At 34.0% G+C, this 72,089-nt stretch overlaps 6 protein-coding genes and 3 pseudogenes across 12 annotated transcripts in view; 4 read left to right on the top strand and 5 right to left on the bottom strand.

Annotated features, from left to right (window-relative positions):
• LOC129312061 (probable inactive receptor kinase At5g67200) overlaps positions 1–2,288 on the bottom strand; it is a 3,793-nt gene extending 1,505 nt beyond the window's left edge. For both annotated transcript variants that reach the window (XM_054954624.1, XM_054954623.1), the window contains exon 1: positions 830–2,288. In XM_054954624.1, coding sequence (XP_054810599.1) covers positions 830–2,183 — 1,354 coding nt within the window. In that variant the 5' untranslated portion in view covers positions 2,184–2,288. The remainder of the gene's footprint in view (positions 1–829) is intronic.
• Positions 2,289–8,539: 6,251 nt separating this feature from the next.
• LOC129310930 (protein IRX15-LIKE-like) lies at positions 8,540–9,869 on the top strand. Its single transcript, XM_054952824.1, has one exon. The coding sequence runs from the start codon at positions 8,674–8,676 to the stop codon at positions 9,616–9,618; it is 945 nt and encodes a 314-aa protein (XP_054808799.1). The 5' UTR covers positions 8,540–8,673; the 3' UTR covers positions 9,619–9,869.
• A 2,249-nt stretch (positions 9,870–12,118) lies between these two features.
• On the bottom strand, positions 12,119–14,502 carry LOC129310566 (uncharacterized). 2 transcript variants are annotated; one of them, XM_054952451.1, is made up of 4 exons: positions 14,313–14,457; positions 13,883–14,185; positions 13,666–13,772; positions 12,119–13,143 (listed from the first exon to the last, which is right to left on the bottom strand). In XM_054952451.1, exons 2-4 carry the CDS (start codon positions 14,018–14,020, stop codon positions 12,417–12,419), a joined length of 972 nt encoding a protein of 323 aa, XP_054808426.1. In that variant the 5' UTR covers positions 14,021–14,185; positions 14,313–14,457; the 3' UTR covers positions 12,119–12,416. The 2 variants fall into 2 exon arrangements, with proteins under 2 accessions (XP_054808426.1, XP_054808425.1); XM_054952450.1 differs by having other exon boundaries at positions 13,883–14,502.
• A 2,061-nt stretch (positions 14,503–16,563) lies between these two features.
• On the top strand, positions 16,564–19,363 carry LOC129311468 (cysteine proteinase mucunain-like; annotated as a pseudogene).
• Positions 19,364–22,113: 2,750 nt separating this feature from the next.
• LOC129311670 (UPF0481 protein At3g47200-like) lies at positions 22,114–24,150 on the top strand (annotated as a pseudogene).
• Positions 24,151–24,298: 148 nt separating this feature from the next.
• LOC129311671 (protein RER1A-like) lies at positions 24,299–26,286 on the bottom strand. Its single transcript, XM_054954066.1, has 3 exons — positions 25,761–26,286; positions 24,938–25,118; positions 24,299–24,819 (listed from the first exon to the last, which is right to left on the bottom strand). The coding sequence occupies exons 1-3, from the start codon at positions 26,129–26,131 to the stop codon at positions 24,763–24,765; spliced, it is 609 nt and encodes a 202-aa protein (XP_054810041.1). The 5' UTR covers positions 26,132–26,286; the 3' UTR covers positions 24,299–24,762.
• Positions 26,287–32,928: 6,642 nt separating this feature from the next.
• LOC129310638 (phosphatidylinositol 3,4,5-trisphosphate 3-phosphatase and protein-tyrosine-phosphatase PTEN2A-like) lies at positions 32,929–44,028 on the top strand (annotated as a pseudogene).
• Positions 44,029–44,151: 123 nt separating this feature from the next.
• Positions 44,152–49,914, bottom strand: LOC129310640 (small RNA degrading nuclease 3-like). Of its 5 annotated transcripts, none has more exons than XM_054952544.1 (13): positions 49,710–49,914; positions 49,127–49,199; positions 48,622–48,804; positions 48,357–48,440; positions 47,553–47,621; positions 46,516–46,656; positions 46,234–46,350; positions 46,084–46,153; positions 45,850–45,950; positions 45,520–45,654; positions 45,329–45,436; positions 45,073–45,168; positions 44,152–44,765 (listed from the first exon to the last, which is right to left on the bottom strand). In XM_054952544.1, the coding sequence occupies exons 2-13, from the start codon at positions 49,157–49,159 to the stop codon at positions 44,403–44,405; spliced, it is 1,500 nt and encodes a 499-aa protein (XP_054808519.1). In that variant the 5' UTR covers positions 49,160–49,199; positions 49,710–49,914; the 3' UTR covers positions 44,152–44,402. The 5 variants fall into 5 exon arrangements, with proteins under 5 accessions (XP_054808519.1, XP_054808521.1, XP_054808520.1 ...); XM_054952546.1 differs by having other exon boundaries at positions 49,697–49,877; XM_054952545.1 differs by having other exon boundaries at positions 49,127–49,225; positions 49,697–49,877.
• Positions 49,915–51,539: 1,625 nt separating this feature from the next.
• On the bottom strand, positions 51,540–53,742 carry LOC129310450 (F-box protein SKIP2-like). Its single transcript, XM_054952296.1, has one exon. It carries the CDS (start codon positions 53,522–53,524, stop codon positions 51,899–51,901), a length of 1,626 nt encoding a protein of 541 aa, XP_054808271.1. The 5' UTR covers positions 53,525–53,742; the 3' UTR covers positions 51,540–51,898.
• Between the last annotated feature and the right edge of the window lie 18,347 nt (positions 53,743–72,089).

The following is a 72,089-nucleotide window of genomic DNA, read 5'->3' on the forward strand; positions in this document are numbered from 1 at the left end:
CTTCCTCTTCTTTTTTCTCCGCTTTCTCCATCTACACCTTTTATATTATTTTATTAAATAATTTTTTTTAAAATAAAATTGATGAAGAGTGGAGATGGGGAAGTGAAAAGAAAAGGAGAGAAAAGAAAAGGAAGAATCCTCTTCCCGAATTGCAGACCCCGCGATTGTGGGCATGAACACCGAAGGCCCTTTTGGTCCAGGAAAACAGAATCTATCTCTGTACGAAAATGTTAGAGAGATAGAGAAAAGTATTTTTTAAATAATATCTATCTTTTATTTTTAAAATAATATCTAACTTTTTTAGCGGCAAGAAGTAAAAAGGAAGAAGAAAAAGTTGCAGACATCCCAATCTGTTAGACCATGGATCACGACACAAATACAAACAATTAACTATGACGTGCGTGTTTGAAAAAAAAATGTTGGAACATGCACAAGCCAGAACACCTAGGCCTCTGTTTCAAACATTTTTTCCAAACATAGCTTCGGGTATTAACTCCCGTGATTGTAGGCAAGGACACTTTACTGAGGACCCTTTCGGATTTAGGATACAGGAAAACAGAATTGAACAAAAATTTGATAGGGACTTCAAGAGAGAGAAGCCAATTTTTTAATAATATTTTTTTTTTAATGGCAAGAAACAAAAAGAAGTTGCAGGCACACCAATCCAAAAGGTCATGGATCACGAATTCACAAGACAGACAAACAATTCTAAGCAATGAATCTGGTTCATAATGGATTCATCAAAAGAATATATATATATATATATATATATATAATATCAAATTCTAATTAACAGATATCGAAAGAAATTGAGAGCCTAGGGAATTACCGTGAATGAGGTTGAAGAGGCTGCCATTAGATTGATAATCAAAGATCACCAGCCTCTCTGCTTCAGCCTGAAAATAAGCTCTAACCGGTACTAAATTTGGATGCCGAAGCCGACCCACCATTTCCATGTGCCGCTCAAACACTTGCCCATTTGTTCCTGCAGTCTTACCAGCATCTAGCCTCTTTACTGTTAAAGTGTGCCTCCCATCCACCACTGCCTTGTACGTAGTCCCAATGCTACCCCTACCCAGTAACTCGGCCGACCCTCTCATCAATTGCTCCAGCGTATACAATTGCGCCTCCCCACAACAGAACACCAAATTCTCACTATTATGATGAGCTCCGTCGATTTCCTCTGTTCTCTTCCCAGGAGGAGCATCCATAGCTTCCATTGCCGCCGTTTTTGGGCTTTCTAAATTTTTCGAAACACTCCGTTTACTAACCATAACCAACGCGATAAGCCCTACAAAAGACGAAATCAGAATCGATGCACCAATGGCGAACCCAAGAATCAGGCTGTTACTCTTGTGCTTTTTACTAGACAGTGAGGAAACGACGATGTTGCCCTGTGATTCAGCGCTTTGCCCCAAGTAACCAGTGGCATTGGAAGAACCAAAGATTCGGGGCCTAGGATGATCACATGCTTTGGAAACAACGTCCCCGCATAGACCTGGGTTCCCCGAAAACGACGCCATGTGGAATCGAGCAAGAGTGAGAGTCGCCGGAATCGGCCCTGTGAGGTTATTGCCGGAGACATTGAAGATAAGGAGGGAGGACTGGTTCAACGGCGGAACGGTTCCATTAAAGCGGTTTGAGTCAAGGCGGAGGGTTACTAAACGGTCCAAATTAACTAACTCGACAGGGATTGAACCGGTGAGGTTGTTATAAGAGAGAGAAAGGGTACGAAGACGATGAAGCAAAAGAAACGAGGGAGGCAGCGAACCGGAGAAGAAATTGTAGTCGAGAAGAAGAGCCTTGAGGTTGAAGAGAGGAGAGAGATCGGGAATGGGACCGGAGAGGGAGTTATTGCGGAGGCAGAGGATTCGAAGCTGGTCGAGGCGAGTGAGGGTGTCGGAAGCGAAGACGCCACGAAGGCCAGAGCCCTGAAGGAAGAACCGAACGACTCGGCCCTGCGCGCACTTGACGCCTTGCCATTGACAGTAATCGAAGCGCTCGTGAAGAGTGTAGAGGAGCCTGTTGTCGAGGTCGGCTTTGGACTTGAAAGAGAGCAATGAGACGGCATCGGAGGAGATGAGCAGTTTGGAGGAAGTGGCCGGAAGATGATCGGAGACGACGGTGGTGAGAATGGTGAAGTAAAAGAAGAAGAGGGGAAAGAGAGCTTTGGAATGAGGCATCGTGAATTCGTGATTGTGAATGGTTCAATAGGATGGCGTCTGAACTAAGGCCCAATTCCATCTGTTGATGTAGAAGTGAGGCATTGAGTGGGATTGGAGAGCCGCGCAAGTGAGCCCCCATGCACTGAAGAGTGATGAGAGCAAATATGCATATATTTTCCATGTTTTTAAAAAATAAAATAAAATTTAAAAACATGAAAAAAAATACTTTAAAATATATAAATTACAATTAAGCATCATGAAATATGATAATTATTATTTAATTTTTAAAACCTTATTTTGCATTTTGATTTTTGATAAAAGAGAAAATATTATTGTAGTAATAGTGTGTGTTAAAAGTCTCATATTACCTAAATAAATAGTGCTCTTAGTGTATAAATATTAAAAAATAAAATATACTAATAAAATGGGTTTAGAAAAGAAAGGAGATCACGCACCCGAAACAGGTCAAGAATTATTTCTGTTGGTACTACCGGTTCATTATCCTGACGTCAGAATAATTTTTAAAGACAATATCCTTTTGAATATGACTCAAGCAGCTCACTTCCATACCACCAACAAATATAACTTTAGATTTTCGTATTTTGTTTAAGTTTTGCTATGTGTCCTTTTATCAAAAAATATTGAAAAAAATAAAAGTATAAAAATCTTAAATAAAAAAAAGTACAAACAAAGTACATGTATTTTAAGTTCTGTTTTCCCTTGATGAAATAATATATTTGCGTTCAATGAGTATTACACGCTAGAAAATGATTATTTTCCTTGTGTTATTGATTAAAGTGGAATATAAAATGGCCACTTCCATTTTTCAAATTTGTTTATTAATCAAATGTAACCAAAACAATTATTTTCGTAAAGAAAGTATTTATTTTTTTTAAACATAATCATTTTGTAATTCCTTTATAAATCATAAATTTTTAAAAAAAAAGCAGTTATTTTCTATTTTGTTTTAGTTGATAACTATTAGTCCAATTAAAATAGTCATTTTCTAATTCATAATAGTTATTGAGAGTAAATATATCATTTCGTCAAAAATAAAAACGATAGACAACGATTCCTTGAGACTAAATAATAATTATCACAATTTGTGGTACTTAATTATCATTTACATATTTGAATATATTTTGTCATTTTCTCTGAAAGCTAACTTATTAAATTTTAGTTTAAACCGTTCAAGTTAAGATATAAGCATTTCATGGTCATTTTCAAAGCACTGTGATTCAAGACCTTTTTTCTAGAGGCAATTTAATTTGCAATTGACCTCGACTGTTCCCATTTAAGTTATTTGTAGATTAAAATTAGGTTTATTTACTAAGAGATTCATCGATTTGAGCTCGAATTTAATTAATAAAAAGCAACTAAAATTAGATTTAAAGAAGAACATATTTGTGCACTTGCCTTCTTGATGAAACAAAAGTTTCTCAATCTGACTCAGAAAAGCATCAATATTTGAATCATGTGATAGCACGGCAAGAAGTTATTGCGTTCATGATCATGAGAACTGGAGTGGATATAGTAAGATAATTATAAATGTTATAATTAATGCAATTTGTTGTGATTGGATTTTACGTAATACTGTACATCAATGAAACGTTCAGAAAATTGTTTGGGTTTAATCTAGAAATAGCAGAGGACAGATTTTGATGGAGGAAAAATGAGGGATTTTAAGATTTCCTTATTTGATGTAGCTGGAGAGAAGAGATGGAGAATTTATTTCAATATAATTAAGTATATAACCTCATTTGGCTTGAATGGGCAAAAAATTATAATTAAAAAAATAAAAATTATAGCCTCATCTGGCTTAAATTTATTTTTAAAATGACAATCGCATCCTCTCATGGCATTTTCCACATTCATAGCTGAGGCTTCGTGTACACACTACAACGAGGAATGTTTATATGAAATGGTTATATGATTAGTTATTTTATATATAACTCTTTCAATATTTATTATATGAAATGGTTTTTTTTAGAGAAGTTTATTTTGTTATCTCTCGTACAACCCACGGGATCGGTTTCTAATTTAATTTGAAGTTTGATGATGACGTGAGTCTTTTCTCAGACTTGCAGATCCGTGATGCTTAGAGAAATTACCAGAAAGAGGGCCTCACAAGGCTTTTTTGGAATGAAGGAGTGCATGTAGATAAACCTCATTATAAGCAGCAGACAATGAGACAAAATTGTAGCATCTTATTTCACCAAGGACAACTTTGAAATGAAAGAAAAATAACAACTTTTTTCAGAAAATTAATTATTTAATTTTTATAATTTTAATTTGTAACCTAATTCTTAAAATTTAACTTATGGAGTTTAACCTTTCGAGTTTAAACCATTTAATCTATTAATGCCTGTATCATAACTTAATTACAACTTAGTTTTTAAAGAGCTAAGTATTTTTTTTTTTGAGTGCAAAGGCCAATAGATTCAAATAATTCAAATTTAAATAATTGAGTTAAACCAAATTAAATCTTAACGATTGAGCTTGACCGAATAAAAAATATAATGATTAAATGATTATTTTTTGCAACCTCTTTTGTGATGAAAAAAATAAAAAAACATTTTGGTTGTTACACCAACAAAACGTTCCCCACTCCTCACTCTAAAATCTCAATAATCTCACATTTAAAAAAGAAAGAGAAATTTCTCTTCCTTCTTCTCTGTTTTTCAAACCAGGCAAGAAGAAGATTTCTCCTCTCCTTTGTAAATATCTACAACTAAAACATGCACCACAATAAAAATGAAAGCAAGTAAAAAAACATAGCACATGATTTTACGCATTTTTTTTCTCTAGCATAGCAATGCATTGTATATAATGTTGTGTTTTGATTAAGAGTATTTGAATTTAAATTTAGGCCAAATCTATTATTTTTAGTAGATAAAAATTTATAAATTTAAATTTAATTCAAATTCAAGTAAAATTTATTATTATAATAATTATTTAGTTCTTATTATTTCAAATCTATACTAGAACACTCCATTCATCTCTCATGACTTTTCTCCCTTATTCAATCGCTCATACACTCCTTTAGAACTCAAACACAATATTTCTTTCTATTGATTGCGTCATTTCTTGTCGTTAATTATTTCAAATTTGTTATTTTAGATTTTGAAAATTTTTTCCTAAATAAAAATATTAAATATATAAATTTAAAATGTAGGATTCTAATTCTTTAATTCAAATTCAAATCTAATTTTCTAAACCCATTCTAATAACCCTTCTACCATTATAGCGCCTTCTAACTTTTCACAGCAATGTTGGGTCAATGATGGCACCATAGGAACAAGCAAATCACATCAATTTAAATACAGCCCATTATATATGTGTGTGTGTGTGTGTGTGTGTAAGAGAAGGTAGAAAATTTGGACCGCACAGGATTATCAATTATGGCTTATGGGCGGTAATAATATTTTTCAAGTGGCTGAATAGCTGCAGAAAGGACAAAGATCATGTGTTTAGAAATGAGTTTGTCCATACAATTGCCGCACAACTATGAACTTTACTCGCACGTTACTGTGCATGCTATTATCGAGTGAATTTTAATTTTATGGATAGCAGCTTTAAGTGCAGGCCAAGTCTTCTAATCTACTTGGTGAATAAAGAAAAAAGAAACAATGGTCTTAAATTTGAATCCCACACTAATTTTGTCCTGCTCCAATAATCATGACCTCCACCTTCGCCCATTTACATTATTGGACTTGGACCCCCATTTACATCTCATCCCATAGTGGGAAATTGCCATTATTTGATTTTTATTTTTTTTAAAAAAATTATAAGCAAAACAACATTCACATATATAAAGGGGTTAAATTAAAGATAGTTTAAATTTCAACTCTTATGTGCATGATAATTTATTTGAGAAATGTCTATCTTCTAATCTTTGCTATTAGTAGGGTTTACTTTCTATGTTCATAAAAAAAAGATAAATAAAATTATATGTGAGAGACGTAATGTTATATCATGAAATTTAGTCTGAATTAAATGGAAAAGAGTTAGAAAAACTATGATTAATGATACAAATTGAATATATTTTTGTGAAAGGTCTTAAATTCTGAAATTATTCTAAAAAAAATGCAGTGATTATTGTGCAGTTTTCTATTTTTAAATATATTAATATTGATATTGATTTTAATTAGCATAAAATATTTAAATTGAAAAAAATATAATTCAAGATTCTAAATTTAGAGTTCATAAAAATAATATATGATATGTTAATAAGCTTTATATAAATAATTTTGTCTGAATATATTTTGTCTTTGTTGTTCCAGAACTCGTTTCATGATAACAATAAAAATGACGTTTAGACATGATTGTTAAACTCGTAAATTTAAATAAACTTATGATAGAAATGTAAATTCATATTACAAACTCAAATCGTAAACTCATAAGAATTTACCTCTGTGAATAAATAGTTATTAATATATGATTATAATTTAATTTAAATATATTAAAAATATAAATCATTGAAATTAAATCTATCTATATTGATAAATTATCATATATAAGACATAAAAATTTTAAAATAGGAAAACTTATTTTTGATATTTTTTTTCTTTTTTATTAATATTAATTTTTGCATTTTAAGTTTTTTTTTGTTGAACCAAGTATTATAACTTTTATAATTTGAATTTGTCATAGTATATACTCAATTGGCTAAATAAAAAAAAATTAACAAACTTAACAAGTTTAACCAAGCTTATATCTTGTCTGAATTTATGAATTAGTTAACATAATTTTATAAATTAGAAACGTAAAATCGATAAACTCAAAAGTTTAATCGAATTTATATTTAATTTGAGTTTATGAATAAGTTAATACAATTTTGTAAGCTAGAAAAGTAAAAACGTTGAATTCATAAAGTTAATCAGAGAGTTTGACAATTATAATTGGATTATTTGTCATTCTCCATAGTCTATTGCTAATTTGTTATTAAACGCATGCAAATCTCTTATATCTATGGCGCCCGTGCTGGAAATCATTGGTGCTCTCTGAGATTGTCCTCAATGGACTCTTTACAGTATTTTATTATATGCAATGAAAAAGTTAAGCATAGATAGTAAGAAGAAGAAGAAGAAGGTTCTTCTCTCTTTTTTAATTGTTTTTCACCTCACTGATCTCTCCCTTTTCTTCCCTTCTTTTACCCCACCCCCCAAAATTTACACAGCACAGGGATTTCTGGAATGTGAGAAACTAAAAAGTTTACCCCCAGAAATTAAAGCAGGCCGGTTTATGAAGGAATCCAATTATTAAACATCCATAATTGGGCATCTATATGCTTAAATTATGAGGTCACATGGAGGACCCCCCGTGTTTCTCTCCTTCACAATTTCAATAGGCATTGTAAGAAACCTCTTCTCCTTCTTAAACCAGTGAAGGCCTGCACAGCGAACGATGTCACTGAACTTTTCACAGCACAGGACAATGGTCACTTCTGGGCCAAAGCCATTTTTGGACAATAAAACCCACACAAACAATTCACTCTTGAACGACAAATACTTGACAAAAATTGAAAGTTTTACCTCTGAATATAACACCTTCCTGTACCCTATCCTTCTCACTCATACGCCCAAGTTTGTATGCTTGTTTATCCAGCTGCAACAATAAGGAGAAGAGGCTATACAACACTCTCTAGGAGTACGTGTCTATTTCTATGAGCTCTTGGCTGTTCATACTGTGATTGCTGTGTTGTTAAGCCTACTCATTTGACCAAAACATAAAGAGGACAAGTAAGAAAACCTTATTATTAGGACTCATCATCAGGATATGTCATATTTGAGGTCACAAGCAGTAGTAGTTGATTTGAATACAAAGAAAGTACAGCTTTGTGTTTTTGTGTATCAATTCTCACTATCCTGATGGTATGAACTACCAGGTTGAAAACTTGCTTCTACCAGGTTTGTGTGTGTATATATATCCACTGACCAATATATGAACAATTATCACATGTACTAATTCAAAGGGCACTCACTGGTGGCAGGTGATTTGTCTCCTTCAAAGCAGCTGCTTGTTTTGAAAATTTCCCCAATATTCTTGAGAGAGAATGAGAGGTTTCGTAGGAAATAAAGCTCAAATCAACAAGGAAAAGCGACTTCTGGCTTGTAATTAGTTATTGGGTCGCTGCTGCTACATTTTCCTTTTCCATCCCTCTCATCTCAGGTCCAACCACTCCTTAACAGTGCAAATTCTTCTCTCGTTTTTCGGTTCAGAAATAACCCATCTCCTCATAGATTAAACAGTATACGTTAGGAAATAAACTACTGTAAATATAACCAACCGCATCAGAATCAGATGAGGACAAGTCATACCAACATTAACTTAGACCAAATCGCGATTTTATCAATGTTTTCGGTTCAAGGATCTTCTTGAAGGTGTCATTGTAATGTAATGCCGTCAGGTCACTCTCAATCCTCCCTTCACATTGCTTTAACCCTTCTTTATAATCAACCTTTCTTTCACAATTGTCTCTCAGGGCTCAGAGAATCGGAAAAAGAAAATGAAGAACACTAACAATTACACTAAACTCATCCTCCTTCACCCGTATATCCAAAAACAAGGAAGCTCCAATCGGATATGGCTTCTGGCCTTTATCTCGTTCTTCACCCTAGCATTTCTTGGTACACTCATTTACACTCGAGAATCATCTTCTTCAATCACCAACGTCTCAAAAACCTCCATAATTTCATCATCTTCTTCTTCTCCAGCCCCTGGTTCTGGGTTATCAGTCACTGTAATAAACACACTTCTGCATTATGCTTCAAAATCCAATGACACGTTCCATATGCCACACTCAGACCTGAAACCCATCTCCGATGTGCTTCGAAAATGCTCTTCGCCGTGCAACTTCCTCATCTTCGGCCTCACCCACGAGACTCTCCTCTGGAAAGCCCTCAATCACAATGGCAGAACGGTGTTCATCGATGAAAACCGCTATTACGCTGCGTACTTCGAAGAATTATACCCTGAAATCGATGCCTATGATGTGCAGTACACAACCAAGAGGAGTGAAATGAAGGAGCTTCTTGTTTCAACGAAACAGCAGGCAACGAAGGAGTGCAAACCAGTACAGAACTTGCTGTTCTCGGAATGTAAGTTAGGACTCAATGACCTCCCGAACCATGTGTACGAGCTGAGCTGGGATGTGATATTGGTGGACGGCCCACGTGGCGATTGGCCTGACGCGCCTGGAAGGATGGCGGCGATATTCACGGCGGGCGTGCTGGCTAGAAGCAAGAAGGTCGGGAATCCGAAGACGCACGTGTTTGTGCATGACTTTGGTGGTGAGGTGGAGAAACTGTATGGGAATGAGTTTCTGTGTAAGCAGAATTTGGTGGAGGAAAGTGAGACTTTGGGGCATTACGTGTTGGAGAAGATGGACGAGAGCAGTATTCAGTATTGTAAGAATCAGTCTTCACCGTCATCAATGGCTTCTTCTTCTTAATCTTTCAAGTGTTTGTCGTCAAGACTGCTATAAAGCTCCTACTCAGTTTAGTCCTCGTAGTCAAACAGGTCAATCTGGGTATTTATGATCCTTTTGATTGTTGCTTTATTTTGTTCAAGACATTGGCTGGGGTTTGTAAAAAATAATTCTTTTTTCCTTCCATTTCCTTTTCTTGCACTGAAAATTGTAATCTCTTCAAAGAATCCAACCATTCAAATTTCACTTGAGATGTTGCTTATAAGCTAGAGAAAGATTGTATTTGCTGTTTGTACTCTAAAATTTGTCTTTCCACATCATATTCTTTTTAATTATCTTCCAACTCATTGAAATTGAATTTTGAAAGCTTCTCTCTCTCTGTCTGTGTGTGTGTGTGTGTGAAGCTAAAATAGGACTTTCTTATTTATGCAAATAAGAGAAAAAGGATTCAATACTCTGCTTTTGTATTCAAGAGTTCAGATGTTTGAAAAACACTGACAGTAAGGTTGGCTTCTTAAACTTCAGCAAAGGATTAGGTGCATCAACTAAGCTTGTTAAATGAATAGGCGTGCTTGACACTACTTTTATGCAAAACTGTAATTTTTTTTAATGTATAAACTTGTTTTTAAACTCAACTTTATCTAATATAACATTTGTAATCACATCAAAGTTTACTTACACTTAATATCCTAACAACATAAAATAAATTTTTATTAAATCTTTTATGATAATATACATTTTAATAAAAAAGATCATTTAATGATAATATTTTCTTTACATAAAAAAAGATAATATTTCTCCATTGTTGGTAGGATAACAAATAACAAATGTAACCCTGTTTCGGACATCATCCCTCACCAGTCAACACATGGGGGGATAAAGACATAATATATACTCCATTCGTTTAAAAATATAAATAATTTTTATTTAAATTTTATCTTTAATAAAGTAGATAAAGACATAATATATACTCCATTCGTTTAAAAATATAAATAATTTTTATTTAAATTTTATAATAAAGTAGTTATTTATTTTTAAATTAACATTTTTTTTATATTTATCTCTATTTAATAAAGTATTTCACTCTTAAAATATAAAGTGATCTAACACTTTTACAAAAATGTAATAATTATATATTAAAAAATTAAAAATATTTTATATTTTTTAACATTTAATTTTTTAAAAAATATTTTATATTTTTTAATAAAGGGAGTAGATTATAGTTGGCAGAAACATGTTGATGGAATACATGGATATGCTAAAATTTATGTACACAAACATAAAAAAAATCACATCGTTCACTTTTCACTTCAGCTTCATGTAAAACCGCAGACTCCTCTATTCTATACGTTGCTTTCAGAAGTTTCGTCATCTTGCTTATTGTTCTCCTTAATTATTATTTTCTATTCTTCATCTCCTTTTTTTACTTGCGTGCATGATTTAAAAATTTTATACATGGATTAATTACTATGTCGGCATTTCTATTAAATTTTTAATGTCATTAATTTTTTTTTCTTATTCTCCCCTTAATTATCTCTTTTATCCCATAATTGTACTCCCTCCATTCCGAATTATAAAATACTTTTAAAAAAATTTCTCTATCAAAAATATAAAACACTTTGGGTAGATTAATATTTCATTAAATGCATCAATTTTAATTTTACTCTATATCTCTTTATAATTAATTTTTCATCACTTCTTATTTTAATATATTAAATGATGAGTATTTTTAAAAGATTATATTTTTATTTTGAAAAGATAAAATTGTTAAGTATATTTAATAAGATTTATTAGTATGTAAAATTTTATCTAAAAACGTCTTATAATTTAAAACGAAGGAGTATTTAGTAAAAATAAAGATGTAATTAACATTGTTTGACTTTTAAAATGATAGATAAATAAATAAAAGAAATGGAGGAACGAGAGTTAGTGTTAGACAAAAAAAAAAAGACCAAGAAATCATCATGAGATAATGATGATTAGTAGAATGGAAAATATTACAAGTTCGATGATAAAATACATATGATTAATGATGATATCCCTAGAGTAAGGAACAAGGCATGATACAAAGTGGGATTCTCAAATCTGTACATCGGTGTTGCTTACCTTAATGAGCTAATTCGTTTGGCACCTGGAAGACAAAATCAAGGTAATATATTTTGCAATCAAGATGACATGTATTTTAAATTTCAAGCAAACATTTTTCTAAAATGATTTTTTCCCTTGCAATCAATGGATCAGAAAACACGATCAAAATCATCAAAAGAGAATCTTCTACTTTTGTGCAAATCTCAATGTTGATAGATTAATGTCAGAACCCATGTACTGTTTTACCAATGGCAGGCGTCTTCTTTGATACAGTTGAGAGATGTCTTTTCAAGTATGATATACAAGATAACAGAGCACAGATCCGGCCAGAAACTATTCGCCTCTGTTTTTATTATACCCTAATTGCTAAGCTTACCACACTCGCCAAATCCAGAACCATAACCAACAACCACCATTCAACAGTGAATCGTCTAAAGGAAGAGAAAGAATTCTTAACCAATTCAGACTTGGCCAATCACATACGTCAGCACAGTGCAAAAACCAGGGTCTTGACACTATTGGGCGTACAACACTGTCAAATAACTTAAGAATGGAGTCAATACAACACGGAGGAAACTCCCTGATTTGAACCAACGTGAATTGTAAAAGCAACAAAACTGCATCCCAAGAGAAAGAATAATCCTCCTGGTTATGCCCGGCATAACGAGTAAAAACTATGAGGTTCTAATTTAACTTTGAACTCCAATCGTTGGCCTGCGGCCGTATCAGTATGACTAACCGTTTGCTGCTAAACCCGTTTCCGTATCTTTGAGATAAAGTGGAATTCTTGTACCTGTCTCCCTAAGCCTATCGACGATTTCATAAAGAAATTCAAAACTCAGTCTAGACTGCTTGTTAAGATCCTCTCTTATGTGAGGCTGAAGGCTGAACCAGTCTCCCAACAATTTATGAACATGGGAACGGATCATTCTCCATGGTACGGGGTACTCTTCACAAAGCTTTAGATACTCTACTAGCAAATCTGCCTGGTCCAATTTTCCATCTACATTGGCTACTCCACTCCCCGTCGCCCATTCAGGAGTTCGAAATCCTGCAAAAAGGGCTGGATTTTCAAGCAGAGTCTCAGCCGACATCACCCCTTCAACTCCTGTCTCTTCCAAGCAGTCACAAACGTCGTCCATGTGCCTTATGTTCCCATTGGCAAGGACTGGAATTTTCACAGCATTCTTCACAGCCTTGATGGCTTTCCAGTCAGCTCGGAACTTTTTCCCATCTTTTTCATCCCTTGTTCTGCCATGGACAGCTAAGAGCGAACAGCCAGCCTCTTCTAGCATCCTAGCATAGTTTAATGTATCCTCCAAGTTTGGAAAGATTCTAATTTTGCATGAAACAGGCACTTGGAGGTTGAGAGCCAATTTTTCCACTAGAGATTTTACAAGAGGAAGGTTATCCATTAGGAAGGCGCCATAGTTTCCTCGCCTAGCAATGCGCTGAGGACACCTACAGAACCACATAATTCCACCAAAATTTTGATTAGGAGTGTCGGAGCACACACCAGATGGGCTTCATTAAATACAAAGTGTATTATCTCAATCTGAGGCACCTGGTTAGGCGCTTCTCCGTGTTCTCTCATTAATATTTCAGATATCATTAACTTTTTGCGACTGAAAATGGGAGAGTGCAACCAAATACTGCACTTAATAACGGTTGATTTTATTCATGCCAAACCTTTGAAAGGGCTAATTCTTTGGATCAGTGTTATATAAGCCTAACACATCTTTTGGATAGCGAATTGAAAGGAGTCAAACTACCAAGCATTAGATTTCAAGCATGCCTAGGCCTAATTCTCATTTTTAGCAGACTCCTTTATTCACATATCACATTTCCCGTGCTAAGGTCCTATCAAGTTATTCACTTAAAAACAGCTCATTGTGGAACCATATGTGCTCTGGCTGGGCACTGGCAGGGAAATACAATCAAAAAATAGATTATTGAGTAAATAGTACGCAAAAGATCAATTACCCTAGATTGATATCAACATAGTCACAATACGGTTCAACCCTTCTGGCGGCTTCCAGCAATGTATCAGGATCATTCGCACAAAATTGGACAAACAAAGGTCGATCCTCCTGCAGTGTTCCCACATTAAGGGAAAAATTGCAAATAAATCACGCAGCTAGACGGAACATCAAGCAACTCCTTTAACTTAACGTAAACAGTCAGATGCATTTCAAATTACCTTGCAAGTGGTGAACTCTTCTTTCCTGTACTTTTCGGTCTCAGTAAAAATGCGAGAGTGCAACATAGGAGTATATGCAGCCTGGGCACCATATTTGCGGCAAAGCATTCGAAAGGGTAGTTCCGAATTATCAACCATCGGGGCGACTAAGTATTTGGGTCGACCCAACTTAGTCCAATAAGCCCAGGAAAATTCGACTCTAGAAACCCCTGTCAAAGACCTCGCCGGAGAATCCAAGCAAGACGGCCCCGTATCTGGCGCAAAAAGTGAACATTCTTGCTCCTGTCGAGTTTCGTCTTGATTCTGATCAGAGCAAATAAGGTTGTCAGGTTCTTCGACGGGTTGAGAATAGGGAGAATCGGTTGGGATCTGGGTGGGGGTTTTGGCAAGAGGAAAAGCCATTAGAGGACGGGTTGCCGCTGAAAAATACCTATTGAGACGATGATGACGGTGAAGAGAGAATAGGGAAACAGTGAGGCGTTTGAAATTCATGGGCGTACGATGGGCTTCACCAAGCAACCCATCGCCGCCAATGGCGAGTATCGTAGGAGTTTCCTTCCAAGGTCTTCAACAGGAGCCGACGATGACGCGATGTTTCCGATAAAGTGGGTTTTTGAAAATCCTTTCCTGTGTAAAAAGACTGGGTTAAATAAACGGCAAACCTGGTGGTGGGATGATAACAATTTAATTGAATAACTGTAAAAAAAATTTATTATATAATATTAAAAAAATATCAAATTTAGTATATCTTTAATTTTCAATTTATTAAAAGTTAGTTTATTAAAAATTCATTTAAAAAAAATTAATTGTTATTATAAAATTTATATTTAGATATATTTTTAAAAAAATCAATTCAGCAAATTAAAAATTATTTAAATTAATAATAATTTATATTTTTGAAATGTATTTTGAATATATAATGATAAAAAAGAACATTAATTTATGATAATTTATAATTTTTATTTTATAAATATAATACATTAGAATGTTTAAAAATGTGAAAAAAATTAAAATAAGATAAAATTTAAGATGTTAAATAATAAGAATAAAAAATATATAGTTTAATATTGAAAAAAATTACGTAATAAATAGTTTAACATTCATTAATATTGAATAGTTACCTGATTAACAATTTGACCTATAATATATAATATAATCTCTAATAGAATCACGATCCTTATTCATCTTGTTATTAGAGGCCACATTTAAAATTGCACTTGAAATTGATGATGAAAATGCATGTTTATCATTATCATCACAAGTGTTAACAATTATTTTCATTCTCAAAATGTCTAAAGTCAGAGTCAAATATAGATTTTCTTCTCGAATAGCTAGGCATGTGTCATAAGATTGCGAATATATTTTTCAAATTTTAAAAGTCGTTTCAATTGTGGTTCTTAAACTTGAATGAGAATTAATTGAAAACCTCATTATTATTTTGTAAATTCAAATGCATACATGAAATTTGAGAAGTGATACCTATGAGATCTATAGGATTTAAATATTGATGTAGTGTTGGATAGCCAACATCCACTAAATAATATTTATCTGCCAATAAAAAATAAAAATTATAAGAATTAATTAAATATTAAAACAAATTATTTTAAATTAGACAAATATGAAATACAGTGAAGGGTATACTGGTCATTCAAAAAATTAGGTACACAATTATTCTTCTCATAATTATTCCACTCCCATTTGAAATCCATAAAAAAGTAGAATTTCAAAATTTATATTTTAAATTCAGTTCAATTTACTTTTTTAAAATTATTTTGCTTTTTAAAACATTACTCAAGTAACTTTTAACATTTTAAAAGTTTAAAAGTTCACTTTAAATGTTAAATGTGTAAAAACCAAACACTTTTCTAAATTTTAGAAGGGACATTGTAAGTAACAAATATTTTCATTATGATGATTGCATTGAATTTGTAATATATATATATATATATATATCTTAATAATTTTAAAGTATTGATAAAATTTAATAACTATAATTGAGTCACACACTTATTAAATTCAAGTCTCCTGCTAAAGATATGCAATGTACAACTATTTAGGTCACATGACCTGCTCGTCTAGTTTGTTGTTGTTTTAAAAAATTCCTGGTCATTCATCGTTCAAAGAAAACCTGATCTTAGGAATTATTTTGATGCCTTGTCGGCTAAGTAAACTGAAATAAAGATGCCAGGAAAGCATAGTGTTTGTAATTGTAGTATAAAGCTAAAGGATATCAAAAAGAGCTGTCGGAGCCATTCCAAAACTATCACAAGGTGAAAAACAGATTTTTGATAAACAGGTGAAAAATATTACACCCATACGCTAATTTACATATACATTTAGTAACAAGTGCAGAATATGAGATTTGAGGGGTTGGTTGGTGGGCTTTGGGTTGTTGGTAAGAGTGAGTGTGGAATTTGGGGGAAAATGATATTTCTGTATTGAATAAAAAAAAAAAAGAACTTAAAAGCGTACAAGTTCTCCTTTGTTAGGCTCTGTAAGTCAGTCCTCATTTGCTAATTAATTAACAGTTTAACGCGACAGATACCTGGCCTCGAAGAAACCTGTGCGCACCCTGCCACGTTCTACACGTGGCGATATCCTATTGGCTAGCAGCTCCATGTTTGTTCCAGCTTCCAAAGTTTGAAACACACCGGTAAGTCCACATGTTGTGGGAGTTAGTTCAGGTTCATTTCTATATCAACTCTCACCCTTCTCCTGATCAGCTTTTCTTCAGCACCAACCTCTCTTTAGCTCCAAAGCCTTCGCTTCTCACTTCTCAGACCCTTTCTCTTCAAGCTTCCACTAATACTCTTCTTCTACGTTCCATCACCAACCATGGCTCCTGCGATGCCAATACTCACCTTCTTATTCCTTCTATTCACTTCATCTTTGGCCGCGGACGCGTCCACGAGAAGCGACGAGGAAGTAATGAGCATGTACGAAGAGTGGCTACTGAAACACAGAAAGACTTTATACAGTAATGGATTGGGAGAGAGAGTTAAGAGGTTCGAGATTTTCAAGGATAACCTAAATACATTGACGAGCATAACGCTCAAAATCGCACCTACAAGCTTGGGTTGAATGGTTTTGCTGATTTGACCAACGATGAGTATGCAGCCATGTACCTGGGCATTGACTCGAAAGGCAGGGTCGTCAAGGCCAAGAGGGCGTCTTGTCGTTATGCTTTGAACGACGGTGATAAGTTGCCGTTGCATGTGGATTGGAGGTTGCAAGCTGCCCTTAATCCAATCAAAGATCAGGGATCTTGTGGTCAGTTTTCCCCTTTCTCCTTTTTCCCATGTGTTCAAAATATTGTTTCTACTTAAGCGGGTGTTATTGCGCTAAGGAGGCCCAATAGAGCCTGGACGGTTTGACCTTTCCCTGACTGGACGCAGGAAGCTGTTGGGCGTTCTCTACAGTGGCCACAGTGGAAGCTATAAACAAGATAGTCACAGGCGAGCTCGTCTCTTTGTCAGAACAAGAGCTTGTGGACTGCGATACATCCCACAACAATGGTTGCCACGGGGGTTTTATGGACTACGCCTTCGGTTTCATCGTCAAAAATGGCGGCATTGACACAGAAGATGACTACCCATACCTTGGCGTCGATGGCAAATGCGATCCAATCAAGGTCCGCATTCGAATGTTGAATTGAGCAAGTCGCGAGCATTATAGTCAATTTGGTTCGTTCTCTAATCAATATGATGGTGCTTGTTTTGTTGTTCTGCTGCAGAAGAATGCCACAGCGGTGAAAATTGACGGTTACGAGCGTGTTCCACCGTTTAATGAGGATGCGTTAAAGAAAGCGGTGGCTCATCAGCCTGTTAGCGTTGCCATTGAAGCCACTGGCAGGGATTTTCAGCTCTATCAGTCGGTAAGCTCAGTTGTATTACTGTATACCTTCTAATGTCTACAGTGTTAAAATAGACTGAGAATTTGAGTGAAACGGAATAACGCCAGCCACAGCATTGCAGCACCGCCGTTTACGCCGTCCAACTCCATTAACGCAGCCAGTCCACTCACTCCCGTTTTCCATAAACGTTTAGCTTAATAATAAGCATTAATCCCTTTTATTAAATTCAACTTTAATCCCCTCCCTATCGCGTTAGTATAAATAGGATACTTTACACTGTATGGAGATACGAACAAATTGAGAGAAATGGTTTCTATACCATTGAGGCGAGCTCTGAGATGGCAGAAAATCAATCTTTATCATTAGTTTAGCAATGCCCTAAGTGGTTTGTCTTCAGATAATTGGTGAAATGTAAGGGTTTCTCTCTCACCTGAAATGGCTAACCTTATTTGCTCTGTCTGATTTTACCTATTGCTTGGTACATAAGATAGGAGTATCTAATTGTCACGAGTCATCCAAATATTTGTGGGAACCAAGAAGGACACGTGGTTTGGGATCATTAAAGAAGAGTGGAAGTGCCTCTGCTGCTTTGTGTGATGCTGTTAGAAATAACAGAAAGGAGAGAAATGCTAAATATGAACCCAATGCTATATACGATAAGAGGGTGGAATGAGTAGGGTGTCGATGATTTTGATGAGTCTCTTTCTCTCTGATGTATTTCTTCCCTTTTCCCTCTGATTATTCTCTTCCCTCTCTGGACACAGTATTTCTTTATTTCTCTTCTCGTTCTACTTTTCCATTGAATGTTTATGCATGCTCTGTTTTCTAATCTTGTAACTGCTATTATTTGATATCAGTATTTTGTGATCATTCTCTTTCCCTCACCCTCTGAGTTATTTTGTATTCCTTCTTGTCTTATTTGAGTATGACCATGACACATAAGATAGGAGCATCTAATCCTAGCCAATCTTTCAATATGATGTTATCAATGAATTCTCTAGTTGAACTGTTGTACAAGAAGTCTAAGATATGAGTGGGATAATTATATACTTGTTTTATCATGTTCAGGGGGTGTTTACTGGCGAATGCGGGGCAAACATAAACCATGCTGTGGTTGCTGTGGGATATGGTACTGAAAATGGTCTGGATTATTGGCTGGTGAGGAACTCATGGGGCACTAGCTGGGGTGAAGCTGGTTATATCAAGATAGAACGTAATGTCCGAAGCACCTTTACTGGCAAATGTGGAATCGCAATGGAGGCCTTGTACCCTGTTAAGAACAGCCTTATCTCTGCAAATCCTATTACAACTTACGGACGTAATGAAATGAAAATTAGCAGTGCTTAACACACATTCTGCTTCAGAATCCCTTTTGGACATGAAAGAGGAATGAGCACTAAAAGGTGCGAGAAAGTGATGTTTATGTTCCCTTATTCTCAGAATGTCAGGGTCAGGGATAGTCTTGAGTTAACTAAAGATAAATTTAGTTGTGCTTATTGATATTGTGATTAATGTATATAATTCATGCGCACAAAAACTGAACCTGGAAGTCCGTTGCTGTGGTTGCCACTGCGTGTTACTTATTTTGAATGTTTATCCATTGACTGCCCAAGACTTCTGCACCTCAATTGTTCTTCAAGGTGACAAGTTTGATTTACCATTTTGCTTCTCCTAAATCAATAACACTGGGTACATGTTTGATTCCAAGAGAACTAGGCAAGTATCGAAGTGCTATTTTCCTAATTGTTTATCTATTAAGCATTTCGAAAGTTCAACTCAAATATTGGATAATTATTGGCTTCTAGATAAGCAGCACCATTCTGGTGATCTTACATAATTACTTTAAAGTCTACTGTTTCCCGTCATGCTGTTGAGTAAAAGAGCAAATTAAAGAGGATACGGTCTGCCATTGGGATTATGTTAGTTGAGATTGATATTTCATTGACCGGTGGCCTAAAAAGACTTCATGCACAAGGCTTTGTGTTTATTTTTGGGCCAAGAGGACAAGGTTTATTTATTTATTTCAGGAAAGGATAAGATTTTATTTTATACATACACTTTTGCTAATTAGCAACAATGGTTTGGTCAACATTGGCATGAATGATAGATATTTCCATATTTTAACTCATGTCAGTCTGATCGGATGAGTTTTATTTCTTGATCGATATGATGGGATGGAAGGAATATCTATCACGTTTTTATAGGTATTACTTGACTACTTAATTATTAATTGTTTTTTCTTTTTATAAACTCTTAAACATTAAATCTTTTTTCCAGAGTAACCTTATATAATGTGTCATTTTTCCAAATGTTTCAATTTAAGATTCAAATTATTGACAGATAAGTTGCGAGCAACGAATTTATTTATTTTTCGTAATCTCTATGAATTAAGTTAAAAAAAAAAACCCTCACATATAGAATCGGAGACAGTAACATATTTTTCTTTAATAACATGGCAAGTAGAGACTCGGAAAAACAGAACAAATAAAATAGCAAAATTCCAAATAGGACCTATCACGGTGGTATTCCTTCAATTTTTTTTATAAATTATTTTTATTAATCTCATCATTATTAATATAAAAATAAAAAATTAAAAAAATATACTTCTTCCAATGTTATTTATAGAAAAAACTATCACTTTTTACTTATTTTAAAATTACCTATTTCAATAAATATTTATTATATATTTTTTAAATTACAACTCATAATTTACATTAATGAAAAATAATTAATGCATGTTTATATTAATTAACATGAGATATTTTAATATAATTTTTTATTTTTAGACATAATTATTATAATTAACTAATTTTTTAAAACTGTATATATAGAAATGAAGGGAGTAAAATTTTAAATATATTATTATAAAATAAATCATAAAAGTGATATCATACTTTTTTTTCTTTTATAAAAGATATTTTTAAAAATATTTCTAAATATTATTTAAAAAAATTATACCATAATTTATAAATAAAATTAAATAAATTTTTAAAATATGTTTTATAAATAGAATAAGCATACAATAATTTGAAAAGTTGAAATTTCTTTATAACTGTAAAGTGTTGAACTTGGGGACCCTTCCTGTCGGCAAATAAAATATTCACATCTTTTTAGAGTTTTTTCCCCCAGCAACATCTTTTTAGAGATTGAAGATCTAACATTCACAATCTATAAAGCAGTAACATTTCCTATCCTCTTCTCACACATTCTAGCAAGCGTGCAGACCGGGTAATCAGAAACTGTATATATTTAATCATTGCGTTTTGAGTTATTTTAGTCATAAACGAAGAGGACATGCTGCAATTATTGCATAATTCTAAATGTTACCAATTTCTTTCACGTTTCTTCCACCTCGTCCGTGCCCCACGTCACTTCATCCACGCACCTTCCCCGATTAATAAATGGGACCTAGCACGTGCAGGATTATTTTCTTTTTCGGCTGACCGTTTTATTTTTTCATGTATTTAAATTTAAATTTAAAAAATGAGTTATAAATTAAATATTTTATGCTGATGATAGTGTAATTGTCGTAAATTTTTTTATTAACATGGACGTATTAATGTTGATTATGAAAAACTTATATTGCTTATGCTTCCAGTTTCCAAAACTTAGACCAAATTATACCATACATCATATACTATATGTTTGCTAAAAAAGTTAGGTCTTAAAAACATTTTAATAGACAAAAGGATGAAGATTTTAAGGTAAATGAGTAAATTAATCTTAAATTTTTTGGTCTAATACCATTATGGATCTTGAAACTTGTTTATTGTGTAAATTATTTTTTTATCTTTTGAAAATATTGTAATTTTACCTCTACTGTTAATAAAAATTAATTTTGACTATTAATTGATTAGAAAATACTAAAAAAATTTCAAAAATTACAGAAAAAGAACCAAAAAAAATTTGGGTCATTTTTTATAATTTTTAAAATTGTCATTTTTTGTCAATTAATATTCAAAATTAACTTCTTCTTTTTAATAGTGGGTGTCAAATTGCACAATTTTTAAAAATTAAGAAAGTAATTTATATAATAAATAAATTCATGATTTTATGTGTTACTGGATTTGAAATTTAAAGAAGTAATTTATTCATTTACCTAAATTTTAATAGCAAAGAGTATTTTGGACAATAATGAACATGAATGAGAAGAAAGTATGGACAAAAATTAAAAAGAATTTATGAATTTTATAATATAAGATTATTTTAAAATTTTTGTTCTTTGAACCTATAAAATTAATTTTAGAATTTTCCAGGAGCGAACCCTTCAAATAAAATGATAAGTGAATTCATTACCGGATATACCTAAATTTCCTATCACAAGTCAACGAAGAAAAAGTACTAGAACCTTTCATTTTTGTTACCACTTGCCAAATAATAGGGTAAATCGGATGCATATAGAATTGTATGTACGCAAGTGTGATGTGCTTAGAGAGAAAGGAAGTGTGATCATAATCCCCAAAATTTATGAGAAGATTGTTTATATTCCATGATAGAGGCAGAAGGTTGTTCACTTCATTTATTAAATATGAATATATGCTGCAAAATTTGTTTAGATCATTACACATAGAAACTCTTTTTGCATCATAATATTAGCTTCCTTCTTCATTTTTATCATCTGAATCAAACTCTTCCTTCGAGCCACTGACAGAGATGGTGGCCGTGTTCAACAAAGAGCTCTTAAGCTGGTATCTTATCACCCTCAAGCTCAAAGAAACTTTACGACCCGGAAACCCATCTTCTCCGATTTCGGGTAGCCGATCCATTGAGTTGCCAGAACAGATACCTCCAGATTCATTGCAGACTACCACCAACGAAGAACACGGTGAAAATTCGCTAGAAGAAAAGTCACCAGATTCTGAATGGGTAATCTCTCCATGAAGGAAAGACTCGATCAGGCTCGTCAAGATGACGCAGCAAGCTCGTGGGCTAAAATCTCAATCCACCGAATTCCCCATTCCCTCTGAGATAGTGGTGGAGATGACAAGGCTTTTGTGCCCCAAATCGTGTCACTGGGTCCGTATCACCATGGCAAAAGACGACTCCATGAAAGAGATCGAAGAAAGAGCAAGGTCCTTTTATGAAGGACCCATCAGTTTAAGCAGCAAAGAGTTCGTGGAAATGTTGATTCTTGATGGTTGCTTTGTGCTCGAGCTGTTCAGGGGAGCTACAGAGTGTTTTAAGACGCTAGGATATTCTAGAAATGACCCCATTTTCGCGATACGTGGGTCGATGCATTCGATTCAGAGAAACATGATAATGTTGGAGAATCAGCTTCCGCTGCTCGTGCTAGATCTTCCTCTGGGGATTCAATTGGGTAACCCAAATTTCACGGGGCTTGTTGCGAATTTAGCGCTGAGATTCTTCGACCCATTAATGCCAACAGACAAGCCTTCAACGAAAAGTGACATAAGCAAATTGGAATCATCTCTTCGAGGTACTGCCCCATTTGACCCTTTGGGTGATCGAGATGGTCTCACTGTCTCGATGTGTTTTCGGAGAAGTCTATTGCGTACAGGACCTCAGTGATCACTTCCCAGAGTATGGATCAAACGATGGTCACATGCTCATAGAGTTGCTGACAAACGACGCCAACAGTTGATGCATTTGTGACAGAGCTTAGAGAGGCTGGAATCAAGTTCAAGAAAAGGAAGACTGATAGATTCTGGGATATAAAATTTAAGAATGGGATTCTGAGGATGCCGAGGTTATTGATTCATGATGGTACGAAGTCTCTGTTCCCAAACCTCATTGCATTTGAACAGTGTCATCTAGATTGCAGTAATGATATCACCTCGTATGTGATCTTCATGGACAATCTGATTAACTCTCCAGCGGATGTGGGGTATCTTCATTACTGTGGAATTATAGAGCATTGGCTTGGAAGTGTTGCTGAAGTTGCTGATCTCTTCAATCGTTGTGTCAAGAGGTTGTATTTGACCTCAATAATAGTTTCCTTTCGCCGTTATCGGAGGCTGTGAATCGGTATTACGATCACAGATGCAATACTTGACGTGCAAGCTTAAAACATGATTACTTCAGTAGTCCTTGGGCCATTATTTCTTTGGTTGCTGCTGTGGTTTTGTTGCTCATGACTTTTGCACAAACATACTACATTATATATGGCTATTACAGATCTGGCGGCTACGTCCTTCCCAGGGTCATCTCTTCAATTGCGTCCATCAATGCATCATCTGGGCTTGCCATTCTCTTTCATCAAGTTAAACAACCAAGAAATTGAGCGTGTAATCCTTGCGTGGATACGGGGACGTTGGAATGACGTTGTTGAATTGTTTATTTGATCATTTCCACTGTAAAACATTATATGGGGATCAAGTACACTTTTTCCTTTTATTTTATTTTCCAGTTTTGTATATAGGGTTTTCGCAGGTAATTCTTTTTCAGTGATTCTAAAGGTGGTTCGATTTAGCTAAGATGATCTGAAGTCTTGACAGTAGGATCGTATCCTTATGTTAGCTCCATATGGATACTTGGTAGATGTAAAAATAAAACCAATATCAAGAAAAAATAAATTCTCGGAAAAGCAATCACAACAGTTCAGCTATCGAAAAAGATTGGTTAAAATTACTTTCACTACAATAGATTGATCAGTATACTTATAAACTCATTGCAAATTATGGCAGGGATGCCTTCTACACAGACTCAATAAAATTTCATGTCATTTTAAATAAGAATTCAGCAATAAGATGATGGCAATTGCCACCTATATTGAAATAAGAAATTAGAAAAACGAAATATTAAAAGAAAACTAGAAGGAGCCCTCAGCAACCCCCTCCCTTCCCCAAAACTAAATCTTTCACTAGGTCGTTAGGACTTCCCAAATGACACCAGTGCTCGACTGAACGATGCATATCGAGGATGCCCAAACTTGTCCTCGAGGTAATCTTCATCAGGCATAATAAACTCAGATTGCTCCAGCTGTTCAAAGAATACTGCATATGCAATCAAGCAACTTGTGGACCTGCGACTTAAATGAAGCAAATAAAGTTCGATCAACCTGAAGGATTCAGTCCCTAGGAGAAAGGGTTGAGCTCTCTGCCGTTGTTCTCTTTCCATCATAGCGCTAAATTAAAAATAACACACAAAATCTTAATCAGTAACATGTATGACCCTGAATACTGCTCAGTACTTCAAAATGAACTGACACCACATGTGACATTTAAAAACAAGAATGATTTTACCTGTTTCCCAAATGTGAACGGCACATATCTGTATTTGATCATGTGAGATATCTGTCTCCTCATGGTAAGGGAGAATAGGACTACCCAGTAGAAGAGAAGAATTGGCCAAAACACAGGTACATCAAAAACACTAAAAAAGGTCATCACAAACGCAATGCAAAATGCCTTCGTGATCGAGTACCTGCCACAAAAGAAAATTAAGCAGTTTCAGTACAAGCAACATTAGTAACAAACAAATAAAATTTTCTACAGGCCCTTTCACATACCCAACATTAAGTTACACCATAATTAGCACATTAGTAATCAACAAATAAAATTTCCCACAAAGACATGACTAAACTCGGTTAAGCTGATTCCCATGTTTGGTGATATGGAAAAAAGATAGCACAGTCAGGCTTTAAAGATGAAGCAAATTGACCCACCCACGCAATGACCTGATTTCCCTAATTGATTCTCCGCACCAAATATCGCGTCAGGAACTCATCACAAATAAATTAATAGCAGCCATGTCCCAGTCCTCAAAAGCCTCAACTCTAAATTTTCATTTTTTAACCATTACGCTCACACTTCCAAGTGAAGCTGATACACAAACTCGGCCCATGAATTGTATTGGTACAAAACCCTAATCTTGAATTTGTATACGGCAAATGGTTCTGTACACTAGTACAAGAACCCAACAAAGTTCCATAAGTACGTCAAGACAGAATCTGGCTTAGAATCATCCCCAGTGAACATACAGAAAACCTAATACGGCCAATCATAAATGTCAAACAGCAAACATAAAACCACAAGGTTAATTTGGAGGGAAAAAACTAAAACTTACCAGAACTTAAACTCCGGGAGCCGACGAACGAAAGGACGGAATTCATCGGACCCCCTCGTTGGAAGGGATGGACCATCAGAGATTTCCTGGATCTCGGGGTCAACCTGTGGGGAAAGAAATCCGATGAGAAGGTTGAGGATGTAAATGCCTAGACCATAGGAGACGATGTAGAACCCCTGGATGATGTAGACGCGGACAACGTAGACGAAGACAACGACTAAGCAGGCGATCCAACGGTGGAGGACGTGCGGAGTCGCCTTGTCGAGCAGATGCTGATACTGCCGGGACACGGCGAATTTCCACCGCGATACGGCAGCCATCGTAGGAAGATCGTCGACGGCATCGCCGACGCCGGCTGCTCCCGCATCCATTAGAGGCCTGGTAGTAGCAGTTTTTAAAATGGTAGGCGCTTCTTTATTTTTCTCCACCTTCTCCCTTTCGTCTCTGCGTCAAATGAAACTATCGCGGAGTCACATCTGATGTCGCACGGGATCCCTCTGTTCCCAGGTCACGAATCGCACATGGTTTATCGTCGCGGTTTGTTTTTTTAATATAAATGAATATATCGACTTTGATTCTCCAGATATCTTGGGCCGATTTGTATCCATCTCATTCAAAATTGAACTGTGGGCTTCCTTCGGCCGCAAAGTCTTGCAACATAAAAGTTTCTTGCCCTACCAACGAGAGTTGGTCTGAATAGTAAACTACTCGATTTTATTTAAGTAAGATTTTAAGTTTGAGCTTGGGTATGTACAAAATTTTTGCTGGGAGAATTCCCACCATGTCAGGTGTACGACACAGGTCGGATCCAGATGTAATCGAGGCAAAGTTTTAATGAAACAAATGAGTTATCCAAAAATAAAAAAGGTTTCTTGTCCTTCAATATTTCATCTGTAGGATTCCTTTGGCCATAAACTGGGGTAAGTCATAAGTTGTAACACCAACATTCAAATTCAAAGACTAATATGTTTGGATCTGGCAATAAAAGTTAATTTCTCAAGATTTGGTGAATTAAAATTAAAAATTTAAATTCTTATTAAGAGGAGAGCTTATGTTAATATTTAAAACAAAATTTATATATTTATTTTATATTGATAATTAAGATTTTTCAATTGAATCAAGACATGTATATTTTTATAAATTATTTATTCCATAATAAATTCTCATTATTAACATATTAAAATCTACATGCCTTGATCTGATTGAATAAAAATATATTGAATATATAAAGTTGAGTACATAAGACTTATTCTATTATAATATAGTGCCTCAATAGAATTGTCTCCAAGTAAATAATTTAATTCTTATAAATTTTTTATTCCATACAACTTAATTCCTATAACTTGTTAATTCATAAGTTTACAAAAATTTAATTATTGATCAGTTTTGTTTTAACTTATTTCATAAAAAAATTACTTATTTTTTTAAAAATTTATTTTATGAGTTTTTATGATATTTGTTTTAAACTTTTAAAAATAATCAAAATAAAAAAAGTAAATTTATGATTATTTTAATAAACTACTTGAGTAGCTTTTGAAAATAATCTAATGTGTGAGATAAGAAAGGGTGTTTTAAAAAAGCGGGATACGTGAAGATATCATAAAATTTAAAATAATATAATAATAAATTATTTTTATAAAACAAAATCAATGAAATATCATAAAATTTAAAAATAACTCATTAATTATCATTTTTTATTATTGTAATCAAATATAAAATAATGTATGCTTTTTATGAAATCTCTATAAAATAAATCTCTTTTTATAAAATTTCTAAACTACCTAAAAATTAATTATAATTTAATCTTAAACAAACGGGCCCTATACTACATTAGGATATGTTTAGTTCAAGAGAAAGGGAGGGTTTTGATGTTACCTTATTTGATTTTGTTGGAGGGGAGGGATTTTTTAATGATCTCTTATTTGGTTTAGGAAAGATGGTGTATTAATTAATTTACTATTATATCCTTATATATAAGTTTTATATTTTTTTTTTGAAATTATTCCTTATGTAAATTAATTTTATCCTTAACTAAAAGTGAAAAATTTATGTAAGTTTACATCTTTAGCCTCTGTCAATAATCATGTCAAATCTACAAAGCTCTTTTTTTTTTTTAAAATTGAATTATTTTATATATTAATTTTCAAATTAATTTTAATATTTCTCAAAAATGTAATGGGAAATAATTCATTTCTATTGATCACGCATGACTGTTTCTCAAGAGAAGAAAGTGGGAGCTTTGGATGATTTCCAACTCTACACCTCAACCCTATGAGACTACTAGCTTGGATGAATCCACCAATAAGAAAGATGCCACTACCTTAGGTAACTCAGTCTAGATGAAGAAGGAGCTTGCAGGTGTAGGGAAGGAGTGGTTTTCTCATTTGGACATTACTGGAATATCAATAATAAATTGAGGATAAATTAATCATAAATTTTGGCTCCCCTTAAAAAAAACTTTAATTTGGAGGGAGTCAAAATGAGGAAATGGGAGAAGAGGGGAGGATAGATTTTGGCCCCCTCCCCTCTAACATTTTTTTAACCAAATGAGCTCCCCTTTCCTTTTCAAAATTAAGAGTGTGTTTGGAAGCTTTGGATTAAATGAAAAGGAATGGTATGGAGCATAACGGAGTGGGATAGAACAAGATTTTTTATTGTTTGAAAGTTTTATGAAGGGAAGCAATGATTTTATATAACCATTACTTGTGAGTTATTATCAAATAAATGGAACGGAATAATTTAAACAATCTTCTTTTAATATCACCCATACAGTAGTAGTAGCAGTAGCAGCAACAATAGTAGTAGTAGCAAGAGCAGCAGCAGCAATAGTAACAGCAGCAGTAGCAGTAATAGCAGTAGTCGTAGTGGTGGTGTGTAGTAGTGGTGGTGGTAGTTGTAAGTAGTAGTCTTAGTGATGGTGGTGGTGGTGGTGGTGGTAGTAGCAGTAGGAGCAGCAGGAGAAGAAGGAGGGAGGAGGAGGAGGAGTAGTAGTATAGTGGTGATGGTAGTCGTAGTCGTAGAGGTGGTGGTATGGTGGTGGTGGTGGTGGTGGTGGTGGTGGTGGTGGTGATGGTGGTCGTAGTAGTGGTGGCCGTGGTGGTAGTGGTGGTGGTGGTGGTGGTGGTAGTCATCGTTGTAGGTAGTGATAGTAGTAGTGGTAGTATAATGTGGCGGCGGCGGCGGCGGCGGCGGTAGTAGTAGTGGTGATAATAGTGATGGTAATGGTGGTGGTGGTGGTGGTGGTGGTAATAATAATAATAATAATAATAATAATAATAATAATAATAATAAATTAATACACAAACAAGATTCTCAATAATTAAGAGTAAAAAGAGAAAATAAATAACAAAGCTATTTAAACAAATATTCCTATTACACAAGAGAAAAACACAACAGAGTTATAGCGTTGAAAGTCGAGAGAGAGAGAGAGAGAGATGGTAAGAGCAAGAGAGATATGGCGGGAGGTAGGTTATGCACTATGGGTAAGGTCTCTCTTACTAATTCATAATTCACTTCATAATCGAGATAATTATAGAACTAACCCAAGTAAATTACAAATTTGTAAAATTTATATAAATAGGATTTCAAGTTTTCAAAACTTAACATTCTAAAAAAATTATTTCATAAACTAAAATCAGAGTAATACATGTATATGAAAACATGGACATTATATAAGATAATATAACATCAAATTAGAGTCAAAAGAGAAAAAGTAGTGAATTTGGCATAATACTCAGCATAAAATGTAGAAGTCCATGATAGCAAAAAGTTGTCATGATAGATTTTCAGACTAAATTTTCAATGTGCCTAATTTCTACATTTGATGTTCGATTAAGGTGAGTTAGGTGTTGACAAAAAGCTTTCTCTAAACTCTAATCAATGGCACTAATTTCACATTCAAATTATTTCTTAATTGAAAGTTGAACACCAGAATGTAAACCTACCCATTTATGTTTTTAAAACATAATTAGGGTGTGCAAAATTACAACCAAGTGCCATAAGTTTACAACTATCCCCAAACCACACTCAATAGAATTAATAAGACATATGCAACACATCACAACACTTCAATAATATGTACAATATATTTTTAATGTTCAATCCCTTAATTTAAAAAATCATAGGGGGAGTCTCCATCATATAATCTTATATTTAAATTACCACCATTCACAAATATATTCACTCTTTACTTGCATAAGCATTTTGATCCGATTTTGATTTTACATTTAATTCACATACAACCTAGAGCCTGAAATATACAACTTAGATCAAGAATCAAATAATGCAAGTAAGCAAAAATATGCAATCTTCTAGTTGACATCATCAAGATAAATTGTATATATAAAACTTGTAAATAAATGAGGCCTACAAATTCAAGATAGAAATCCTAGGCCTCTGACTGTTTTCCTCGATCCTGTCCTGATAAGTTAGTTCCTGTAATATTGAAGAGAGAGGAATGAGTATAATCTCTCAGTAACCAATGTCAATATAACATATACAGTTGCATATCAATTAATTATAGATACAAATGACAATTAATAGCTTCACAAATATCATATGCATACATTGCAAATATAGCCTTGACCACAAAACCAACAATTATATAACTAGGCATAAAAATAATCATCACATAATTTCAAAACACACATCATGGGATCGCAATAATAACAACCATGCGACCCTAATAGAAAACATGTCAGAGCACAATAATAACAACCATGTGGTCAAATATATAATACATGATTAATGCTAACCTTATATGCTTTTAATACTTCCAATATAAAATAAGTTATTATTTAGTGGCTACGTTCTCAACCTGAACTAAACCTAGCTTTCCATTTCTAAGAAGTTGTCGAGTCAAGGCAAACTCATTCACTTGTGATCCACAGTTTTTCCCCAATACTAATAACCTTAGGATGTCGTATCCCTAATCTAACTTTCTTATGAACTAGTGGAGACCAGTTAGGTTTGAGTCTCTTGAAGAATAAGTGGGACAATCTCTAATCAATCATGGGACAATTGCTACATCTTAATTCTAACAGTTGGTGCCAAGGCAAACTTTTGATTCTAATGGTAAGCTATCACTACCATGTGGTTTAACACAATTATTTCTCTTCTTATAGGCAAACTCCCGCCTAAATGATCATGAAATGCACATATTGATAATTTACATGCCCAATATGCTAAATATCACATATTCATTGTTTTCATAATGGCATGCTCTTAATCATCATCATTAATCACATATGCATAAACATGGATATTATTCTCAACAATCCACCACAATTTCACACACATAATCTATTACATTACAAAAATTTTGCATCAGCGGGTCTTTAATCACCTAACAAGTTCTAAATAATTTAATTTAACAAATAATTAATTAACACAAAACTATACAAACTAAATTTTGTCTGGATTACCTCAAATCTTTGAAAAGTCAAAGGTTTACCTCTCATTAAAAATTCTTCACAAGCTATTTCAAAACTTGAATGGTGCATAGGATGATTGATCTATAATTAATCATACCAATCATTATAAATACTCTTCTAACTTCTATTAACCAACACTTCAGTTACCTAAAATTTCAATCTCTTGCACTTAAGTATAACTATTATGTTTATTAACTCCTATTAACTTAGTCACTAATATAACACCCAACAATTCAAAATCACATTTTAGAGGTTTAGGATTCGTCGAAAATGGATGATTCAAGTTTACAATCTTGTAAAAATTTCTAAACTATATGTATAATACTTAAATGACTCCCATTAGTCTCATTTAAACCAATGGGTTCGGACCTGTAGATTAAATCTGAAAATCATAATCTCCTAACCTTAAATCTTCCAAAACATGTAGAGAAAATAAGAGATAATGAAGGCATACCTAGGTAAAATCAAGCCTTAATCACTTTCAAAATGTCAAAAAAGTTGATGTCCTAACAGAGAAAATGCTCTCTTGATCACACCTTCTTTGTTTTCTTGTCTCTACACCTAGTTGGGATTGTTTTCGTGTTTTTTTTTCTAAAACTAATTTTAAAAATTATGCTGTAGCATAAATTTATATGCTGTAGCATAACACATAGTAGGTTAAAAATTTAATTTTTGTCTTCACTTTGAGCTCAAGTGACCCAATTTATTTTTGAACCTAATCTAAATGCTAAAGCCAAACCCAATAATCATCTTTAACGATCTTCAAACTTAATTATGTTTAAATTTACATAATCACCTTTCATTAAATTAATAAATCATGAGAAAATTTTTTGAGATGTTATACTATGCCTGAATGCTTGGTCAGCCCAGCACTGCTAAAAACATTCGAGCACACGGGGCCAAGCATAAGCAAGGTCAAACTTTGTCTTGCCCGAACATGTGCATTTTTTTTTAATTTTTTTATAAATAATATTTATCTTATGATATTATTTTTGATTGAAAGTTATCATAAATTATATTTTTTAATGATCTTTTTGACATTTTTTATCATTACAATTTTTAAAATCATTTTCAAAATTTAAAATTTATTTTTTACTTGTTATTATGTAAAAACAATTAGCAGTAGTTACTTATTTAAACATTTAAAAAATTACTTTTAATTCTAATATTAGTTTTATGAAGAATATGTTTTAAATAATAATAATAATTTTTTAAGCAAAACATTTTATATATATATTTATATATATTTTAAAAAATATTAGTAAAAAGTATTTTCTGGTCAATCAAGCAAATTTGATGCTCAACTGCAAATTGAGTAAAGCATCAAATAAGGGTCATAGTTAACCTAACCCTGCTTTTGTGCAATTTTAGTAGAAAATAAGAGAGATGGTTGAAAATTAAAAAAAAAACATTTGAGATTTTTTTATTAATACAGGAGGTTAAGAATAATTTTATAAATAAAATAATTGTATTGTGACACTTGATCTTTAACCCCTCAATTTGAAGGGACAATAAATATTGAGTTATGAATGAGAAATGAGAGTTTTAAAAATCCTTTCTTATTATTTTATCCTTCGATTTTTTAACTATCTTACTCCATTCTATTTCTCCAAAAAAAAAAATCTTTCAAATATAGTGAAAGTTCGTAATTAAAAAACATTTAATCACTACAAGTCATATTACCCCTTCTAATTCGAGAACAGAACATTGTCTTTTATTAAAAAAAGAATATATCATGAAATGAGATCCGCAGAGCATCTGTAGCTTTCATCGCCTGCTTGGCCCCAGGTCGGAGCTCAGCCGAGTAACCACAGGACGACCCAGTGCATCATCACATTTCCTCTTCAATTTGCAAAAGTTGAATTGTCGCCAGCCTTTGACGCTTTTCACTGGCAATGTGCTATAGTGCTTTCCTCTAAATCCCAAGCACCTGATCATATGATCCGCACCGGTGAATCCGTTTATCTCCTTATAGTTCGTGCGAGATTGATAAAATCCTGCGTTTTCACCTGTAAGTGATTCACTCATCCCGCTTTTCACAGATGTTCGTGCATAGTTTCTATGGACATACTTACGTGTTCAAATGCGAAAGTATCTGATTCTGCATCATTCAAGCATCTTCTCCCAGATCCATTTTGTACGTTAGGAACAATGACGTAGCTGTCTGTTTCAAGCACTTGCATTGATGACTAATGCGAGTTGAGTTATAAATTGGACTGGAATCAACTAGCTCATGAAGTAATGATGGTCAGGATCCGTATTAAAGATTTACGAAGAAATTTTATCCGAAAATTTTGCTGTCCAGCTTTGGTGATGGTAGATTGAATCAATGGAAATTGATGTTCCAACTATGAATTTACAGAAGATTGTCGTAGTTTCTGCCATTATAGGTTTATGATTGGATTCATCTTGTAATTTCATTGGTCTGTCTGCCCTCTTTTATAGTCGATGGTTAGTTAACCGTCCCAGTTGCTTACATTGCCGACCATTTGCGTTGCGATTCAACCCTAACTTACAGTGATTTCCAGACCAGCATCACGTGAATCATGGAGCCAGCATCTGCGAACTCACTATCTCAGCCTACCAATCCAGCTCCAAATATCGAGCCTCATTCCACCAATGTTTCTGGGCAAAATGACAATGCCCATAACCCTGCGCCCTCATTATTGACTACTGATAAATCATCCTCGGTGAGAAATCCGAAATTTCCAGAGTCCTTTGGAGCAAGACAAGGGAACTTTCAGCCTGGAGAGACTGGAATTTCAAATTTTTCTTTCCTTACCAGTGGGCTTGGGCGAATGCTGTCAGTGCCTTCTTTTCGAAATGAGAGTGCTCCTGTCAATTCAGCACCTGAGAAGCCCAGTTTAATGGAATCATTCACCAAAGGGTTAGTTGATTCATCAAAGACTGCAGTCAAGAAGATGCAGGTGAAGGCGCGCCACATTGTCTCTCAAAACAAACGTAGATACCAGGTCAGATGTCAAAGTCTCTTTAGGCCTGATCATATCTATATTATTTCCATGGGTAACGTGCTGCGCAATTTTCTTTTATAACTTGTCTCCCTTGAAAGTTATGGACTTGGAATGTGGTGTGAATCCTCTGCTTCCCTTATTTCAGTTGAATCCCATATATTTTCCATCATTAGCATGACATTATCTGGTCTTGGGCCATTGGAAGCTACTTCAATTTAAGATTGATAATATGCATGTGTAGCATCATTATGGAATATCTTGTATGCAACGTTGGCACTGTTAAATCTTAATAACAAAATAGGGAAGTTAATCTTTATCTAAATCTGGACAAGGATCTCGTTCAAATTAGATAAAGCCAAGGAGGAGAATCTCCAAATAAAGAGTCAGAAATCATCCATATCCATTCCTCGATTAACTTACAATTAAATAACACTATGAAGTGACAGTTACAACCATAACTTGACAGCACACACAAACTGACGTCCTAACACTTGACAACTCAGCATTCTTAAGATAAGAAACATAAACTGCAATATTAAAATACTGATAGCACATAAGAAGTAGTTATTCAGCATGAATAACTCCCTTATCAACTAACTTCATTGCTGTATTTTGATTTAAATCCTTATTCCGTCTTTTATATACCAATAGTGGACTTCTATCAGGCACCCTCTTGCATTTTTGTCTCAATTCATACACTACTAGTTCATTGGTTCAGCATATTTATTGTTTCTAAATTCTGATTAATGAATCTTGAATGTACTGATTGAAGATCTTAAGTTTCATTGTTCGAGCTTTTTATTTATACTAATCTCATTTTTAGTGCTGTTAGCTTTGGCCTGCTTTTTTCTTGTTTCTAATTATGAACAACAACAACAACAACAACAACAACAACAACAACAACAACAACAAGTCTTTATCCCACTAGGTGGGGTCGGCTACATGAATTGCAAGACGCCATTGTGCTCTATCATTTATTAAGCTTTTAGGAATATTATTAATTAAGAGATCGCGTTCAATAACTTTCAAGAGTGTTCTCTTAGACCTTCCTCTACCTCTCTTAATCGGACTCAAAGTTATATGTTTCACTCTTCTCACTGGTGCTTCCCTTGGTCTTCTTTGTACATGCTCAAACCATCTCAACCGATTTTCTACCATTTTTTCCTCAATAGGTGCCATTCTCACTTTTTTGCGTACGTGCTCATTTCGAATTTTATCTTTACGTGTATGTCCGCACATCCATCGTAACATTTTCATTTCTGCTACTCCAACTTTATACTCTTACTGTCCCGTTAGAGCCCAGCATTCACTACTATATAACATTGCCGATCTGATAGCAGTGCGATAAAACTTTCATTTAAGTTTATTAGGCACCTTACGGTCGCAAATAACTCCTTTAGCTTTTCTCCAATTAAACCACCTAGCTTGAATTCTATGTGAAATATCTCTACTGATTTCGCCATCATTTTGAATAATGGCTCTCAAATATCTAAACTTTTTCACTTAAGGTATAATTTGGTCTCTCAATTTCACTTCCAAATTATTGTCGAATAGTCCTTTACCAAATTTACAATATAAATATTCCGTCTTACTTCTACTCAGACGAAAACCTTTCAACTCCAATGTCCTCCTCCATAACTCAAGTTTGCAATTAACCTCTTCTCTTGTCTTTGCTATAAGAACTATATCATCCGCGAAGAGCATACATTTCGGAATTTCCCCTTGAATGTGTTCCGTCAAAACATTTAAGATCAAGTTGAACAAATAAGGACTCAGAGATGATCCCTGATGTAGTCCAATCTTTATAGGAAAATCTTTTGTTTGACCACTAGGCGTTCTTATACTAGTTTTTACCCCCTCATACATATCTTGTATGGTTTTAATATAAGCAATCCGTACTCCCTTTTTTTCTAACGCTTTTCAAAGCACTTCTCTTGGTATACGGTCATAAGCTTTTTCCAAATCAATAAAAACCATGTGTAGATCTTTATCTTTACAACGATACTTTTCCATTAATCCCCTTAGTAGATAAATCGCCTCTGTAGTTGATCTACCTGGCATAAAACCAAACTGATTCTCAAAAATACTTGTCTCCAATCTCAACCTGTGCTCAATTACTTTCTCCCACAATTTTATTGTGTGGCTCATGAGTTTAATCCCTCTATAGTTAGTACAATTCTGAATATCTCCTTTATTTTTATAAATAGGAATTAATGTACTTCTCCTTCACTCATCAGGCATTTTCTTGGACCGTAAAATCACATTAAATAACTTAGTTAACCATCTCACCCCTTCTTCACCTAAACATTTCCACGCTTCGATAGATATACAATCAGGTTCGTTGGTTCTACCATTTGCCATTTTCTTAAGAGCTTCCTTTACCTCCTTATCACGTATTATTCGATAGAATGACAAATTTTGTTCTTTTTCACCAGTTACTAAATCCTCCAAGTTACTAGATGAACCCTCTCCATCATTGAAAAGTTTAGAAAAGTAAGTGTCCCATCTATTTTTAATTTCATCATCTGTAACTAAAGTTCTTCCCTCTTCATCCTTAATACACCTTACCTGTTCTAAATCTCTTGATTTTCTTTCCCTACTCTTGGCAATCTTATAAATATTTCGCTCTCCTTCCTTCGTCTCAAGGCTCTTATAAAATTCTTCAAAAGCTTTAGAACGAGCTTCACCCACAGCTCTCTTAGTTTCCTTCTTAGCCATATGGTACCTCTCCCAATTTTTCTCATTGTTACACAAATGTATGGCTTTAAAACAGTTCTTCTTATACTTGATTTTGTCCTGTACACTATTATTCCACCACCAAGACTCCTTATCTCTCGAACTAGAACCTTTTGATTCTCTCAAAACTACTTTTACAACCTCCCGTATCTTTTTGGCCATATCCTCCCACATGATGTTAGCACTTCCCTGAGATTCCCAAATTCCTTTATCCAAAAGATTTCGCTTGAAAATATCTTGCTTCTCACCTTTTAATTGCCACCACCTAATCCTTGGTGCTACTACTTGTCGACGTTTTTGGATTTTACTCAAAATACACACATCAAGGACTAGGATCTTATGTTGTGTCGTTACAGCATCTCTGGGGATCACCTTGCAATTTTTACAAAGTATTCTATCTGTGTTCCTAACCAAAAGAAAATCAATCTGTGACCTTGAGACTCCACTTTTGTAAGTGATGAGATACTCATCTTTCTTTTTGAAACAAGTGTTAGCAATCTTAAAATCATACGCCAATGAGAAATCAAGAAGAGTTTGTCCTTCATTGTTTAGCTCTCCAAAACCAAAACCACCATGTACCCTCGCATACTGACCAGCTTCCCTCCCGACATGCCCATTAAAGTCTCCTCCAATAAAAATCTTTTCACTCTGTGGTATGCGTCGAATCAACCCCTCCAGATCCTCCCAAAATAATTCTTTAAGACTGGCTTCTGTCCTGACTTGTGGCGCATAAGCGCTAACAATATTAACAGTCTCACGTCCAATTATCATTTTTAAAGAAATAATTTTGTCTTTAATTCTGCTAACTTTTACAACGTTTTTCTTCCACTCCTTATCTATAATGATGCCTACTCCATTGCGTGCACTTACTTTTCTTGTATACCAAAGTTTGAAACCTTGAATAACCTTAGCTTCTTCTCCACGCCATTTTGTTTCTTGCAGGCAAAGGATATTGATTTTCCTTTGAATCATAACCCCTACAACTTCTACAGATTTACAATTCAATGTCCCAACATTCCAAGTACCAAATCTAATTTTGCTCTCATGGACTAACTTCTTTAGCCGCGTGTGTCCAGAATAACGCGGTAGCCCTTGCTCATTTAACACTACATCCGGGCGCCGATGCAGCGACTCTAACTCACTTATCACTGTACTCAAGCCATGCAGCGCGTTACTTACGGGCAACGACTTAGCATTAACATTATAACATCTATTGTCCATGTTCATGATAGATTTAATAAAGTTTTACATTGGCTGTTGATGGCCTAACACAACCCTTCTCCTTTACCCGGGCTTGAGACCGGCTATAAACATAGGTGAAGTTGTTTCTAATTATGAACGTATGAAAAAAAGTCAGATGGTTTTCTTTCATCTTCCATGCATTACTCTTGGGTTCTTACAATTATTGAGAATGATTTTGCTAGCTTTTGCAAATGGTTAACTAACGATGAAACATTCCTTGCCTAAGTTGAGTATACTGAATTTTTACTCTCACTCGTCAGTATTATTAGCACTGCTGATTTTAATCAAGTAATTTACACAATATATCCAAGCTTAGACATGCTTTTCTTTCATTCATGGACATGTTGATTCATATCAAAATTTAGAGTTCTGTCTAAACTAGAGACACAAATTTTAGTATCAGAGCGCCTGTGAACATACAGTTCTGCTTGGATTAATCACATCCTGATAATAGAATAAAGCTTTCCTCTTTTATTCTTAAGAACGCTGAACTCAGAATATGTTGATTTTCCTAAGGTCTAAGTGTCATGGGCTCATGGCAGAGATAGGCACATTGTGTTTGATCATCGAAAAATGGAGTTGTCTTGCTTAGGTATTAATTCAATTTCTTCATTTACTGCATATGTGATACTCTTTAGGATACCAACTAACAGAATTCTATTGCATAATCTGTTGAGCTCTGTTCAAAATGATATCCTTCTACTTGTAATGAATTGATTTCTTCTTTCTTCTCATTTTGTAACTTCTTTAACTATTAGACCAAGTTTTTGGGAAAAATGACTCAGATATGTGACATTGTTTTAAACTGAAATATATCTCTTATTCTTCAACCTTCATAACAGGATGAAGAGTTCGATTTGGATCTGGCATACATTACCGAAAATATTATAGCCATGGGATTTCCAGCTGGAGATTCCAGCTCTGGAGTTTTTGGATATTTTGAGGTATATCTTTATATATTTTCTAGCATTTAATGTTCAGTTCACTTGGCTCTGTTATCATTCAGTGTATTTTAAAGGAGAGCTCTGAAACAGGGTTTCTATTGCAATCATATGGAAGAAGTGATTAGATTTCTTGAGACTCGTCATGAGGTAACATAATATCTGTTTCAATTGTGAGGTCCTAATGTCTGCCTATTCCATTCACCCTAAAACAAAAACAATGAAATGTTATAAGAGATTTTTGGATTTTACACTTCTTGCCATGAAATAAACCAAGCTGGTCTTTTTTTTTTTTTTTTTTGGGGTGTGGTTATGGTTTCGCAAATCATTAGTTGGGAGACCAGTGATAGGGCTTTTAAGAGGTTTTCACAAAATCTTTCAATTTAAAATTTTAGGAATGAAGCAATTTATTATTTATTATTGCTAGGAGACTTATCATGTATCATATAACATGCATGTTGTTTGTTGCCTGGAATAGAAAGGATGAAAAGAAAAATAATTCCTTTTTTCTTTTTTTTTTTACTGAAAGGAAAAATAATTCTTTGGATGACATATTCTTTCTACCTTGGATAATGTGCAATAAAATATTACCCAAAATAACATGAGTAATAAAAGGTACAGTTACTGATAAGTAATAGTAACATTACTTTAATAAACATTTCCTCTCATAATGCAAAGAAATGGCCTTTTATATGTGTCACACCGCAATCCCCAACTTTTGGATACTTCATCCTTTAGTAATTTGAATTTCAATCCAATATGTTGAACTTTTATTGATTTTGTTAATGCACAAAGGGTCCAAGAGGAGTGAATTGTTGAGATAGAAACTTTTGCTTCACGCAATAAATATAACATGGGAAAATCAATTTCTTAAAATGAAGTGTGAATGTTGAAATCAAGATTTATGCATTGAATTAATGAAAATTGATTGCAATGACTATTTTAATAAATTGAACTACACGATAATTACTTTGATGATTTTGCATTGCATTCTTACCTGTAGTAAAATTTTCAACTTCAAGGTAATTTATAATATTCCTTGTGATTTTCAACTTGCAACAAGGTCAAAAGTATATTTCATGCATTTAAAACTTTGGAGTGCTTAATAGTTTTGGCCTAAATTTTGTTCATGACAAATTTTCAAATGGAACTTCTTGATAAACCCTCCAAAGGAAAAAGAATTTCCAGTAATAGAAGCAATGTTGCAGAATGATCCAGGACCTAATTCAACTTTTGGCAGCATTTATTACATGCAAAATCATTTTAGTCTCGACTTCTGCAGCATTCATGTCTAGAAGGAGTTTGGTCTAGTCTTCTTTTGTAAACTCCGTTTCACATTTTGCTTCACTTCAGTGCCTAAACTTTTCTATGATGCATTCAGGGAAAGTACAAAGTATACAATCTTTGCTCGGAGAGGTTGTATGATGCATCACTATTCAAGGGGAAGGTATGGTTCCATCTTTATTTCAAGTTTAGCACTTTAATTGATATCTTGGCATAGGTGACAACCTATCCATAGGATTTGGATGATAGTGAGAGATTTCTAAGACCTATCATTTGCACTTTTTTTTTACTGCATAAAGCATGTATTCTTCCTTTGATTCAATATCTAGTTGCTTGTTTTATCTGACTTAGTCTTATATCAAATTACTTTTATGACTTTAATGTAAAATGCAGAGAAGTGCTACTTTGTGTTTTCTTTCTTTGTTTCTGTTTATTTATTTCAGAATAAAGATCAAAAATTCCAAATTCAAAGTTGAGTACATGTTCAGGTTTCAGTCATGATACCAGTATACTAGTATTTACTATTTAATTATGCACAATTTTGCTAATAAAAATGCTAGGCATTGGCATCCCATCTTTTCATTTTTTTTTTCCTGTGAATTTCTATGCCTCTGGAAACATTCTGGGCAACATCCGATAAGAAAAGGTCAGATATGTAGACAATATTTTTAATACTTATAATTGAACCATCAATGGTTGTCATTGAAGTACAATGCTATGATCCATGCTTGCTCCATTAATCTCTTGTCTTTGTTTTCAGGCTGCAAGTTTCCCGTTTGATGATCATAATTGCCCTCCTATTGAACTTATAGCATCATTTTGTAGAAGTGCATATTCATGGTTAAAGGAGGATATTCAAAATGTGGTGGTTGTTCATTGTAAAGCTGGTATGGGGAGGACGGGGGTGATGATCTGTAGCCTTCTTTTGTTTCTTAAGGCAAGTTATATGCATCAAAAGATTAGGAGTCTTTGTTATTGGGTACATTTTTTGTTTTTGTGCATCACTGTATTGCGCTTATTGATTGTCAATAACTTCAGCGATAATTTGCCAGTTCTTCCCAACTGCTGAGGAGGCCATTAATTGCTTTAACCAGAAAAGATGCATCGATGGGAAAGCTCTTGTTCTGCCTAGTCAGATTGTCTGTTTTTCCCCTAAAAAATTTTGTTGTTTAAGACGTATCTTCTAGACTTGTTTTTTGGCCTGGAATTAAATGTTTCTGTGGTTTTTCTAGAGGTATGTCAAATACTTTGAAAGGACTTTAACAAACTTCAAAGGAGAAGTTCAGCGTGGACGAAGGTAAGTGTACCTTTTTTTCACAATGCACCAAAATCAGAAAAAGATTTCTGGTTTTTTATCTTGGAATTTTACAGGTGCATGTTAAGAGGATTTCGGCTTCACAAATGCCCTTACTGGATTAGGCCTTCCATTACGATTTCTGATCATAGTGGTGAGTAGTTGCACCCATAACATTCTTTTCATGTGATTCTGTCATACCCTGAAGCTATAATTGGAAGATCAGTCTATGGAAACCTATATTTTCATGAAATGGCTTTTGTTGATCAAGTGAAATATTTAGGCTGGATTCTAATGCATGATCTGTCCACCGGGCCAATGAAGCTTTAATTCAAAGTTTAGTATGAAGAGAAAAGTGCAATTGTATCCACACACACACACACGCACACACTAAAATTGACTCTATGATTCTCCCAAGAGTGTACTTGATAAAGTTTCAAATGGAAAACTGGGCTGAAAATGGGATTAAAGCTAAAGAAAAACTCAAACTACTCATTTTCTATACTCTTTTTCGTCTGTACACTGTTTAACCTGATAATTTTCAACACCTGTTTGAAGTCTGGTTTATATACTTTATATTCATTTTTGTCTCAAGGGGCAAGTTGAACCGATTGGGATTTTTTCCCCCTCCTTTGATGTAATTAAATGTGCGATAGGAATTCCCAGTATGATATTATTATGTGCTTAAAGCTTGGGCAAGTAACTTGTGAATTTAAAAAGCGTCCAGTCCATGTTAATGTATTGTGTCACATGAAAACAAGGGTAGGTTTATACAAGGAATTCGAGCATGGGTACTTAGGGAATTTGACTCAGTTTATGGGGTAACGAATCGATAACTCCATTGGATGTAATGGCGTAAATGAATTGAGGAGAATTTGGTTGTTTTTCTTTCTCAAGGTTGTTCTATGTTAATGCAACTGCTATGCATTCCTATATCTGCGGAGTAAGTTTGTGCTCTTGATGAAATATCATGTGTCAAGTTGCTATAACCCCAAGGTCTTGGCCTCAAGGGTCTGATGCCTTCACTGATCTCAGGAATTCTTTTCTCCACAAAAAAGCATCCGAAAACAAAGGATCTCATGGTAAGCATATTTTTTTGGATTACAGGTTTTGACAGATAAACCCACCCCAAAAAAAGAAAAAAATAATGAATAAATTGAAGTATTATGCGAGTATTTGATTCTTGAATTGTTCCTTAAAATCATCTGTAGCCGGAGGTTTTTTGGATCAGTGCTCCGAAGAAAGGAATTGTGGTGTTTGCATTACCTGGGGAGCCTGGTCTAACGGGGTTGGCTGGAGACTTCAAAGTTTATTTTCATGATGGACAGGGAGATTTCTACTGGTTTGTATAGTGCACCTACTTCCCTTTGCCCTCAACTATTTAAAGCTTCTGCCTCTGAATTATTTATGAACGAGTGTTATTTCTCTCTTTCAAGCCGGATATGGAAATAACTTTTTTTAAATCCATATAATGGCAGTTTTCTTAACGTCTCTCTCTGGTTTTTTTTTTCGGACAGTTGGTTGAGTACAACAATGACAGAAAACAGAAAAATTTTAGACACCTCGGATCTTGATGGTTTTGACAAGGTATAACACAATTTTCTTTCACAATCATGTCCTCACGCAATTAGTAACGCTTGCTATCTCATGCCCCATTTTACATCTGTTGGTTATTTCTTTGCTCGGCAATTAATTATTTAACCCAAATAAACTGTTACTTTGGCATTCAGAGAAAGATCCCGGCTCCAGGATTTCAGGTCGAAGTAGTGATGGCAGACTATAACGTTGCTCCCTCCAGCAAAGGATCTCTTGGTAACACGGGTGATGTGGCTTCTGATTCAAGAAACAGTAAGGCTCCCACAATGGAGATGATGATGTGTTCTCAGATAGTGAAGGAGAGGAAACCCAAAATTCAGCGGCCAGGGAATCTAAAGCTGCGGGGGAAAGTCATCAAGGCTCCGATGCCAGTAGAGACCATGTCGGAGCCATGACCTCTGACACAAAGCAGCTGTCACTTCAGCATCAGGAACGTGCACAAAATAATGCATCTGTAGAAGGATCAAATAGTCCCAAAACTCAGAAAACTCCCAGGACACCTCGAAGGGATGACACCGGGGCAAATGAGATCAAGGCCATGGCAGCCGATGTTTCAGTTTTCTCTTTCGGAGATGAAGAAGACTTTGAAAGTGATTGAGAGGGCGGGTGAGAATTCTCGTTCGAAATTACTCAGGAATTCGCATATAGCTTCGCTGTCAAGACAATTTTACTTGGAAAAGGCATTGGACGTTACAATATTCATTCCATTTTCCTTGTGATTGTTGACCGACTTTTGTGCCATTACATAATTCACGCATACTTTTCGGGTTACGTGTTAATTTCCATGTGAGCTATATTACTTGTCATCTCCAAGGTGCTCGAGATATTTCAACTGCTTACAGTGGAGCTAAAAGGCGACAGATACAAGAGATGGGAGTGATGCCTTGCTCTCGATACAGTCGAATACACAGTCTCTCCTTTCATTTAAATGTGCTAAAAGCCACAAATCAAGGTGGCAATTAAAATGGGTTACAAGCGACCACCACATGAATGATACAAAACCTTGGTCCCAAAATTTCATGGGCAGAACCCGCACGATTTCAGAATCCCTCATTTGGTGAGTCTTGTGATCTCATAATACCTCGTAAACATCAGAGCATCTTTCAACTAATTTTGAGCAAACAAAAGTTCATTTCATGGCCGTATCATTTCCCTAATTTCTTGTTCAAGGAGTACACCATTTTATTCAGTATGGAGATTTCATATTCCTTTTGTTTCAACTGTTGCTTCAGCGATTCAATCTCCAAATCACTTTCTTTCAGTCGCTGATTTAATGCTTCAATCTCATTCAAGTGGGTCTCGCACTTGTTAGAGATGGTCGGGGTATTCCCTTCAATTTCAGGGTCCATCTTTGCTTTCTTTGACGCTTTCCCTTCAATTTCTGCCGCTTCTAGATCTCTCTTAGAGTCACTGGGGCCATCCGGTGCCATTTTCCGAACATAAATACTGGCTTTCTTGCCTGTATTGAGCTGGAATTCGACAAGTTTCTGTGGACGTCGATCTGAATCCTGTCAACAAATAATTAGTACCAAAAAGATCAGCCCAAGAAGATGTTGCATTAGCACAGCGTCCATGACAAGCAAGCAGTAACCGCAATGTCAATTCACTGAGTTTCTTATCCATGCAAATACGATATTTTCTATAAACAAGCATTAAAATATTTATAAAAACTAAGGAAATAAATAAATAAATAAATCAGATTTTGGGACATAAAAAAGACGTCCAACAAATGCATTGATGCGTTGAAATGCACACCACGTTTGAGCATTGCCTTCGCCAACAAGAAGCAAGTACTTGGCGAATAGAACTGTGTACCTGTTCTTGGTGGCCCTGGAGACTTTCAAAGGCCTTATTGGCCTCTTGTGGATTTTTGAAGATGGCATAGGCAGAATATATTGCCCCTTTACGTGGCTGCAGCAGAATTCAAAAGGCAACAATAATTCAAAAGGTTGATAAAAAAGTACCATACTATATTTGATCCAAATGCTGCCAAATAAAAAACATTTTTATTCTGATAATTATTAGTCAAGCTCTTCCATCAAAAAGTAGATATTTAGAGGACATAATCTACCCCCAGCTGTAAATTGAAATCTCCAGGAACAACTTTACGCAGCTCTTCAGTAGTAACCCGACATGATATCTTGTGAAGAAGAAGCTTAGCCATATCACTTTCAACAACCTGAAAAAAATGTAAGATAATAGTAACTACAAGTTACAACCAACCATAAGATCAACATAGCAATGCTATGCGCCAAGACTTACAAGCGGTTGAGGCAAGGGAATTGCATAATCAACACCATGCTCTATCTTAGCAAGAACAAGTTTCATTGCTGCCGTTGCGTCATCACGACAATTATGTGGAGCACCTGCTTCCCGAACTTCATAACCTAGCACAGCCTGTCAAACACAATTGGCGACTAAAAGTGAATCTAACAGCATCCATGTTTGCTGGAAATTTTCAAAATCACATAAGTGTTACCAAAAATAGATGATGAATGTACCATGGGGAATCCCTCCTAAGACTATAACTATCAAGTCATAATACTGCTTCATAAACTATATCCCTGGCAGAAATATATACTTGATACTTGCCTTACATAAAGTATTCAAAGAAGGTCTCTTGTGAGTATTATCATCGGGGTATTGGAAGATATATGAGGTGTCAATCACCCTAACATAATCTAGCTTCAGAGCTGCAACCAAAAAAATTGGTCAATAACTTGTAAGCAAGGAGAAGAATTTCACAGAAGTAATCCCCCCTTCGCATACACCAAACTTGGGTAGATTCAGAGACAGCCAAATGAAAATAAATATCGTGATGCTTACCACGCAGATCATTATGCAAACTATGTCCCACTAAAATTGTTCCATCCACTAACATCTTTCTCAAGAATTTCTGTTTAGAAAGAACATATACTCTCAATTAAGCACTTGAAAGTATAATAAAAGTGACCCAGAAAGTGAACATCATCTTACCTGTATCTTAGACAATGAGCACGTGACACCTTCGAGATCTTTAGGAGAGACACCAGTAATCTCCGTTCTGTAGTCAGCAATTGCTTTGTTTGGGTGAACACGCTTGTTTAGTTTAACCTAAAGAGCCAATAGCTAAAGTTACTAAATAGTTCAGCCAGTTAAGCTCCAAAAATGAAATACTAATTCAAAAGTACAACATTGGAGTATTGGACAAGCATAAAACCTGCCAACCATGTTTCCATGCTAGAGGGGAGAGTAAGAGTAGGGGCAGGCATAAAATACCTTCAAATTGCGGTCAACCACACAGACACTTACTACTGCTTCAGTTCCATCGTCACAGAGAACCATTTCACAATCAATAGCAATCATCTTGGTAAATTTCAGCACCCTGTTTTTTTTACTAAGGTTTATAACAACCCAGTCCTTAATTTAAAAAAGAAAAAGGACAAACAAATTGATTAGTAATTGCCTCATTTAAGTAGAATTCACAGGAGCAATATGTTTAAACCCAATGCAAATAGATTGTTATAAAGTAAGGATACAGTAAACATCAATTTGAAGTCATACAAAAATCAAGAACAATTTATCCACAAGACAATCCAATTTCTCGCTGATCAGATAGTAAAACAGAATAATTCAAAAAGAACTGAGAGCCAGATCTCTCTGATGTTCTACTAAAAACAATGGAAGGTGGTCGTGAAGTGGCATTGCTATCTGATGAGAGCATATTGAATTGTTCAAGACATTTTATCGGGCATATCCCTACGTTTTCTTCTTATCCATGAGCAACCATTCATTCATCTCATTAACAAAACCTTAATAGTAAATATTAAAATAATCACAGAGGATGTAAAGAGATTAAAAAGGATTATATTAATTATTAGAAAATTAGAAATAATAGATAATATAAAAATAATTTTAAATAATATTAGGAGGATTTTAACTAAGATTATAAACTTAATATTTCTCCTCATCTCCTCCCATCTGCTTTGTGCTAGCTGCTGCCTACTAGTCTGGTCATGGGTCAATTAGGCATGTGAACAAGCATTTATCAAACAATAAAATCACAAGCAGTAAAATATCAACCTCGCAACCAGCAGCACCATATTCAACATCCAAATCTTATTATATTAAGATCCACGCTGAATATATCACCTATAGGTTTAAGTTTAAACATACACATATTTAAAGATAATTTTAAATACCAACCAATTTCACATCTAAGCAATGCAAATATTTAACAAGGGTCAAGGGCTAATCAGCACTTCAAATGTAAATAAGTTGAGCAAAAGATTTAAGCATAGATAATTGCATCAAACCTCATCAACTTCTCCAAATGCATAATCCAATGGATACAATGGGTGCTGCAAAGTGTTTTGGACAAGCCTCTGCACTGTCAATACAATAAGTTAAGAATTGTAGAGAATCATCAAGAAACAGAGGCATTGATGTTACGACCACTAAAACTGTATAGATCCAAATCTCCCACTTAAAAGTTGTTCAAAGACATTATACCCATATTCAAAGATTGGCATATATATTACATACAAACTTGTACTTTCTGCCATTATTCACTTCAAGCACCAAACAAAACAAAATAATTAATAGAACAGCAACATAACTAGTTGAAGTTATATAAAAAATACTTTTGCTGAATCTTAGAAAATTTGCATTATTGGTTACAGTCACTTCCATGTTAAGTACTTCTAAAATTGGGTTTATTGCAGTGTTGAGACATGCTTAACATAGGAATCAACCTCCACAACATATGAGGATTTAGATGTTATAAATCCAGAAAGAAATGGTTCATAAACCTATAATTAGAATAAAAATAAAAAGAGTAACCGCTAATATGAAATTCTATACAAAGCCACTTAATAAAGCACCGATGACATGTTGACAGAATCTAGAATGCATGTGGCAAGTTTGACCTTTGGAAATGGATATTAAGTCCTTGATTGAAATATCATACAAGAGAACTTATCACTAATAAGAAAACCCCATATTTAATAACCTAAAACCAATCTTATCATGTCAAAGAGAGCATCAATAGCAGTACAATTTGCAAAAGAAAGTTCAACAAATAGTGTGATCTTGGACATAACAATCACTACAAAACATACCTGCTCAGGGATGCCATCAGATTTTCCTTTGTATAGCTTAAATAAGTCTTGATTAGAATGGCGTCGGATGATGGCATCAAAAATCTGAGTGCAGGGAAATGTGTAAAGTTAGTCTAAAAGCAACCAAACAACACCCCCCCCAAAAAAAAAAAACAAAACAAAACAAAACAAAAGCAAAGAAAAGAAAAGAAATCACACACACACAGAGGGAACAAATGAGAGAGACTATCACTTATTAATGGCATTTAGCTTGAATGTTTTTCACCTTTAAATCGCTCTGCTTTGTAAACGTCTTTAGAAATGCAACCAATGTCTCACGGGACCTCCTTGCTGGGTCACGCAGACAGGACCCAAACTTTTTATCATGACTGAGTAAGAAGTTATGCCAGTTTCCCAGCTTACCCTCCATTCCTTTTTTTTGTACCAATTTTACAATATCAACCAGCACCTGCCCACATAGATGAAATGATTATTAAATATTTGTATAATAACAAAAGGACAGCCCTAAGCCAATAACTGGGAATAATGATATTGTAATCATTTTCTATATAATTGTCCCTTATTGTTTCGTCAGAAATGATACAAGCTAAAATAGCAGATGTATACTTGTCAAAGGCCCAGAATGCATCAGAAGCGATCTACGGTACTGAGTAACTGACTACATGCTTGATCATCATCACCCAAACAAAGAACGCAGCAAACGAATTTAACCTAAAATTTAGCAAAATTTTAGGGCAGAAGTGGTGTAAGCAAACAAGAACAGAACTGACCTTAGTGTCTGCAATGTCTATCTGCTCCTTCATTGTAGATTCTTCAAAATTCGGAGGCCAGATAGATGGATACCTTGAACATTCATATAAACGAGCGAGCTACAATAAACAAAATAATCCAGCCAACCACAATAAAATTTATATAGATCAACAAGCTCAATACATAACAAAAGAGAAAATCTTCAAAATTCTTAATATAAAATCCTGAACATGCATCAACAATATGAATCACAATGAAAAGCAAGCACTACATCTTTCGAAACCAGATTGAACACTAAACTTAGCATCACAGTAAGTAACATTACCCCGGTACAGTCACAGCTATTTCAGAGAAGATCGACGAAACCAACAGTAAAGCAGAGACGAAAAAGAGAATTAACACATCATCAAACCAGCATCAAGTTACTTAGCTACGCATAAGACCAACGAATTCAACGATGAAGCAGAGAAGACCAATAAGCGGGGAGAAAAAGATGAGGTCGGAGCTAGCCGGGGAGCTCCGAGCAGAGAAGATAGAACCAAAAATGAAAAAAAAAAAAAAAAACACACACACACACACAGCGCTAGCACCTAGCAAGCAGACCTGGACGCCGGCGACAAGCAGAACGAAGGGAGAGCGAGAAGAGAGGAAGGACACAGCAATGCCGAAGGAACAAAGCGACGGAAAACAGCACGCGGACGGAGGAAGCTAGAGCATGTCAGGCGCGAGGGGGAACGCCGAGACTGGATTAGGGTTCGATGTCTGCAAGGAAGGAGGGGAGGGCCCGCAAAACAGCAAATATCACGAATATGAAATTAATTATTAATTAGTTAATTAATTTAAAAATAAGGTTTATTAACAATTTAGTAAGAAAAATGATAATTATTTTTTATTAAATTGTCAATAAAACTTATAATATTTAAATATATTGTATAGTATTTATGTATAATTTTTTTTTTTTGGAGGATGAACTGAGGGGGAATTCATTCAAAAACAATTTATCAATTAATGTTTAGATATTTCTGAAAAAATTATAATTTTTAATTTATAATCAATAATTTTAATATGTAATAAAAATATTTGAATATATTTTTACCAAAAAAATATTTGAATATATTTTTATAAAATATTGACTTTAAACTTTAAAATTAAACAGGCACTATATGGGAGTCGGGGGCATTGTCGCAACTCTTATGAGCAATAAAAGCGTTGCAAAGCGGAGGAACAAAAAATGGAGGCGACGCTTGCACGTCCGCACATCGATTTCCTTATTATAACTTTATAATAGTCCTTATACCACAACATTAGTCTTTATCTCCAATTACTTGTGATAATAATTAGTCCGAGTGATTATAGTTTTTAATAATTAAATATAATATATTTTTAAAATAAAAAACAACTTTAAAATATTTTTTTCAAAAACAAAAAAACGAGGACAATTTTAAAAATAATTGAATTCAAAACACTTATTCAACTGAGTTTTTCAATTTTTTTTTTTTTAAAAAATTATTTTTCATAACAGAAAACAAACAAGCACTAAGTAAATACTTTGCAAGTCAATCCGCGTAGATATTTCCCTCTTTTGACAGATGAGTAGCCTAGACATACCTATCACTCGTGATGAGGCCATAAATAATACTTAGTTGGCCTGGAGAAGATTCACCTATATCCAACATCCCTTGCAAGTCTTGGACAATAGCAGCAGAATCACTTTCAATGGTTAGTTTGGCGATGTGCAAGTCTTGTACAAATTTCACCCCATAGAAAAATGCGCCATAGTTCAGCTTCAATTGAGGTATAGCGCCCAAAGATTACACAAAAATCCTATTGCTTTATCATTCTACTAAAACAGCATTTCATTTGAAGTAGCATTTTTATTTATTTTCAATGCATTGCCAAAAACAGGGAAAGAAAAGGAAAGACACCGGCGAAGAAAGCTGGTGTTCATCAGAAACTGAAGATTACTACATGCTTAAAAAAAAATTGCAGCAACAATATTATCCTTATTGGAACTCTTTAACCTATGCTTAGTCTTGTTGAAATAACAAATGAGGATTTGTTTCCCCTACAATTTGTCGTGCTCTAGGATTTTGTTATGGGTCATACTCAACCAGCACGCCTGCTTCGTACTATATGATTTCAGAAAAGCAGCCCTGAATCTGCATTTGGGAGTTGACGATTCCAATATTCTCCCCATCGCGCATCAAAAAACATGTTCTCTAGATATTAATCTATTAACAACTATAAAGATCACTGGTCTCTTAGCAAATTGGAGTCTGTATATAATGCTTGACAGGTCTGTTAATTGATGGTGGTATTTCCATGTTCTTTCAGGGGGTAAAATTTCCTTTGATTCGACTTGTATATACAAGCTTCCACTTGGAAGCATGTTCACGTTACTTTGACAAAGAGCATTCTATGACGAATGACAAGTAAAGGAAATACAATGGACTTGAAATTCATGTATTCATAATACTGACAGTAAATTAATCCTGCTCAAGCAGTCCACTGTGCAACTTTAATCCAAAGAGTAAAGTCAAGTCAGTAAACCAAAAACTGATACTAACATTAAAAACAACGAATTGAAAGAACCACTCAATAATGAAGTGAATCGACAAATTCAATTCTGTTACGGAGGAATTGCTATTAGCGATTCTCTAGTTTTTTTTCTTTTGTTTTTTTTTTTTTGGGGGGGGGGGGATGGAATTCAGCGATCAAACTGCAAGGAATTGGGCAATTGGCAATTGAACACAAGAACACATCACATCCTACGCATGGCCTTCTCTCAAAGATCATGAGAAGTCATCGTTGACGATATTATCACTTGTTGACCATCTTCTGAAGGGACAAGGCACAATATTTCTACCAATCAGAAATCCAAATTTGGTTCTTAACATAGTCAAGCGGTTGTTATTAGTATTACTACTTGAAGCAGCCTCAGCAACTGGCGCTTGGCCAGCTGTGTGTGTAGTAAACCCTACCGTACTGTCCTGAGCTCCATTATCACTGCCACTGCCATCCACAGCCTCAACCTCGCTATCTTCAAAACTAAACGCCAAAGAAACCCTCCTTCGACGCAGCCACTCTACAACTTCACCAGTAACTTTCCTGCACTTCTTTACCTTTATTTTAACCAAATTTGGACAACCCGAAGCAAGAGCTTCGATCCCAACATTAGAAATAGGACATGCTTTAATGCAAAGCTTCTTGAGTGCCACACACTTCGCAGAAATACACTCAATCTCTGCATCACCAATTGTGCCAATCCCACAAAGAGCAAACCTTTCCAAATCTCTGCAATTGGAAGCTATGGCCGTTAAGCTCAGAGAAGTAGGAGATAAGCCAATCAACACAAGTTCCTGTAAATGAATGCAGTGCTTCGCTACAGCAATCAAACCATCATCACCAATCATATTGGTCCTCCAGCCATGAATGTGAAGCTTTCTCAATAGTTTGCACCGCTCAGCTACAACAGAAAGCCCCACATTTGAACACTCAGTTTTAACAATGTGCAGAGTCTCCAAGCTCAAACAATTGGATATCCCCGAAAGACCCACATCACTAACCTGAATCTTCTCGAGATGGACCTCAATTAAACCAGCATTGAACTTTCCAATATTTTCAAGAATATTATCCCAATCTCCCATACAACGAATTACCTTCAAAGTTCGAAGACCTTTTGAACCAATTACGAGTGGTGCAAAGCTTTGGCTATTAACAAGCTCCTTCAGGCATATAGATTTCAAAGACGAAGCTGCCGAAACAGGATCAATCATCTCCGTACCGTCATGTGTTCCTCGGAGCCGCTTGACAGAGAGCTCCTCCAGGAGCGTGCAATTACTGACGACAGCGTTTAAGCCCTTGACGCCGAACATACACGACCCAAGAGACAGCTTCTTCAAAGCCTTGCAGTTCTTAGCAAGAGCGGCCATTCCAACTTCGGTGACCTCACGGCAACCACGGAGCTTGAGGCGAGTAAGATTCTCGCATCGAAGAGAAATCAGGATCAAGGCGTCATCATTTATGCTGTTCGACTTGCGTTCACATCGCAGGGCGAGCTTGGTGACAGAGTCAAATCGGTTAAACAGGGAAGGAACAAAATCCAACAACGCCGCTTGAGCAATCAGGGAAAGTCGATGCCGGCTTTGACCATCGACGCGCATCCAGCGTTTACACACAAGGGAACAACATCTTCGATCGACAGAGCCAAGCAATTGAAAAATACCAGCCAAGCAATCGTCAGGGAGATAGGCTGTATAGTCAAAACCACCGGTAGAATCATCCATAAAATCCGCATCTGTATTACACTCCAGAGGCAAATCTGCGACCGAATATTGATAGCTATAGCGATTACTAGAAGAGATCTCCGGACGATTGAAGTCCGCAGAAGGCAGGGGGGTGGACGTGGACTGTCCCATGAGGGAGACGGTGGAGAAAGGAGGGAGAGATGGGGAATCAAAGAAAGAGAATGAAAGTAGAGACTAGAGCGCGGGGAATGGAGGTAGAGAGGGAAAACACATGGATATATACGTGATATAGCCCGTCAAATGGTTAAAGTGCGTGTTCGTTCCATCGTCGCTATCGGCGAGGCCGATATTGCCGTGTGGCTTCACGCACTCTGGTCAGGGAAGCCCTAGGGGGCTTGCGTGTCACGTCGGGCACATCATTCCTCGCGACCTTTCAATATTATTATTATTATGATTATTTTTTTGGCCAGAGACCGTTCAATGTTATTGATCGTTGACCCAAACTAACACTCCAGTTTTTCGATTTTAGATCGCCTTATACATCAATCTTTATATGATAATTTAAATATCAAGATCTTTAAATTTCTGTCCCAATGGGTATAGGAATTTTTTATATTCTGACATAACTTAATTTATTATATTTTGCATAAATTTTTTGGTGTCCTTTTATTAAAAAAAACAAGAAGATTCATGCCAAGGAACCTAAACAAAAAATACATGCACCGTTTTTTAATTTCTTCCCATTGCCAACAATTAAATATATCTCAAGGAGGAAATAAATATATTTCTTTTTCGAACATTTTATATTATTTCTTATTCAATAATATGATGTTTTATCCTTTTCTTTATGTTTTATTCTCAGTATAAAAAATAAAAAAAATCAGAATATTTTTTTAGCATTTAATCATTTTTGTTTTATTACTTTTTTTAAAATAACGTCCTAAAAAGGCTTCTTATTGTCAGCAAAACTACATTTTGCGTGTAATTTAGAGGGCCCGTGTTTGTGTTGGTTCTTGAATTTTGATGAATCACGGGTTTAGCCGAGAACTATGAACGAAATGGCAAAGAAGGCTCAACTTTTGACTGGGACTTGGCTTCGTGTTTCTTTTCTTTTCTTTTTTAAATTATTTTTTATTTCCTTTTATTTTTCCAGACTTTGACAATAAGTACTATTATATTTTTTAAAAAAAAATTATATTAACAAAAATATATTTTTAAAAAAAATTAAAAGTACTCACAAGGTAACCAACAGAATTAGGTTTAGTAGGAATGATTGATGATTGATTCCTAAGTCCTAACACTATGGTGAAATTAAGATTTAAATTTTTGTTAGAAAATGTATTCATATTTGAATATAATTGTTTTTAATACAAAAATATTTATGTGCAATTAAAACAGAGACTGTGATAAGACTGGAAAGAAGAAAAGAGCACAAAGTGTTAGTTTAATTTCATACTTCATTTTATTCAGTTTTAATTTCTTATTTACCATTGCCCAACTCCTGCACACGGTAAAAGCCTCTATTTGCTATGGAGAAAGGTATTTTAATGAAATAAAAATAGAAATACAATGAAGGAAATGTAAAAAGAAGAATTTCACCCAAAAAAATGTAAAAAGAAGAAGTATTCAATATGCATGTATAGAAAGTGAATATAGATAAACAATATTTGAAAGACTGAGATGCCCCTTATACACTAGATACGGTGAGGAACCCTATTCTTGATAATTGGGGGTAATTTTGAAATCTAACACTGATTTTTATGAAGCAGAGTAGCATTTACTTGATGAAACAATGGAAAAGTTTTGTTTCCTTTCTTCAAAAAAGAAGTCAACCAAGTTGTTATTGGAATCTATAACTGATTCCATTTTCATTAATCATGTTTCCATCCATTCAACCAAATGCACCTGATTGCCGATTTGTCATTATGTTGTTCATGAGCTTCGGCTGTGGCTATTTATTGTGTATTACTCTTTCTATTTTAAATTATAAGACATTTTTAGATAAAATTTTACATAACAATAAAACTTATTAAATATATTTTACAATTTTATTTTTTTAAGATAAAAATATAAACTTTCAAAAATGTCATTCATTTAATACTCCATTGATAAAAGAATATTGAAGAGAGAGAATTTATGAGAATGGTCATACTGAAAAAAGTATCATTAATAAAATCTTATTTTTATCAAAGTGTTTTATATGTTAAGACGCTGAATCTTCTTTAAAAATACCTTATAATTTGGGATGAGGGAATATTTTATTCTGATGAAAAGATTTTAATTTTGCCTTTTTTTTCCCTTTGCATTTCATGTCACCTTTATTATCTTAATCAGTCTTAGCTCTTAAGTATCAATTATTCCATATCCTTTTGCATACAAGATTACTGATACAACCAGGAAAGGGCAACAATGTGGTTACGCTCTATGATCACCAGGAAATAAGCCAATCTGAGGAACAAGTACGAGTTGTTTTCCTGTCTAGTTGGCTTGTTTTCGGCGAGGGGGTTACTGATAGAAATGTGGAAGCCTTTAATCTACACCCGGGTGGTAGAGACGATCCCACAATCGATTTAACATGAAAATATTACTTTGGAATTGCCAGGGTTTCGGAGTTTCCTTGGCAATCAAAAATCTCAAGGTTGAGTGTCTTAAGATTGATCCCCAAATTGTTTTCCTCATGAAAACAAAGCAAAAAGACGTCGTGAGTAAGGTGAAGAGGAAGTCTGGGTATGATGAGGAGTGAGCTGTTGATCCTGTGGGTAGAAGCGGTGGTCTTGCTGTTTGGAGGAGGAATGATACTATTGTTAATATTTTATCATCCTCTCAGAATATTATACACACTCTGGTTTCATCTGCCTCATTTGATACTCCTTGGTATGTCTCTTTCATTTATGGGCCTCCAGATGAGCCTCCAGATGAAAAGGAGAGGCATCAGATTTGGAATTTGGTGGTGGGCTTAGCGTCGGGCATTTAAGGGGCATGGCTTCGTTTGATAGATTTTAATGATATTGTTTCACATTGTGAGAAGGAAGGTGGTAGATCTAGAGCAGTAAGGAAAATGTTGAATTTTCAAAAATTTATTGCTAATTGTTCTCTGATGGATCTTGGTTACAATAGTTCTTGGTTCACATGGTGTAATGGTAGACAAGAGGACGCTACTGTCAAGAAGTGTATTGATCATGCTTTTGGCAATGTGGAGCTTTGTGAAGCATTTTCGAAGACTCAAGTCTTTAATATTAATCCTATGGGATTGGACCACCATTTTCTTCTAGTAGATTTATGCCACAATGGGGTAAAATCCTCTGGATCCATTAAATTTAAAAATTTCTAAGCCTCTCATCAAGAGTTTTTGCAAGTAGTCCATAATAGTTAGGTAAGACCTTAGAGCCATTCTATGAATTGTGTTTTGGATTTGTTTGTAGATAATTTGAAATTTTGTCATCAGAGTCTCATTAAATGGAGTGCCCAAACCTCTCCTAATAGTAAGAAACGTATTGGTCAACTAAGATTGTAGTTGGCTAGCTATAAATAGGGAGAAAATGTAACATCATGAATTAATTAAGTTAATAAAGGTAATTAAGTAATTTTAAGTGAAACTAGGATAGTAGATGATTAGAGAGAGATAATAAACCTATTGGGTTGTAGTTACAGCCTTCAAATCGGGTTTAAAACAAAATTTAGCCACATGGGCCTTGAAATGTAAAGGAAACCAAAGCCTCTCCTCTATATAAAATCTATCATGGTAGGCCACATGTATCACGGTGTATGGTCAAAAATATAACTTAAGTGGACATTTGACAAATTGAAAAACAAAAAAGATTTAGAGAGAATCGCATGGCACATGCTACACTCTGCTAGGGCACAAATTTGCTAGAGTTTTGGGAGGATTTAGGGGTTCCAATCATCAAGGTAAGTCTTCTCTATCTTTTGTCTTCCTCTCTATACCATTTTTAAGTTAAGCTTTTGTAGTTGATAGATGATTTTTGGACCTTGAGAGCTTTGGATTTGAACTCGTTGACTTAATTAGAGTTAATGAAAGTTGTTTAAATTATTTAAACTTAGATTTAATGATTTTGAGCATTCTTGAGTTTGGTCTCGTAAATATGTAGGAAAATAGCATTAAATATGGTGGTTAGAAGTTGTTGGAAGTTATTAATGGTGATTAATGAGTTTATGGATATTAGTTAGAGGTAATGAGAATTAATAAACCAAATAGTTGTGATTAAGCTCGAGAGTTGGAAGTTTTTGGTGTTTAAAGTGTTGGGTTTGAGAGTTGGAATAATATTTACAATGGTATTATTGTTACTTGGCACTATTAATTGTAAATTAATTGTGTTGGGCACCATTCAAGCTTGATAAAAGCTTTAAAAGTGAATTAATATTAAGGGATAAATATTTAACCTTTTAAAGGTATAGAGTAATGGGAAAAAAATTAGTTTATGCATTTATTTAGTAGTTGATTATAGAGTTTTGTAAATGTGCTTTGTATTTTGTGACATTGAGTTTACATTTATTATAATAAAGCAAATGTCTTTTTTTAAAAAAAAAAAGAATAAGTGCAAGTGTGGGTTTTGAAATTGATGATTAATGTGCTGGTATATGGTTATGTGATAAGGCAAAGATTTTGTGGCATGAATTAATGTGCTAAAATATATGAGATGATGATTGATTTATTATGGCATATTGAATGCTAGTTGCTATTTGAGCGCAATGATATGACTGTAATATGCTATATGTGTTAACATAATGCATTACAAGATCATATTGACGGGATTTTGCCTTAAGGAGAGAAGTAATATAAATCCACATGATATGACTGCCTTCCAATAATCAAAAGCCAACCTCTGTCTCACTGTTTGTCAAGAAACTTAAACTTAACTTGTCTTCACTTATTTTCCTAGAAGACTAGCTTAGGGGTTAACAACACTTTAGGGATTTAGGAATAAGGAAAACCGTGGCTTGAGAGTGAGTGTAATGCCATTTAACTAGGTTGCTCCTCACAATCGATGAGTTTGGATACTTCATTCACACAGACGGAGCCCTATTTGATTTAATAGTTCATGGTTTTAGTCAAAGGTATCAAGAGGTTATAAGGAAAGTATTAGTCATGCATATAATTATTATTTGTCACATGATTGCTAAATTTGTGATAGTAAAAACTTGTGTTGGTTTAAGATAGCTTGAGTTATGATTTAATATAATTGTGATGTAATACATGTTTTGTACACACTTTGCATGTTTTATAATCAATTGGCTTGCATTTGCATAAATTAAATATACATTGATTATTGAATGATTATGCTTACTTCTTTACTTAACATTTTACAGGCATTAGCTTGGGTTAGGATAGAGAAAAAGCACCAAAGACTTACGACTCTTATTCCTAGTTGAAAGCCTCGCCCTACCTAGACATGATTCTGTAACTAATTATATTGCAGCTTCAATTTTTAAGGTGGCGTGGTCAATAGGATGGGTTTCTTTACCGGTGCCTTCTTTGTCCAATCTTATTATGTCATTAGCGCAAAGTCCACAACTACCTTCACTCCTACTAGTACTTCGAACAATGGTGGCCAAGTTTCTTTTAGTTTATTTGTTTCTGGCTTTTGTTGCTCAGTTTTCTTTCAGTGTTATTTTGTCCTTTTCCTTTCTCTTTGCTGTGACTTTGCTTTCTAAGTTTTTGCGGGGTTTGGAATGAAATTATTCAGTTGGCCAAAAAACAAGAAAGTTACAGCCAAATTTTTAGTTCACGAAAACTATGATACATCCATTTCAAACCATATTATCTATAACCAATCAACAAAAAATGATAATCAATCAACGAAATGATTTTGATATTCGTGAGTGTAAAACAATTTTTTATAATCAATAAAATTGACTCTTCCAAAAGGTTTTCTCAGAATGGATGTGGATGCTTCCATTAATCAGTAAGGATATGTTACATGTGGGGAGTGATCAGAAATCAACAGGTGCAGTGGATTCTGAGATTTAGACGAGAATTAGAGAGAGTTTCTACCATCCTTGCTGAACTCCTAGCTTTAAAGATTGGTTTAGAAGTATGCAAATTATAGAATTTTTAGAAAATTAACCTCTTCTCAAATTCTGTAGATGCAATAAACATGATTTTCAAAAATTGCTATGCTGATGCTGTCATCAGGAATGTAGTGACTATAACTCGAGAGCTTATTTACAAGGATTGGGAGGTTACTATCAAACAAATCTCTAGAGATAATTTGAGATGTGCTGATTACATAGCAAGAATCGCCCATGGCATAAGAATAAATATGAAATTACTTTGATCTTGTCTTATTGATTGTCTAGACTTAATGTTGTCTGATATAAGTACCTCTTAGTTGCACTCCCTATTTTCAAGCTTTGTCTTGCCTTTGTATTTAAAAAAAAATAAAAATTGACTCTTGTCTATTAAAAAATAAATAAACAATCAACAAGACGATTCAATTTTTTTATAATTTTGTGGAATCCATGAAACCCTTTTTTAAATACACATATATTTAGTTTACTATTTATAATTCATAAATATGCAAAATCTATATTGATTGATATATATATATATATATGTATATATATGTATATGTATATATATATATATATATGGACGCTATTTCCTTCGTTTTATTTCGAACACAATTTCAAGACAAAGAAAAGATCCCCTTCACTCTTGTCTAAAATTGGAGACACCTGAGGAAATTCGAAATCATCAAATTTCTCCCCTTAATCGAACAAAAAATAAGAAACATTAATCCTCCCATAAAATCACTATCCTTCCTTTTTCTTCAAAAAAAAAATTTAAAAAATAAATAATCATTTAATGTTGTAATTTTGACTTTATTGTAATTTAATTTATAAATTTAATTTATTGTAACTTAATTTTTATATTTTGATTCAATTATAATCCAATCTCTAAATTTTGATTTGGTGTGACTCATATTCTATATTTTAACCATTTAAAATATTAATTTTTATATTTCAGAAAATAAAACCATAAACATTAAAATTATTTAAAATTTTAATCTTTATAATATTTATAAGAATCAAAAGTTTAAGTAATTTAACATATTTATCCCTAAATTTTAAAATAATTTTATTTTTTAAAATATAAAGACACTTATTTCAAATGGTTAAAAATCATAAACATCGAATTACACAAAATCAAAATTTAAGATTGAATTATAACTGAATCACAATTAAATTATAATGAGTTAAAATTTAAAAAATATATTATAATTGAGTTAAAATTTTATGAAATGATTTTTTTTTCTCTTTCTAAATTCAATTTCTTTCTCTTTTTTGAACCAAAGAGTATAAAAATGGACCATCAACTTTGAGGAGTGAAATGTCATTGCAATAAAGAGTGCGAGTACTGCTTAAACTATAAACACAAAATTTGATGCGGGCACTTTAGCCTAGATTCTAGAAGGTTTAGATTTGCCTACAAAAAGCAAAATTGCCCTTCACAGTACATTTAGCCTTCCACGTATGCAAGCCAAGAAGCCGGGGAAGAGTCAATAATCAGGCAGAAAAAAGCTTAGTGGAGTAGTCTTCTCACTTATAACAAATTGAATCAGCCAATGAGCAAAGGGTAATGGAAAAAGCTTTTAAAGGGAACCATAATTGGGTCAATTTTCGCTTTAATTTGTTGAACCATATGTTCCTCGATAGCCCTCAACGTAGCTCGAACGTTCTTGTGGAATTTCGTCTCGTTGAATGAGTCAGCTTTGATGTTGACATGTTTGTAACTTTCTAGATCTTTGCATTTTGGTCTTGAAAGCAGGAAAAAAAAGACTCCACTTGAGTGCTTGGCGCTTGCGAATTATGGGGCGACCGGTGGAGTTGAACTTGCTGTTTTGCTGTTTGTTTCAACGTGGTCCAATGAAAAAAGGAGAAAAGGAAAAATGATTCCTCTTTATTTACGCTGTATTGACTATCTAATCTTGCTCTTGGTTTGAACTTTGAACTGAACTGACTTTAATTTTAGGCCTCCCAGTTTTTGATCCATTTCTGTATCCAACTATCCTTCTAAGTTCTCTAGAACGTGTTAAAGATATGGCTCCGGTAGACAGAATAAAGATGTGATTGTTTTTCTTCCTTGAATATATTCCAAACTTCACTATTGTCTCCTTCTCTTTCTACCCATCCTTGTAGGAAATAGAGTAAATAAATAGAACATAATATTATACATGGTTTCAGTACGATGTCGTCTAGCTAAATAAGTTTAGTGGTGTAAGCCTACAACTATGCGATTGTATATGCTTATTAGCTGCATCTCATCACGCTATCAGTTCAATAATACAATTTTCAGATTGAATATTCTTCGGGTCCTGGAACTGTATCAGCATGATCTGCACTAAAAATTATCAATAATAACAAGAATTAGGATATAATGATAGGAAAACACTCATTATTAATTAGGGAGAATATCAATGAAGAATTTCCAAAAAAATTTAATATCTTACAATGATACTGGACAAATCAAATACCAATAAAACAATCACTTTGCTTGCAAATTGTTAATTTTTCCTTGCTAAAAATCTTTTTAAGAAATTAAGTTTATTGCACAGTCATTTTCGGATACTCTCTCTCTCTCTCTCTCTCTCTCTCTCTCTCTCTCTCTCTCTCTCTCTCTCTCTCTCTCTCTCTCTCTCTCTCTCTCTCTCTCTCTCTCTCTCTCTCTCTCTCTCTCTCGATAAATGGATATTCTCCTTTAATTAATAGGGAGAAGGATGGATTAGGTCCTAAATACTAAATTTTATGAACTTTTAACTTAATCTCTTAATTTTGTAAATTTGTTATGATAAATTTGCAACTTATATTTTAAATTGAAACAAGAAAAATAAATTTTATTCTTTAATCATGTTAAAATTTAAAAAAATAAGTTATAAATTTATCATGTTACAAAATTAAGATATTAAGTTGTAAATTTTTAAAATTTGACATTTAGAATCTAACTTGAATTAATTAATCTTTTTGAGACCTTTTTATTATTCTTTCTAATTAATATCGTTGAAGGATCACCCACAAGGGTATGAGTCTCGCACAAAGAAAAATTGCAGGAGGGAGGGTAACTAGATTTAGAGAGGGATGATTCAAAAACACACCACTAACTTCATATCTCTTCTGGCTCCATCTAACATCTTAACTCCTTCCCATTGAGCCCATATCTCTTGAGCCCAATAATAAAAACTTCTAGTCTATTAGTTGATAACTCATAAGCCCAATTTATATTATCCTTGAGCCTGTTCATTGCATAACATAAAAAAAACCAAAACCTCCCATTAAAATGGACCTCATCCATTTTTGTTGGCAAAAACGGGACCTTGCTCTCAAGATGTATAGAAGTTTGAAAAAATAACTTAAAAAGCATCCAAAGCTCCCCATGGGAGTAGATCAAGACGATTCCAACTTGTCAAAATCTAATAAAAGAAAAGCTGATTAGAGCGTGTTTACGAGTAGCACCACGTAATACTGTACCGAAGTGCAGAGTACAATAGCAATCATTAGTAGTAAATTTAATATAATCCTGTTGAATCCTACGACTTCAATTGCAATAATGCCATTGCCCAATCATTAGTAGTAAAGTCTCAACAGCATTCATTTTTTTTTTTAAAAAAAAACACCATACGTTGTCATCTAATATCATTCAATTCAATCAAATCAAGTGGATGCTTGGTATGATGATCATAATTATAGTCTTCATGGTATCATGTTGGTAAGAAAAACAAGTGCAAATTAAAAGGTAGAATTGATAATTCAAGTCAAAGCAAATCATGAGTTTGAAAAATTTTAATTTGAGGGTTTAAAAATTTTTCTTTACAAGAACTTATTTGAGAAAATCTAGGTCAAGTCTAATCTTGAATGGGCTTCGAACAATGCCATAATTATTCTTTATTATTGATAAAATAAAATAAAAAGATTAATTTAATTTTTAAAATAAAAATTAAAATTAATTAAAAAATAAAATAATATTTAACAATTTAAATATTTAGGTTTGCTTAAATAAGCTAGAAAGCTTGAGGCATTACGCCGATTTTGGTTGTATAAGCTTTTTTATATAATCAGGTATTTCAAATCCAATTCAAATAAGCATGATTTGCTTAAATTACTGAATCTATTAAACTGTCTCCTATGGCTGCCTTTTTTTTTTTATACAAGGCCATGAAAAACTATAAATAAAAAGAATTAGATCATATCATAGCAAATAATACTTCTACACTCTAAGAGTGGTTCCACAACAATTATGGTGTCTAAATTATTATTCAAACCACGACAAGCAAGCAATCCACACATCTGTTTGTTTATCGAAAGACGTGATCAAATTAAAGGTCATAATCTAATCATTCATGACCAGGTAGGGAGAGAAGTCCCTTTGAATCAATGTGAGGGCGTCAGTTAAATCAGAGTATATGTTGACCTTAATAAAATTGATGTTGCCGCGATCTAAAAATACCTATAAGTTCTGCCTCCCATGGCCAACTTGCATCTCTCAGGCCCGCCAAAAATGAATGGAAGTGACTTTTGTCCATAGTGAATATAAAGGCCAAAAGAATAATTAATTGCATCCTCTCGTAGCATAACCATAACCCTTGCGTGGAAATTAAAGAATATTGGTGGCAAGGCAATGATAATTTTGATGGCCAATATAAACTCTGATAAAATATAAAATATCACCATAAAGCTGCAGTTCCATATTTTCCGATAAAAGTTAGCCGTCAGAAATCTTAATCAATTGTTGGGATAGGTGCAAAAGATGCACATAATCTGCATTACAGCACAAGGAGGAAAATGTCTTGAGGAGAGGCTCCAATGCTGGAGGAATGCTTTTTAAATGACTGTCAGGTAAAAGGAATCATTTCTTATTACAACAGCATCACAAGAAAAAAAAAATCACTGAGGCTGCCTTCGTAAGCTATATATAGGTGGTCTGTGAGCATGAGCAATAATCTCATGTTGCAACTTCACACCACATGCTGATTTTTGACGAGAGACGTTGTATGTGGCTAGAGAGGTAAAAGCCAACTCAAGGTAGCATATCTGTGGAAGAGAAATGAACAAGGACGGAAGAATAATTGATCAGGAACAAATACCATCCTGAAATTCAACGTAATAACTTGTTGCTTGACTGGAACCTCAGCGAAACCCATTGGCAAAACACTTGATGAAGATTATCAGCAGTATCATTCTCAATTTTTCATTACTTTCTCGATTCCATTTAATTTCCTGCAATCCTGCTGCCATTTTATTTCTTAGCTTCAGTACATACGCTTTTTCCAGTGCCAACTTATTGCGCTTTACGTAACGAGATAATTTCGGAAGTTAGTTTTTTTTTTTTTTTTGGGAAATAAACTTCACTTACACGAGATCTAATCTCATTTGACTGATTTTGCAGGCTGTTCTTGTGACGATTGTCGTTATTATTTTGGCGTACGTCCACAGACAACGAAGCAAACGGCTGGTCTGGTAATTAAATTATCCTATAGAGCACTATAGCCCATTCAGCCATTCCTCTCCCATACAGTTGAGATCTCTGAACCATCGCTCGCAAGTTCAAAAACCTTACGGTTGAGTCTAGCCCATTAATGGAGAGGTAGGGTAAGAAGAGAAGATCACAGTATATATAAAGAGAAAAGAAGATCGAGGCTGGGGTTGAAGATCGCACGTGAAGATAAGAGAAACGATGAATGCGTTTCCAGACCTGGATGTCCTCTCTTATTCTCTTGGTTGCAGAACGATATCTTCTCCTAAGAACCATGAAATTAAACAGCTCGATTTCCTCTTATCTTCCCCATTGTCGAACAATCTTCATCAGAGAACCGTAGGAACTAGCTCCATGTTGCCGAAGGATCTGTGCTAATGCATGAAGCCATGTTTCTGATCTTCGATACTATGCTGATAAATTTTATGGTCTCCTACTCTCCTCATTGTCTTCCATCTATTTTAAGGCCAACCAGAGTTTTCACACGCATGCATTTACACGTGCCCCTTGGGGGGGGGGGGGAGGCAAACCTTAACTAGCAAAATAGTATTATGTTCGAAAAAGCTATGTCTCAAATTTGACCTGTATAGGAGGTATGCCATGACTGTCAAAGCTTAAGAGGACATTATATATATATATTGGCAAATATTAAAAAGAGAATGACATTTAAGTCCCTCTCCAACAAATTTATTATAACAAAAGTTCATAAATTTACATTGAATATTATTTTATAAAAATATGTATATATTATTATTAAAAACTAAACCTTCACTTATTAAATTTTTAAAAAAATTCTTATAAAAATATACAAGTTAATATTCAACTTTTAACAGTAACACACACACCTGTATTTATAACATACTCCTCCAATCCTAAATATTAGTCACCTCCTGTAAGTATAATTTAATCTACTTTATAAGTAATTAGTTAATAAAATTATTTTATTTTAAATTAAAATTTTCAAATTACTTTAAAAAAGTAAGAAAGAGACAAAAAAATAATATTATATAATTAATTTATTTTTTATTTTTATTTTTTAATAAAGGGTTGTAGATATTTCATTTACTTTTATTTTTTTATATTTTTATTATATTAATAATAATAAAATTGATAAAAATAATTTATAAATAAAGTTTCAGAAAGCATCATCGGACACATAATTTATAAGTCCTTGTTGACCTTAAACATCATTTTCACGAAATTAAATGATTATCTCAGTGATGAAGTGACATCGAATTTGTATTAAAGCAGAAAAGCAAGCCTCAAAAGTGCCTCTATTGCTTGGATGTTGTTGAATTTCCAAGTTGAAGCTACTGCGGAACAATAGCAGTGCTGTGTCTGCACTCTGCACCGCGCAGCTTGGGCCAGGAAGGAAGAGAAGAAAAGTAATGGAAGTACTGTAGAAACGTACGTAGGAGCCGGGAAAAAAATCTGCAGAGATCTCTTAGGAAGAGAAAATAAAAGTTTCGTGTCTCCTTGTCAATGCAGAGAGCACGATCAAACTTCCTTTAATTTGCAAATTCGATATGTATGCAAAATCTGACACGTTGTTGCCGGTGTAAATTCTTACAACTTCTGGATAAAATATCATTCAAGAGCCAATTAGGGGATTTAATATCATTCCAGAATTAAAAAATTTTGAAATATTACATTAAAATATGAAACTGAAATGCAATTAAAATTTATTATAAAAAATGAAATTATTTCTCATTTTTTTAATAAAAATTCCTCACTATCACCAACACCAAAACATGATTGGTGGCAATTAGAGTTCTAGGCATTGGCGTCGATGACAATTAATTCAAATTAATTTTTCAATAAGGCCAAGGGTGATAGTCATCAAGCCACTAAGCCCACTTAATCATATATGACAAAAAAACTATATATATAGTAACCCAAGTTTTTAAATCACTTTTATATTATAACATAATTATATGTTGTTAATTTTTTAAATGGCACATATTATTTTATTAATGTTACTTGTTTATTTGACATAGTTAATTATAAATTAAGAGCTCTAAAAATTCATATATTTTGCAAGTTCTCATTTATTAATTGATATTTAAATATTATTAAAATAGCACGTTCATATAAGTAATAAATTTAGTTTCAAACTACTTGTTTCTTATAATATAATGATATGTTGTTAATTTTAAATTTATTTTTTTTATCTTGTTAAAGCTCAAATGAATTATTGTCAATCACGAATAAGTTGATATCGAAACCTGAACGGCACTTGTTAATTAATAGAACTTGTTATTTTGTTAATGTTACTTTCGTTGTTACTTATTAATCATGAATGAATTATTGTTGAAATTCAAATGACTTGTTCATACAAGGTGAACACCTATTCTATTAGATTTGTGCTATTAGTCATCAACAATACATATCCATTCAAGTTTTGACAACAATTCATTCATAATTAACAATAATCCATCTAGGCTTCAACAAATTAAAAACTAATATGATTGGCTTAATTGTACAAGTGTTAGTTTTTATCAACAAGTATTCATTCAGGTTTTGATTATAATTCATTCAAAATTAATAATAATTCATTCGGACTTTAATGAGTAAGAAAAATGTACAACATGGGTCTAATGGAATGAGTATTCATCCTACATAAATAATAGGTTATTCAAGTTTTGACAATAATTCATTCCTGATTAACAACAATCCATTTGAACTTTAACAAGATAAAAAATAAATTTAAAATCAACAACACATCATTAAGTTATAAGTAATAAGTGGTATGAAACTAAATTTATTACCTATATAAACATGTTATTTTAATGACATTTAAATGTCAATTAAAAATCAAAACATGTATAATACATAAATTTTTAAAAGCTCTCAATTTATAATTAATCATGTCAAATTAACAAGTAAAATTAATAAAATAACAAGTATCGTTAGGAATTAACAACATACCATTATTTTGTAGCATGAAAGTGATTTAGAAACTTGGGTTACTGTGTATATACTGCCATATAAGATTAAATGGACTTAGTGGCCAGCTTTTTAGATGGCCATGAGTCATAAGATCAAACCCTCCTTAGCCACATTGAAAAATAATTTGAATTAATTATCATTGGAGCTCTATTGGCAACCATCGATAGTTGTTTGGTTATTAGTGATAGGGTTTCGACTGGCAGTGACAGTGAGGCTAATTTTATCTCTTCACCATAAATTTTAATTGCATTTCAGTTCTTATATATTTCACAATCTTTTAGTCTTTAATTGATATTAAATCTCCTTAGTGGTCCTTGAATGATATTTTCTCCAACTTATATCTATATGTTATTAATCAAATAATTATATATTTTATTTTACATTGGTCATTGGTTAACATAAAGGCTTTATAATTTAACCTTTTTTTTACCGACTAATTTTGTTTTGAATAGAATTGATAACCACTCCATTTAAAAGAGAATCAAAACATCTGAATTGTAAATAGTCGTTAAGTTTAGGTCTCTCTCCTTGGTAAGAGTTCTCTGCTCTCTCCCTAATAAGAGTTGAGCATTTTTCTGCTCTTTCTTTTTTTACGATACAGTTTCTTCAAGGCTGTATCATTTTCTTGGTAAGATTGTGTGAGTATGAGCTTTCCTTAAGAGTCAAATAGGGGGCATGTGAGTTGCATTGAGTGTAAACAAGTGTAAGTGTTTTGGGGTGATGTGTGTATTGTGTTTCATTATTTGGTGTGGAGGAATAGAGGCAAGTTAGGGTAGTAGTAGTGGAAGGAAAAAGGTAAATAAGTTATTCTTGACTTAGAATTTGAGAAAATCTTATAGGTTTGCTGATTGGTAGGTTGGAAATTGAAAATAATCTTAATAAAGGATTTGTCATCTTAATGATTAGAAAAGGTTAGGGCTTAAATGATAAGGTTGCGAATCGCAATTCATGACATGATAAAAATGCATTCCTCTTCTAGTTCGACAGGAGGAAGATCTTAATGGGGTTATTAAAGATAGATTGTGGTTTATTTAGGGCCATCTTTTAAATCTACTACTTGAGATGATTTTATGATATACAATGGAGTTGATTTTCCTGTGTGTCCTTATTGGGTCCAATTCCATAGTCTTCCTCGTGAGCCTTTAATAGTGAGAATGTTATATGTTTAGGTAATGTTAGTGGGGCATTATCATGGCAGAAAATCCCCAAGTTGATGGGAAATTGACCCATACGTTTTTACGTGCGAAGGTCCTTATTGTTTTGAATAAACCCCTTGTAATAAGATTTTGGATTCCTTAACCCCAACAAAAGCCAGTTTGGGTTATAGTTCGATATGAGAGATTGCACAATTTTTGTTATCATTATGGTCATATTAGCCATGATGAAAAAAACCTATCCTTACAAATCTGACGATATGAAGGAGGAAAAAGAGAAAGAGGAGAAGGAGTTTAAAAGATGGATAGCTGTCACAAATGTTAAAACCATGGAGGATGTTGTTGAGTTTATTAAGCCTAATTGGTTAGAAGTTCCAATAATCTGGAGAACTACTTAGTCTAACTCCAGTAATTGTCATTGGAAAAGTTAAAATTCAAAGCAAGTTTGAAAAGGTAAGAGCAATAATCTAGGCGAAAAAAGTAGATCACAAGGATTTATAAGGATAAGGGAAAGTTAATTCTCATGATAAAGGCAAAATTATGGTGAATAAGGGGAAATAGATCGATAATGGAAATCGAGTGCAGAATAACTGTGGTGGGAAAAGGCATGCTTCTATTATTGTCTAACATAATATTAGTTGACTCAAATGAGCCCACTTCTTTAGATAGCCTAAAAGTTCAAGCTTCATCTTCAATCTATATTATATAGTCACTCAAAGAGGATAATATAAATGAAAAGGCTATAATTTCCATTGTGGGCTTTTCACCAATGATTGAAGTTACTCTAGGCCTTAATGGAATATTTATTACATGACTTAGTGAATAAGTATGTAGTCTAATTATTTCAAAATGAATATGCCTATTCATGGAAGAGGACGTCATCCAGCTACTTAAAAATACAAAGCAATCAGTTGATAAGAGATCTTAGCCTACAAGGACAAGTTGTCATGTGATTAAATAAAAAATATGAAGCCAGAAATAGAAGAAGAATGAAAATTACTCCCAAGTAACTTTGAGTGCTTAAGCTTCCTCTTCTCCCTTGACTAATTGCCCCCCTAATTATTTTATGTTTGGCTTTAGGAATTAAGATGCCTCTATAATGCTTATCTATAGTAATGCTGGTGGAAGGGCTACACTTTCTTGAAACTACTAAGGGTTAGGGTTTCCATTGATGGTTAAGAATCTTAACTATAAATGCAATAGGAATAAAGCCCATCTAATGTTTCTTATGGAAACAAAACAAAAGAGTAGATATGTTAGTAAAGTTCAAAGAAAGTATGGTTTTGATGAAGGATAAATAGTGTATCCAAATAAAAGGAGTGGAGGATTGATTGTATGGTGGAATAAAGGCATTATTGTGAACATTCTTTTTTCTTTACTGAATATAATTCATACAATTGTATCCTCTTTTATGATTTATACCCTTCACTATATGGCATTTATTTATGGTCATCCAAATCTAGCAACTTGTTACACATTTGATATAGGGGATAAATGACTCTTGGCTCTATTTGGGTGACTTTAATGACATAGCATTCCAATATGGACAACATGAAGGAAACCTAAGAGCTATGCTAAAATTGTTGAATTTTTAAAAGATTATTTCAAATTGTTTTTTGTTTAACTTGGGATATAATGGGTCTCACTTCACCTAGTGTAATGGGAGGTAAAATAACAACATTATTTGGGAGTGCATTGATCTTACATTGGGTAATGAGGCTTTGAGGGAGGCTTTTTGATATCTACAAGTATTCAACATCGATCCCTTGTTGATTTGTGCTTTAAAGCGGGTAAAACTCCAACTCCTTTTAAATTTGAAGCTATTTGAACAACTAACCTAGATTTTCTATAAGTTGTTTAAAATGGTTGGGATTTTTCATTGCCTTTGATATACTACTTAATACATGATTTTCTCAATAATCTATTTTCTTATAAGTAATTCCTTTCTTAGTAGAGCTCTAAAACCTTCCTAAATAATAGGAAATGATTTACCAATTCAGAACTTAATTTGCATATTGTAAAAGAGGGGACTTAACTATAGAGTCCTTAAGGAAAGTCAATGAATTGACAACCTCCATTGAATCCTTCCTTGATAGGGAAGAAATGTACTAGTGGCAAAGATCTAAGGTATCATGGCTTTAGCTAGGTGACAACACAATTCAATTATGAGAATTAAAGCCGTAGTGCAAATAAGGCCCTGGGTTCGAATATCTTTTCAAGTAAATTCTACCAATCTACTTGGTCTAAAATTAAAGAGAGTATTTTCTTAATGGGCTAGAATTTCTTTAATGGTAATTATAGCATGAGGGCTATGAATGACACCAATATTACCCTTATTCTTAAGTTTGATAAACTTGAAAGTGTTTTCCCATTTTTGACCTATTGCCTATGCAACTTCTCTTATAAAATAATCTAAAAAATTTTAGCCAACCGATTGAAACCCTATTTGAATGACACTCTCCCTTAGCCAAGGTGACTTCATACTCAGGAGACTTATTCATGATAACCTTATTCATGCCAAGAAGTCTATTATCATCTTAGGCAAAAATGTAATAATAAGAAATATGAATTTGCTATCAAAATGGATATGAGTAAAGTATATGATCAAGTTGAATGGGATTTTTTAAGACAAGTGATGCTCAAGATGGGTTTCAATGTTACCTAGGTGAATTTAGTCATGAATTATGTTGATTCTGTCAATTTAAATCTTTGTTTGTCGAGCAACAAGGTGGCTTCCATCAAACTGAGGTGGGAACTAAGGCAAGGTAACCCTTTGTCCCCTATCTACTTTTCATTGTATCTAAAGTTTTATCTAGTTTGATCTCAAACTACCAAGAGTCCCACAAGTTGAAAGGAGTCAAGATGAGCATACAATGTCCAAAGATTACTCATAGCTTCTTTGTAGATAACGCATTTTTTTTATGAATACGAACAAGTAGAATTGTAAAAACTTGAGAAAAACTCTAAAACTCTATTGTGAAGCTTTTGGCTAGGCTACTAATTTAGAAAAGTTAGCTATGTTTTTTTTCTGAAAATTCCCCTACTTCTATATGTGATGTGTATAGCATTTTGGGTATTGAAGCTTTAAATGATCTAGTAAAGTATCTTGGAATACCTAGTACATATGGAAAGACTAAATGTCAAG

This window comes from Prosopis cineraria, unplaced genomic scaffold (genome assembly GCF_029017545.1).
Source record: "Prosopis cineraria cultivar Desert tree isolate PC_DT_omini unplaced genomic scaffold, ASM2901754v1 PC5, whole genome shotgun sequence".
NCBI lineage: Eukaryota > Viridiplantae > Streptophyta > Magnoliopsida > Fabales > Fabaceae > Prosopis > Prosopis cineraria.

Coding starts and splice junctions, on each gene's coding strand:
- LOC129310930 (XM_054952824.1), top strand. CDS start 8,674: ATGAAGAACACTAACAATTACACTAAACTCATCCTCCTTCACCCGTAT.
- LOC129310566 (XM_054952450.1), bottom strand. CDS start 14,374: ATGAATTTCAAACGCCTCACTGTTTCCCTATTCTCTCTTCACCGTCAT. Junction 13,773..13,882: donor AAGAGTTCACCACTTGCAAG/GTAATTTGAAAT, acceptor GGAACACTGCAG/GAGGATCGACCTTTGTTTGT. Junction 13,144..13,665: donor TATGTTGATATCAATCTAGG/GTAATTGATCTT, acceptor GTGGTTCTGTAG/GTGTCCTCAGCGCATTGCTA.
- LOC129311671 (XM_054954066.1), bottom strand. CDS start 26,131: ATGGATGCGGGAGCAGCCGGCGTCGGCGATGCCGTCGACGATCTTCCT. Junction 25,119..25,760: donor CTCCCGGAGTTTAAGTTCTG/GTAAGTTTTAGT, acceptor CTTTTGTGGCAG/GTACTCGATCACGAAGGCAT. Junction 24,820..24,937: donor CGTTCACATTTGGGAAACAG/GTAAAATCATTC, acceptor TTTTTAATTTAG/CGCTATGATGGAAAGAGAAC.
- LOC129310640 (XM_054952544.1), bottom strand. CDS start 49,159: ATGAAGGAGCAGATAGACATTGCAGACACTAAG. Junction 46,154..46,233: donor GCTCATTGTCTAAGATACAG/GTAAGATGATGT, acceptor CTTTCTAAACAG/AAATTCTTGAGAAAGATGTT. Junction 44,766..45,072: donor TCCAGGGCCACCAAGAACAG/GTACACAGTTCT, acceptor ATTTGTTGACAG/GATTCAGATCGACGTCCACA.
- LOC129310450 (XM_054952296.1), bottom strand. CDS start 53,524: ATGGGACAGTCCACGTCCACCCCCCTGCCTTCTGCGGACTTCAATCGT.